This window comes from Solanum verrucosum, unplaced genomic scaffold (assembly GCF_900185275.1).
Source record: "Solanum verrucosum unplaced genomic scaffold, falcon-dt-bn FXZP01000238.1, whole genome shotgun sequence".
NCBI classification, from domain to species: Eukaryota; Viridiplantae; Streptophyta; class Magnoliopsida; order Solanales; family Solanaceae; genus Solanum; species Solanum verrucosum.
The window spans coordinates 1,754,408-1,808,612 of record NW_026020630.1 but is presented as its reverse complement, the minus strand read 5'-3'; the positions used below and the strand labels follow the sequence as shown (position 1 = coordinate 1,808,612).

General features: G+C 32.0%; 5 protein-coding genes across 7 annotated transcripts; 1 reads left to right on the top strand and 4 right to left on the bottom strand.

Annotated features, from left to right (window-relative positions):
• Positions 1 to 9,131: 9,131 nt before the first annotated feature.
• LOC125811708 (profilin-like) lies at positions 9,132 to 11,127 on the bottom strand. The gene is made up of 3 exons (XM_049491239.1): positions 11,002 to 11,127; positions 10,152 to 10,289; positions 9,132 to 9,266 (listed from the first exon to the last, which is right to left on the bottom strand). Exons 1-3 carry the CDS (start codon positions 11,125 to 11,127, stop codon positions 9,132 to 9,134), a joined length of 399 nt encoding a protein of 132 aa, XP_049347196.1.
• A 9,267-nt stretch (positions 11,128 to 20,394) lies between these two features.
• Positions 20,395 to 23,897, top strand: LOC125811705 (profilin-1-like). Its single transcript, XM_049491237.1, has 4 exons — positions 20,395 to 20,614; positions 22,949 to 23,086; positions 23,393 to 23,534; positions 23,627 to 23,897. Exons 1-3 carry the CDS (start codon positions 20,492 to 20,494, stop codon positions 23,525 to 23,527), a joined length of 396 nt encoding a protein of 131 aa, XP_049347194.1. The 5' UTR covers positions 20,395 to 20,491; the 3' UTR covers positions 23,528 to 23,534; positions 23,627 to 23,897.
• An 825-nt stretch (positions 23,898 to 24,722) lies between these two features.
• Positions 24,723 to 29,715, bottom strand: LOC125811699 (glucan endo-1,3-beta-glucosidase 13). The gene is made up of 4 exons (XM_049491230.1): positions 29,509 to 29,715; positions 25,996 to 27,267; positions 25,295 to 25,325; positions 24,723 to 25,185 (listed from the first exon to the last, which is right to left on the bottom strand). Exons 1-4 carry the CDS (start codon positions 29,561 to 29,563, stop codon positions 25,053 to 25,055), a joined length of 1,491 nt encoding a protein of 496 aa, XP_049347187.1. The 5' UTR covers positions 29,564 to 29,715; the 3' UTR covers positions 24,723 to 25,052.
• Positions 29,716 to 31,507: 1,792 nt separating this feature from the next.
• On the bottom strand, positions 31,508 to 42,257 carry LOC125811693 (arginine--tRNA ligase, chloroplastic/mitochondrial-like). Of its 2 annotated transcripts, none has more exons than XM_049491223.1 (18): positions 42,094 to 42,257; positions 40,184 to 40,260; positions 39,934 to 40,073; positions 39,733 to 39,808; positions 39,532 to 39,633; positions 39,224 to 39,439; positions 38,823 to 38,903; positions 38,030 to 38,113; positions 37,643 to 37,747; positions 36,016 to 36,194; positions 35,355 to 35,439; positions 35,043 to 35,229; positions 34,798 to 34,867; positions 33,513 to 33,582; positions 33,055 to 33,144; positions 32,407 to 32,475; positions 32,215 to 32,313; positions 31,508 to 31,639 (listed from the first exon to the last, which is right to left on the bottom strand). In XM_049491223.1, the coding sequence occupies exons 1-18, from the start codon at positions 42,200 to 42,202 to the stop codon at positions 31,529 to 31,531; spliced, it is 1,950 nt and encodes a 649-aa protein (XP_049347180.1). In that variant the 5' UTR covers positions 42,203 to 42,257; the 3' UTR covers positions 31,508 to 31,528. The 2 variants fall into 2 exon arrangements, with proteins under 2 accessions (XP_049347180.1, XP_049347181.1); XM_049491224.1 differs by having other exon boundaries at positions 40,184 to 40,264; positions 42,094 to 42,256.
• Positions 42,258 to 48,354: 6,097 nt separating this feature from the next.
• On the bottom strand, positions 48,355 to 53,924 carry LOC125811692 (probable glutamate carboxypeptidase LAMP1). 2 transcript variants are annotated; one of them, XM_049491221.1, is made up of 13 exons: positions 53,466 to 53,924; positions 51,857 to 52,371; positions 51,240 to 51,307; positions 50,907 to 51,003; positions 50,695 to 50,787; positions 50,424 to 50,576; positions 50,178 to 50,252; positions 49,963 to 50,050; positions 49,775 to 49,858; positions 49,112 to 49,200; positions 48,928 to 49,044; positions 48,691 to 48,810; positions 48,355 to 48,590 (listed from the first exon to the last, which is right to left on the bottom strand). In XM_049491221.1, the coding sequence occupies exons 1-13, from the start codon at positions 53,878 to 53,880 to the stop codon at positions 48,408 to 48,410; spliced, it is 2,097 nt and encodes a 698-aa protein (XP_049347178.1). In that variant the 5' UTR covers positions 53,881 to 53,924; the 3' UTR covers positions 48,355 to 48,407. The 2 variants fall into 2 exon arrangements, with proteins under 2 accessions (XP_049347178.1, XP_049347179.1); XM_049491222.1 differs by having other exon boundaries at positions 48,356 to 48,590; positions 50,907 to 50,988.
• Positions 53,925 to 54,205: the final 281 nt, after the last annotated feature.

Genomic DNA, 54,205 nt, shown 5'->3' with positions numbered 1-54,205 from the left:
CATAAAGTTAAATTGTTTATCTGATATAAAATAATATTATTTTTTAAAAATGATCTACTAAAAAAATAGCACCACTTAAAATGAAATGGATCAGAGGGAGTATATATATAATTAACCATTCATTGAATATTTTGTTCTTTTTACAATTAGTAGCTACGCCATAATTAACACCTTCTAATAATGACTCTAAATAGTATTGAAAAGTCAGAAGTTTCGTTTAGAATATTCAAGATTTAATAAATATATTTTTCGCATAATTTTTTAATGATGTTATTCCAAATTTTTGTATAATTACAACCAACATTCTTAAAATTATCGTCGACCAAATCACATGAAAGATAATTTCAATTATTATTATGTGACATAATCTTTGTTTTTTCAGAAATTGTTTCAAGATCATTTGCTCTTTTTTTTTTTTTTTTTTTTAAATGACGATAATTTCTAGCGGAAAAAGACATAAATTACATAATTTAAAGTTTCATTGGGTCTTTAGAAATTGGGTCCCATAACAGCTTGGCTAAGGCTGTTATTTTCTTTTAAAATTTTAAATTTTATTTTTGTGTATTATTATTATTATTATTTGTTAAACTAGTTTGGTCGTTATATGTTTGGTTATTTATTTAACAGAAAAAACTATTTTGTGCATTTGTCTGCTTTCTCAGATTATGTGATCTTTTTGACGGCTGTCAAACGGCGGCTCTATTCTGAAATAATTAGTGATACCAATTATATTTTAATTGGTAGGAGAAGAAAATATAATTCAAAAAAATATTTTCCTTGATAATTTTTGAAAAATAAATACGTTTGTTTATTTTATAGTGTTTAATAAGTAGGTAAAAAGTAGTATCTCAAAAATATTTATATGTAATTTAGTAAAAATAATATTATGAATGTTTTTTTTCTAAAAACATGAATTCTCCCTACCAAACACACACCCTTAGTTTTTTATTTATAAATGTGGCACAAATAATTTATTTTATTGTTATAAAAAGAATTTTTGATAGAGGAAGATGGTGCTCAATAATTTTTACAACTATTTGAAAGATCCTTTCTTGTTTATCACTCTTTTGTGAAGGATTTTATGCTCCAAAATAAATAAAAAGAATTTGGCCCACTTCACTCCAAATACAATTGAAAATCATGCATTAAATAATAAAAAAGTTGGTTTATAATGAGTATAACTCTATTATTTTTTTCTAAGAGATTTTTGTTCTAAAAATCCCCACTTTAAGTAATTAAGTTAATGCACCAGCAATACCTGCAAAAATTGAACATATTTAATATCAAATTTCACTAAAATAACTCCCTAATCCTTATAACTAAATTATCCTTTAAAAAGTTTAGGATTCATCTGAATTCAATAGTAATAAGTTTAAATAATAGAGTTTTCAGTAAATTAAATTAATTTTAATAGACTTTTCGAACTCAAATCTACAATATCAAATTCTGATTTCATCTCTTGATCTTTTGTGTATGTATAAGGTGGGTATTATTTTATTTTTTTAACTTTCTCACAGTTACATAGTATTCATTATCCGTATTAAAATTTAACTAAATTTGAATTTGTAACAGAAAATTGAAGATAAAAATGTTCAATAACAAAATTAATTTCATATTAAATTTTTTTGAATCCAAACCTACAATTAAGAACAGAAGAATACTTATCGATCAGATCATTGATCAAGATTTTATTTGTGTTAATATTAGGCCATGGTGACCTGTACACTTTAGGCTATGTCTAGCTATTCACAATACATATTTTTCAACAAGATTTGCTTTGTCATAGTGGAACCACATAGACATTTTTCATTTATTGTTCAATCCATTATCAAATCTAGCTAATTAATACCCTTCACTGCCAACTATCCTAGCATTTTTAAATATTAATTAATGATGCATATATATATATACTTAGACATCGGAGCCCGTGCTACCCTTCACTACCAACTATCCTAGCATTTTTAAATATTAATTAATGATGCATATATATATACTTAGACATCGGAGCCCGTGCTACCCTTCACTACCAACTATCCTAGCATTTTTAAATATTAATTAATGATGCATATATATATACTTAGACATCGGAGCCCGTGCTAGCACGGGCTCAATATGTATCATTTTTTTAATTCAATTTATGTGACAAAGACAAAATTAAAGAGTTAATTAAACTTTAATATCAATTTAAAATAGTTTAAATTTTAAATTATTGTTAACTATGGTAAAAAAAATTTATATCTTTTAACATTCTAAATTGCTAATTATTGTTGTATGATTTGTAATATCTTTTACGCAATTTTGAAATAATAAAGGTTATTTCTTCTTTCTCAATTTATGTGGTACTAATAAAATTTCGAGATTCAATCAAATTTTTTTGTCTTTAAAATATTATATTGTTAATTACTGTAAATTATTGTACTTTCTAAGTAATTTTCAAATAATATATATTATTTCATTTGTCCAATTTATGTGTCACCGATAAAATTTGAAGAGTTAATCAGATCTTTTACATATTTTTACGTCTTTTGAATATTTAAGTAAATAATTATTGTGATTTATAATATTTTATACAATTATTTAAAAAAAATTAAACAACAAACAAAACGAATTCATCATAGGAAAATTACCAAAACATCCTTGAGTACATCAATAATGGGTCCCACTTTTTGTTTTAAAAAATATGCATATTGGGAGGATATTTTTGTCCAAAGTGGAAATAGAATAAGTATAAAGCATTAAAGTTTTTTAAAATTTTAAATTGTTAAATCTTATTGTATGATTTGTAATACTTTTACGTCATTTTCAAATAATAGAGGTCATTTCTTCTTTCTCAATTTATGTAGTACTAAAAAAAATTTGAGATTCAATCAAATTTTTTGTCTTTGAAATATTTCTAGCTGTTAATTACTGTAATTTATAGTACTTTCTAAGAAATTTTCAAATAATATCTATTATTTCATTTGTCCAATTTATGTGTCACCGGTAAAATTTGAAGAGTCAATCAGATCTTTTATATATTTTTATATCTTTTAAATATTTAAGTAATTAATTATCGTGATTCATAATATTTTATACAATTATTTAGTATAGTAAAATAAATTTAAAAGAAACAAACAAAATGAATTCATCATAGGAAATTACCAAAGCATCCTTCAATACATCAATAATGGGTCCGACTTTTTATTTTTAAGAAATTGCACATTCGAAGGATATTTTTGTCCAAAGTGGAAATATTGTGTAAAAAATGTGTATTTATTGTGATTTTGAATGTTTTGTGGGGTAATAGGACGCACGCAAAGTTAAGGTGTCTTTTTGAAAATCTGGGAGAACTTCAAGTATCACTTAATGTTTTTTCTCAAAATCTAATTTACTTTCGTAAACTATGTTTCAAATCAAAATCAGATTAACAAATTCAAAAGAAATGAATAATAAATAGCTCATATATATTTATATATGTTTGAATTGAAATATCGAATGCAAATAAATGTTTACCTCTCATTTATTACTATGTACGTAATAATTAATAACAAGATTGTCACTTTGCTACTTTAGTATATTTTCCCAATATAATAAAGTTATCATTTTTTTAATAATAGAAATATTGACGAAATTAGAAATTTTACTATGAATATTTAAACTTTTGTGTAAATTTTAAAAGAAATTATTTTTGACTTATATACATAATATTTTGATGAAAAATTTTCAGTGATCACTTTTGAATCAATGTAATTGCGCCACTAAATAGATACACTCTAAATCATGCTAGAGTGTTTGGTATATACATATTCTAAACTTAATTTAGATGTCAAAATAAAATATCAGACAAGTTTTTAGACCAATTAATTATATATTTAGTCTTTTTATTTCTGATAAAATTTAAATCTCATAATTTTCAATTACTTTTTATAATAATTGACAGAACCTTAATGCACTTTTTTCTTTTTCTATTTTCTCGTATCAACTTTTTCTCTCTTTTTTTATTTTCCAAATCATTTGTCCCTTTCGACCCATCCAGGTTGTCTTTTTGGAAAATGACCTGGCATTTTATAGCATAATATAATGTGTAGGAACCCACATTTGAGACATTACAGCTAAGGTAGGGGTGTTGACAGTCCATACAGGTGGGGTCGGGAAAACGATTCATAAACCTTCCACGCGATAAGAAACTTGAGAAGATGATCTAACAGGGGATGTCGGCCCCAGAAGGGTGGGATGGGGTGGGGGTGTCCAAGAACCATTTTGGCCTTTTGATTTGAGATTAGGGTAGGCAAACCACTTCTTTTTTTGGGTTTGGTATGATGTATACATTAGAATTCTGACTAAATATGAATCACACATAATAGGGTCTATTTAGAAAAAACGCTTCCAATAGGATATTGACATGTCCATATTAGAGCTCCGACTAAATTTGAATCATGCACAATAGAATTTAATTAGAGATGAAGGTCTGAATATAATTTTCTTTCTACCTAGGACTAGGTAGGCAAACAACCAATGCAAATGTCCTACCATCCTAGTCAATTATGGTTGTTATTGTCTTGGTACTTCACCTATTACACTGTATGTTCGTTTTGGGCGAAATTTGCACGATTTTTTAAAATAAGACATTATATTAATTTAAGTATATTTATGTTTTATATGTAATTTCTTTCGATCTTTTCAGCTATTAATGTGAGATTTATTATTTGCACGCATATAGCAATCTTTCATTCTAATTAAGATTTTTATGGTATAGTCCAAAAATATTTATTGCATTCTTAAACTTCTTTTTGTCAATCGATATGCTAGCTATTTATTCTATTCGTTTCAATTTATCAATTTATGTAAGGACACGTTCGATAAGACTCGTAGCTTAAAATTTGTCATTTAAATATATTATAAATATTTATATGATTATAAATCATTAAGAATAAAATAAAAATTTACACGATTTTAATGTAAAAAATACCATTTTTAAGACCGAAATTTTTTTTTGGAACATCGTATAAATTGCAACAAAGAAAATACCCTTTTTTTTGCACTATTCATGATTGTTACTTTTGATATTGTCACTTTGGTACCTTACTATATTTTCTTAATGCACTTTTTCACTTTTTCTTTTTTCTCATGTCGCATTTTTCTCTTTTTTCCAATCATTTGTCTCTTTCAACCCATCCAGTTCTCATTGGAAATAGACATAACATTTTTATAGCATAATGTTGATAGGTGTTTGAGGTATTGTTGTTGTGTGTGATTGGACTTTGAAGGGGTAGGGGTAGGGGTAGGGACTGGGGGCGGAGCCAGCATATTGTTAGGGGTAGGGGTAGGGCCGTAGGGGGGAGCCAACATATACATAGTTAAAGTTATTTTTTTATGTATATATAGCAGATGTCGAATTTTCTTCGATTAGTTCATGTGTTTACTTCTTCAGACTTTGAATTCCCTTATAAAAAATCCTAGCTCCGTCACTGAGTAGCTGTAAGGAGTGGGTCAACGTGATTCTTTTTTTGTGTCGCATTAATTGTTCAATATTTATATTACGATTTAATTAAATCTGAATTAATCATACATTGCTTGACTTATTTTTGGAGATAACACTTCTAGCATATGGATTCTTATACCTATATTAATTATTCGATTAAATCTAAATTAATCATACATTGCATGACCTATTTTTGAAGGTAACGCTTTATGTGCAATATTGGAAATTTGTGTGACATGTTTCATAATATGCTGGCATGCATCTGTCATTCATGGAATTTAGCAATGCTCCAAGTTTCCTAATTTCAATTACTCAATTAGTATCTTTTTGTTTTGATAAAGTGATAAATATATATTTTTATTTTTAATGAGAAATTATAGATTCAGACCCCTTAATCCTTATGATATTGAGTTTGTCTTTGTCAAAGAATATTTCATCTCTCAATACTAAACTTCGCGGTACAAATTCAAATTTAATCAAGTTGAGAAATTTAAAATAAGATGGATGCATGCAAAAGTTAATTAGTTGTCTTTATTAGAGAACATTTTAATCTTTAATACAGGACTTCACGATATAAATTCAAATTTAATTCGATTGGAAAACCTTATTAAAAAAAGATGGATGGATTCAAAGGTTAGTCGGATTGAGAAACCTAATAAAAGAAAGAAAGATGATGGATGTATCCAAAGGTATGGTGGGTCATCCAGATAGTAAGTATTCTTATGTTCAAATTAAAGATCTCGAATTCAAATCTTAAAAATAAAATTCCTATCAATAAGAGAATATTATACCCTTATAATAAAAACAACTTCGATGTAAATAAGAATTTATCAACCTTTAAAAAGTTGAAAGCATTTCGAATTCAAATCTTAAAAATAAAATTCCTATTGATAAGGGAACATTATACCCTTAAAATAAAACTACTTCGACACAAACTTGAATCTATCGACTTCTAAAAAAGTCTAAGCATTTCGAATGTATAATTCAAACTTTTATCATTTTTCAAGAGCAAAGAGACCTAAAATCCAATGTTTTTTTTTTTTTCACAAAGAGTAAATTTCTAGAATAATATTCTTGATTGAATTTAGAAAAAGAAAAAAAAATTATTTGACATCAATTTTTGGAACCGTTAAATTCAGTAAATTATTTTACAAAATAATTGAGTTTCTTTTGTCCTTTTTTAAAAATTCCAAACATAACATCCTCCACCATTAAATCACACACACACAAAAAAAAGTAAATAAAAAAAGTCCTAGTGAGTGTGTACTCTTTACTCTGTACAAATATTCTTGTGTGTATCATGCACACATGCATTTCTCTTGTTGTCTGTCAAATAATATAATTTAGTCCCCACCCCATCAAGCACAAATAAAAACGAGTTCAGAATTTTACGTTTATGAGTTCAATATTCTAGCGTAGTAAAAAAAATGAAATTAGTTATGAATTTTCTTGTTAATCTATCGATGTATAACTAATAGAATAATTTTTTAAATAATTTGCCACTAATCTCATGCTAAATAAGATTCACGATAAATTTTGTTGTTTACCTCTAAGTAAAAGTTACTAATTAGTTCTTATAACTAATGATGTGGATCCCCCATGCCCACAAATGGTGGTGGTTAATTTTTGTAATAACGATGGCACAATAATCAACTTGTGTGTAGAGGTAGATTTAAAACTAGAACATTATGGATTTGAGTTCAAAATGTGCGTATCACAACACATTTGATCTGCTGAGTTCAAAATCTATCATTTAATTTATATATATTTATCGAATCTTTTAACATACATATACAAAATTTGAGCCAAAATTATTTATTTAAGATGAATTCATAACTTATGAACTACATATGTTTCTGCATATACGTACATCAATTATTCTGGTTGAGTTCAACATGTGTGTATCACAACACATTCGATCTCCAGAGGTTATCGATCAGAACTTTACCGACCTCCGATTTGATGTTGTTCGAAGAGAAAAGAAAACGAAACAATAAAGGTTCACTTTCATTGGTGCTTCCCCCTACACGTATATTGGAGTGAGAGCGGGCGCTAGCTTCCTAAACAGGATTTTCTATGAGGTAGGCTGGATCAATAAAACAAAGATAAGGAAAGTGTACAAGATTCCAATCGGGGTGAGACTACTCTTACATATTCGGTGCTACGCTCCTATTATCCCGTCTTCGGGACTGAACTAAGGCACATCCCTTCTTTGATTAGGGATTTCTTACTTTTTTTAGTAGTGCATCCTCAATGTAGATCCCAGTTCCCATATTGATCATGATAATCATGGCAATTGATTGATACTTTTAATTAATTTATTGATTGATTGACACTTATTTTGATGTACAAGTAATTTAAAAAAAATAAAAAAAAATTATGTTGGTTAAGGTTCATGATTGTGGTGTTAACAATCTAAAAGTCACACCATATATTAAATTATTGGTAGTTAGTTAAAGGAGAGGAAAATTAGGAAGCATTTTGACCTAATTAATTGGCTTAGTTTAACTTTTAAGACATTTTTAAGTACACTAAGTACAAAGGCTTTTGATTTTTTTTTATTCAATGAGCAATAATTATTATTATCCTCGTAGCTATTCAATTTTGTTTCTTCTAATGTTTGGATTATAACTTATAACTATAGTAATTTTTTCTTAAGCTTATTTTGCAAAAAAAAAACTTTACAGGACCATCCATAATGATCGGGGGAATAATATTTATAGCTTCACCATGATTTACACCATTATTTTAGCATTTAGGAGTCACTCAACAGGAATTAAACGATTTTCTCAGTTTTTCATGTCTGCTCTTTCTTTACGAAAACTTTACAAAACCCTCAGTAATGACCTGGGAAAAAATATCAATAGTTTCACCATTTTTCACACCGCCTTTTTAGCATTTAGGGGTCACTCAACAGGAATTTGGCAATTTTCTCAATTTATCGTTTGTGTTAGCCCATGAATATTTTGGTGTTAGCCCACGATTTTCTCAAAAGTGCACCAATATTAATTGCAAACATGAGGGACTATTAGTGCTTCATGTGAAAACTCAAGGATGACTTTGAGTTTTAATCCAAAGATAAGGGATTATTTTGAGTTTTTTTATCTTCTATGAACTAATGGCGTAAAACAATATCCACATAATTAGATTACTTATTTGATAATAACGAATAAATGATCTTTTGATAAGCATTAATGAGTGATCTAATAATTTAAAGACAGAATGACCGGGAAGAACTTTATACTTGGCTCCGTTTGTCACCTAGATCCTTCTACTCACGACTTTGTCAACTGAACACTTAAAGTTATTAAAACGCGTAATTTTCCAACAAATTAACCGTTCAACCCTTCTTCTATATCCGAACTTGATACATGTTATGTTTTTGCTATAACATATGTAGTAAGGTAGAAAGAAGAGTTCAAACACAAAAAATTGTAAATCTTAATACAAATTATAGGTTCTCAATCAATTATACACGTCCATCAAGTCGTTTAGTTCATGGAATAAGGTGGGAAAAATATCTATAATATCAATTTCAAACTTATCTCATCTAACTTGATATTATTTTATTCCACCTCTAATATAGACAAATCAATCCAAAAATTATAATCTCATACTTATAATTTCGAAATAACTTAGTCTGCTAACCAAATGATGTCCTAATTGCATCCTAGAGGTCTTGATCAATGAGATGATCTCCCAATCTCTCAACAATCAAATTGCATTGTCCAGCAACAACAGGCTCATCATAAATACCAAATAACAAAGCTTTATTTGTCTTCTTGATAGTTATTCCTCCTGAACCCTACCAAAATTTATGTAATTCGGGTCAGACTAGACGTAGCAAGTTCGATAGAATTTAAAGCGTCTAATTCATATTGTATGTGTGTGAAAAAAAATTAACATGTATATAAAGAACATAACTCATCGACTCTACATCTATGTGAGATATGAAGAAAAAAAAGTTCTCTATGTCATTAAGATAAGGCTAGACATACATCTATTTCGGATTATATGTATGAAAAATTAAAATTGATACATATGTTAAGAGTAAAAATTATTGACTTTAAATTATGGATTTAGAAACTAGGTTAGTCCATGAGGATATATAAGAAATTTTCTCAACATAAATAAGGTAAGACTAGAAGTAATGAGGTCAACAGAATTTACTGTGTCTAATTCGAATTATATGAAAATCGAACATAAAACTCATTGACTTTAAATCTTAGATTCTGAAACAAGGTTAGTGCATAACAACATATAAGAAGTTTCCTCTATGTAATTCAAGTCAAACTAAACACATCGCGAAGTTCACTACATCTAACTCAATTTATATGCGTGCGAAAAAAATAGACACATATATAAAGAAAATACAATTCATTGACTCTAAATACTGGATTCTGAAACAAAGTTACTACATGTCAACACATAAAAAAAGTTTCCTTTATGTAATTCAAATCAAACTAGACATATCGAGTTCAACAGAACCTACTACGTCTAATTCAATTTATATGTGGAAGAAAACAATTTAACACATATAAAGAACGTAACTCGTTTACTCTAAATCCTAGATTCTAAAACAAGGTCCATACATCATGACATATAAGAAATTTTTCTTTATATAATTCATATCAGATTAGACACATCGAATTCAACATAATCCACTATTATATGGTAAAGTATACAACACCTTTTTTCCACGAATGACAGCACCAAATTCTCCTTGAATCACCATATATTTTGTTCCTCCAAGAAATATTCCTGTTGGTGCTAGATGGCCTGGGTCATTAAATTCAATCAATATAGGCTTAATTTCCTCTTCTTTAAACTGCAAAAATTAAATATTCATAAAAGAATAGTTGAGTCAATAATTAATCACACTTTTATGGCATGTTAAACAAGTCATAAATTGTTTGTTAATTTTGATTAAAATCACAATACCATCAATTAGAAAGAGAAATAATATTAAGTCATATATTGTAAAATTGCTAAAAGGATCGTTTGGTAGGTTGGACAAGTACATATAATTCTGGGTAAAAATTTAGTATTGTCTCATCCCTTGTTTGTTACTAAGACAAATTTTATTAGCATTAGTAATTAGTATCATGATAAGTTAGCCTTGTTAGGGGGTGGAGTAATAGTACCAGAATAAGTTATCTAGATTAGGTTGAAGTAATAGTATCGAGATTAGTTATCTAGATTAGGATGAAATAATAATTTCTAAATTAGTAATAGTACCTAAAATGGAGAAACTCTTCATAGAAGGCTTTCGCCTTTAATGAGTTTTAAAATCACATATATCTCGATTAGTGATGTTGGTGTATATCGAACACTGAATAATTATTAAAAATTATTTTAATTGATAAATGGGACTTCAAGTCGTTGGCAATGTGTGTTAGGGTGAATGAAATCACATAAATTTTTAACTAAAAATCTCGAATTTGAATTCTAATTTCTAACATGGAGCACCACCTCTTAAATAGATATTATGCAACATGAATTCAGGCTAATCGAATTTGAAAAAGAAAAAAGCAATATACCTTAGGGAAGGTGGTGCTTTGGGCCCAGACGGAGCCGTCGTGGCCAACGATGGCGGCGGCCTTAAGTTGGCCGCCGCCTTCAATTTCACACATCAAATGGTCATCTATGTACGTTTGCCATGACATTTTTCACACACAAAAATCACACACACAATGCTATATTATTATCTTGTGCTTTAAAAGGTTTACAAGTTTTATATTTGAGAATGGAGATGGGAGATTTTATTTTATTTTATTTTATTTTTTACCCTTTTTTTGAAATAATTTTGTGGGGTTAATTATGAAATATGCATTATCCTCTCTCAATTAAAAAATCAAAAACAACCAAGATTAATGTCCGCCTTTATTTTAGGAAACGGATTATATTATCTTGGACTTGTTATTTATAATAATAATTATTTACTAATCTCATATTTTACGATTTATCAAAAATATATGAAGCTTAACATATCTAGAAATACATGAGAACGTTAAGTTTGTTGATATTATTATGAGTATTCGATTTTGAATCATTCATAATATTACTATACTTTTTCTACGGGTAGAGCTAGATAGGGTTAAGGGATTTTTTTTGATGAAAAATTACATTGTTTATATATGATAAAATTATTTTTTATGTTCCTTCAACTTCATCGTGTGTTTACTTTTTATATTTTGAATTCCTTAGTGAAAATCTAGGCTCCACCACTGACCTTCACTATTTATTGCACGTTGGTTAACTTACAATGGGCTTGAAAACACTTGGCTAAACGAGAATTTACATATTTACGTATAGTTGAAAAGAAATTCCATTATATAAGTAGCCATTTTGTCGATTTTTTTATATATTTATGTCAAATCAATAAATACAAAAAGACGTTTTATGCTCGTATAATTAATTGATGTATTAAAGGTTAGAAATACAACTCAGATAATGGGCCGAAGTAATCGGTAAGCCCAATCCATGTCTAGTTGGGCTTATGGGTTTGAAATCTGCAAGGCCCAAATTTACACTCATCTTAAATGGGCTTTTAGTATTGAAGACTTTTGGTCCAAATATATTATCCGATATATTTTGACTAAATAATAAGATTGTTAATACTAACTTGATTGGTAAACGTGATCAATGACGATGAAAGAAAACAAATAAGAATTGAACGATCGACGATATGAAATAGATTAAGTCTATTTTATAGTGTGGTTGTTCAACAACGTAATCAGAAAAGCAAGAAGCAGTTATATTCAAGAACTTGATAATTGTTCATTTACAATGCTTGAGTAAACCGTTGTCAATTGAAAAATTCAAATGTGATCATACAAATGAGGGATATTGGATATATAGATCTAAGATTAAATTCCAAATAACGCCTAGCATGTTTCTCACCTTCAATAATGACAAAAATTCACATGTTGATTTCGTTGTGTGTTTGATTGTGCAACTGATGGAAAAGATCTCAGATTCTTTGGAGATGGGTATACTTGCTAGCTATCCTGACCAACCGCAAATAACGCCTTGCATGATTCTCGCCTTTAATAATGACCAAAATCCTCACGTTAATTTCGTTGCGTGTTGGATTGTGCAATTGATGGAAAAGATCTCAAATTCCTTGGATATGGTTATACTTGCGAATTTATCCTGATCGACCGTAAATAACACCTTGTATGATTCTCGCCCTCAATAATAACAAAAATCCTCACGTTGATTTCGTTGCGTGATGGATTGTTCTTCCAAAAATATTCTTGTTGATGCTAGATTGACCCAGAATCAATCAATATAAGCTTACTCTCCTCAGCTTTAAACTGCAAAAATTAAATATTCATAAAAGAATAATTGAGTTAATATTTAATCACACTTTATGGCATGTTAAACAAGTCACAAATTGTTTGTTATTATTTATTAAAATCACAGCACCATCAATTAGAAAAACAAATAATATGAAGTGATTTATTGTAAAAGTGTTAAGGTGTTGTTGGTATGCTAGACAAGCAGAGATAATCGTAAAATTAAAATTTGTCTTATCATTTTATTTTATTTTTGTTAATATTACCTCGGCAAGGGATGGAGTAACCGGAATTAGTTATCTAGATTAGGATGGAGCATTAGTACCGGAATTAGTAATAACACCTAAAATGGAGAAATTTTTAGTAGAAGATTTTCGTCTTTAATTAATTATTTTTCAACTCTCGTATATCTAGATTAGGATGGATCATGAGTATCAGAAATAGTAATAGTACCTAACATGGAGAAACTTTTGGTAGGAAGGTTTCGCCTTTACTGAATGTTTAACTCACGATATCTAGATTAGTGATGCAAGTGTATATCGAATACTAAATAATTATTAAAAAATATTTTGATGTATAAATGGGACTTATGAGTCACTGGCAATGCGTGTATTTAAAAATGGAGTTGAGAGATTTATTTTATTTTATTTTTTACCCATTTTTGAAATAATTTTGTGAGATTATTAGGAAATGTGCATTATCCTCTCTCAATTAACTAGTTATTAGGTTCCCACGCCAGCGCGGGCCCAATGTATATTACTTCCTCCGTCTCATTTTATGTGAGGTAGTTTGATTCGCCACGGAGTTTAAAAAAGAAATGAAGACTTTTAAAATTTGTGGTCCAAAATGAATGATATAAATTTGTATGACTGTAAATTATTTCATTAAGGGTAAAATAAATATTTTATAATCAAATTGTTAGTTAATATAGAAATGTGACATTCTTTTGGGACTGACTAAAAAGGAAAGTAAATAACATAAATTGGGAGTAGTTCTTTGTTTCAATTTATGTGACAGCGATGAAATTTGGAGAGTTATATAATTTTTTGTATGTGATTTTGTTAAATATATTTTGAAGTTGTTAATTTATTGTGATTTATAGCACTTCTTAGATCATTTTCAAATAATATATATTACTCTTTCTGTTCCATTTTATGTGACATAGGTACTTTTACGAAACTCAACTAAATTTCTTATATGATTCTTAAATATTTTTAGTTGTTATTTTACTTTAATTTACGTTACTTTTTATGTTATTTTCAAACAAACTTCTTTTGTTTCAATATGGAATTAAAGAGTCAATAAAATTTCTTTTATGATTTTTAATTATGTTTTTTTAATATCTTATATTATTACATTGTGATTTTAAGTACTTTTTATGTAACTTTTAAATCTAGAACAAATTAAAAGAAAAACAAGGAAAAATTTAAATGAAGAAAGTACTAAAATTTTCAAATAATCATATTTCTATATTAAAATGTTAAAAACTTTAAAACTCCACATATATGCAGAAAATCATATACGGAAGACAAAATAATTTTTAAAATATATATTAAAGCTCTTTGTAATAATATCACATATTTATTCTATTTTTCAAATAATATATATTTCTCACTCAATCTCAATTACGCAGTACATATGAAATTTCGAGAGTTAATCAAATTCTTAGTACTATTTTAAACTATATTTTAGTACTATTTATATAATTTTCAAATAATATATGTTACTCACTTTATTATATTATGCAATACATGTGAAATTTCAAGAATTAACCAAAATTTTAATATTTTAAATTGATTTTTAGTACTATTTTTGTAGTAAATAGAGGAAGTTGAAGAAGAAGGGCAAATCGGTCAATTGACTGACTAACCCTAAGCTCCTAAACATTCTCACTTCTAAATGGAAGCACAGGCACAATATCCGTTAAATTGTTAATTATTATGATTTATAATATTTTTTACATTATTTTCAAATAATATATGTTATGTATTTTTAAATACTTTAAGTTGTGATTAATAATATTCTTAACGTAATTTTAAATAATATATGTTACTCCATTTGTCCCAATTTATGTGACACATGTGAAATTTTGAGAGTTAATATGTTTTTCAAATATTGTAAGTTGTTAACTATTGTGGTTTATGGTATTCCTAATGTAATTTTTCAAATAATATATGTTATTCCCTTCGTCTTAATTATACAATTCGCGTAAAATTTTGAGAGTTAATCGAATTTGTAATATTTTAAATTTATTTTTTAGTACTATTTAAAAAGGAAAAAATTAAAATATTACTATATAAGAAGAGTAGTAATTATATAGTAATTTTTCAAATAATATATGTTATTCCCTTCGTCTTAATTATAGAATTCGCGTAAAATTTTGAGAGTTAATCGAATTTGTGATATTTTAAATTTATTTTTTAGTACTATTTAAAAAGGAAAAAATTAAAATATAATGAAAGAGGAGTATATAAAAGTAGGTGGGCCATCTTTGTGATAGGTGGGCCATCTTCAAAAACCAAATATAAAAGTAGGTGGGCCATCTTGGTGCCACGTGTCGAAAGAAGAGTGAATTTTATTCACTCTTCTTATATAGTAATATTCAAAAACAACCAAGATTAATGTTCGCCTTTGTTTTAGGAAATGGAGTATTATCTTGGACTTGTTATTTGTAATGGTTATTTACTGATCTCATCTTTTACGGTATGAAAATATATGAAGCTTGAATATCTAGAAGCACATGAGGACGTTAGTTTGTTGATATTACTATCAATATTCGATTTTGGATCATTTACAACATTACTATACTTTCGTCAAGGGCGGAGTTAGGTAACGCCTAAGGGTGTTTTGGGAGGAAATTGCATTGTTTATAGATGATTAAAATTATTTTCACATTAACTCCAAGTACAAATCTTGGCTCCACCACTGACCTTCCTTATTCATTGCCCGATGGTTATTTGTTAGCATCAATTTATCTTATGATAGCTTGAAAATCCTCAGCTATAATAAGTATTTTACAGAGAGTCGAAAAGAAATTTCATTAAATAAGTAGACATTTTGTCGATTTTTTGAATATTTATATCAAATCAATAAATGCATAAACACGTGTGTTATGCTCGTATTTTCACTTAATCAATTATGATTAAATGATGTATTCTATCAAGGCTAGAAATGAAACTTAGATAACGGGCTGCAGTAATCGGTAAGCCCAGTCCATATCTAGTTGGGCTTATGGATTTGAAATCTTCAAGGCCCAAATTCACACTCATCTGAAATGGGCTTTTAGTATTGAAGACTTCTGGTGTCGTTATTTACCTTTCGATTGGGAATTTTATTATCTTTCGTCTTAAATATATTTTTCTCTCTATATGAACCTTTTTAACTATTAAAAAAAAAATTAATTGTCCAAGAGCATGTTAAATTGATATATATAGTTGAATTTGTTAATGTTAATCAAGAACATGTAGATTGAGATGACTAAATAATAAGATTGTTAATACTAAATTGCTTGGTAAATGTGATCAATGACTACGTAAGAAAACAAATAACAACTGAACGATCGACAATATGAAAGTAATGAAATAGATTAAGTCTATTTTATAGTGTGATTGTTCAATAACATAATCAGAAAACCAAGAAGTAATTATATTCAAGAACTTGAAAATTGTTCATTTACAAAGCTTGAGTAATCAGTTGTCAATTGAAAAATTCAAAGGTGATTGTACAAATGAGGGATATTGGATGTATAGATCTAACGCTAAATTCCAAATAATATCTTGCGTGATTCTCGTCTTCAATAATGACAAAAATCCACATGTCGATTTTGATGTGTGTTGGACTGATTCTCACTTCACGTTGATTGTGTTGCGTGTTGGATTGATTCTCACTTCACGCTGATTTCGTTGCGTGTTGGACTGATCCTCACTTCACGTTGATTTCGCTGGCGTGTTGGACTGATTCTCGCTTCACGTTGATTTCATTGGCGTGTTGGACTGATTCTCACTTCACGTTGGTTTCGTTGGCGTGTTGGACTGATTCTCGCTTCACGTTGATTTTGTTGGCGTGTTGGATTGATTCTCGCTTCACGTTGATTTTGTTGGCGTGTTAGACTGATTCTCCCTTCACGTTGATTTTGTTGGCGTGTTGGACTGATTCTCCCTTCACGTTGATTTTGTTGGCGTGTTGGACTGATTCTCGCTTCACATTGATTCTGTTTGGCGTGTTGGACTGATTCTCACTTCACGTTGATTTTGTTGGCGTGTTGGACTGATTCTCACTTCACGTTGATTTTGTTGGCGTGTTGGACTGATTCTCGCCTTCAATACTGACAAAAATCCACACGTTAATTTCGTTGCGTGTTAGACTGTGCAATTGATGGAAAAGATCTCAAATTCTTCAAATCTAGTTATACTTACAAGCTTATCCTGACCGATCGTAAATAACATATTCCCGCTTTCAATAATAATCAAAACTCACACGTTAATTTCGCTATTGGATATTATAGCATCTACCAATATGATATGACTAACATTAACTACTATATTATATATGAGCTTTTATAAAATCAAATCAAATAATATTGGGCACTGATATTCAATTATTATACCAAAAAGGAAATTTGCCAGTAGATAATTCATAGAAAATTAAAGTAGCAAAAGGAAAATATTCATAATGGAATCTTGAGTTGGCACCTCTAATGGCCAGCAAATGGCATTGAAGAAATATCATTATCGACTTTAGCTTTCTCAAAAGTTGAAAGTTGAAATAATGATAATTTTTGTGTCATTATCGATGATCTCGAATTCAAGCTCTGAAAATGAAGTGTTTTTCATTTTCATTAAAGTTTTTTAGATTTAAGTCTTACACTAGAATAATCTTTACTGGAGAGTGTTTTTATTTACTAGATCAAGCAAGAAATTTTAATAAGAAGAATTGAAATATATATATAATAATAACTTTTTAAAAAAGTCAAAAGAAATATGTATTTTTAAAAATAGTTATTTAGCTATACGTTGTAATTTTTCAACAAATCTTTAAACAAAGATAATTTTACCACTATTTTTTAATAATCTTTACTTAATGTAAGTTTGCTTTTTTCAAACAAAGTGAAATATCAAGAATCAGATGATTATACAAAAATAAAAATATAACATGATAGTTAAATTTTTGAACACCTTTTTGCAAAGACATCAAAACTACTAAGAAAATGCACCCTCACACATGACAATAATAATAATGTCTCCATATCAAATAAATTAAAATAATCAATTATACAAAACATTTATGGTCATGTTTTTTCATTAAAATTCATCTTACATCAATATTCCATTGTTTTTAAAAAAAATACTAAAAACATCACTTGAATTCGTCTAATTCTCATTGACAACTTTAAATCTAAATATTCTATTTCTGTAAGCTTGTTAATATCATCGATAAAACACAATCATACTATAATAATCATGTAGATGAATTAATTTTCCTCATTGACAAATTACAAACCTCAAATAAGGAATAATAATAATAATTTTATATTAACAGTCAACATAGAGTGTTATTGCAATTATTAGAAACTTCAAGGGGCAAATATAAGAATATGATAATAATGAAGGACCTTGTGAGAAATATAGAAGATCTCATAGCTGGAGAGTCAATCATGGAAAGTAGTGGAGGGTTGCTATTTTTAAGCAATATTCCATCAAATTCATTGAGTTTTACTAATAAAATACCGCGTGAGTGAAGAAGGATAAAATCATTTTTTTTTTAAATCGATAGATGTGTGATCGTGAAAGAGTTTAAAGAAAAAATTATGATGCTAACTTCGTATCGATTATAATTTTTTTAAATAATGATCAATTTTATAAAAGTATGTACAAACTTGATTAGAAGGTATAACTCGTTATAAGTTCACTTAAGAATATTAAAGAAAGGAATTATAAAATCGAAATTCCATCTCAAATCTATAGAATAATCAAATTTTATCTCTAAAACTACTCTTTAGACATGTTCCACGTAGGGTTGATATGGATGGTTCCTAAAAAAGATTATTATTGATAATAATACTAATAATAATATATTCAATTCTAAAGAAAAAAAAAAAAGACCATTTCTGGTTAATTATTTTAAAGAAATAATATATCCATTAATTATGTCAAATGCCAAGTTAGACAAGGTTTCTCTTTATTTCAATTTATATGATATTATTTTTTAAAATTTATTTAAGAAAGTATGATCATGTTTTATATTAAGAGAAACTTAATTTTATATTTATAGAAATACTATCACAAATTTCACAAATTTTTTTTTTCTTCATAAACTTCAACACCTCAATCATATTCACCTAAAATGAAACAAAGGAAATGCATTAAATTGTTCATAAGTATAATAATATTGAAAGGATTCACAATAACCATATTATTTGAGTTCAACTTTCATACATCGATGATTTATGAAATGTTAGTTTTTTTACGCTAAATTTATTTATAAAATTATGTAAGTTTTTATCATTAAATCTGAATCTCGAAAAATATGTAGATTCAAAATTTAAAGGTTATAAATTTTTATATTAAACAAAAGTTATTGAGTTTATGTAAATTCATATATCGCATCATAATTTTCTTCCTAAGAGTTTGTTATATCAAATTTCACTACTTCTTGACATGTATTACCTCAGCTAAGGATCTATCGAAAACAACATTTCTACTTTCACGAGGTAAAAATAAAATGGAAAAACTGTCTTATATACATTCATGACATATATACTAATTATACATATACTTTCAATTAATTTCATATTTTATCACTAATTAAGTATTTTCTACCATATATTGAGAAAGATATACCTGAATAGATGTATTTTTGTTATCGGATATACTAAAATATGGAGAGAGGCGATTAAGATAGTCACATATCTCAAATACATACAAATCACACTAGATATACACTAATGCATCTATACAAATATCTGGTGTGGTACACATATATTTGAAATACCATTTACATGGGAGAGTGGCGAGCGAACGACATGGGAGGTAAGCGAAGGAGATTTGTCTATCTATCCCAAATACATACAAATCCACTTGGATGCAATATATCTATAACTAATTCCACCTAATTTTAACTTTATATATCCTGAGATACATGTATCTACACGTATCTGAACACACCAAAATCTGGTAAGATTTGCGATATTAGCTCTTAACTAGTGAATTTTCTGTAAGTTTCTCTTACCCACTCTCGATTCTTCCGAAACCTGGGCTCAGGGGCATTTATATGTATCTGATGTGATTCACATAGATCTAAGATACCATATACACAGGAGAGTGGCGAGCGAATGACATGGGAGGTAAGCGAATATTTGTCTATGTATCCCAAATACATCCGAATCTACTTGGATAAAGTATATCTATAATTCATTCCACCTAAATTTAACCCCATATATCCCGAGATACACGTAGCGAAACACATCAAAATCTGGTAAAATCTGAGATATCTTAATTAGTGAAATTTCTGTAAGTTTTCTCTTACCGGGTCTCGATTCTTCCGGAATATGGGTTCAGGGGCATTTATGTCTTTTCCAAAATGCCATGAAAGTACACCCCCATCTAAATAAATTCCCATGATAATTTTCCATTTCATCACACATTTTGTTCTATCAACAAACACAGAGCACAAAAATTTTCCAATAAATTTTTTTTAAAAAAAATCCTCAAAAAAACCTCATCGGAAAATCATGTCGTGGCAAGTATATGTCGATGACCACCTCATGTGTGACATCGAAGGGAACCACCTTAGCGCCGCCGCTATCATCGGCCTTGACGGCGCCGTTTGGGCTAAAAGCTCAACTTTCCCTCAGGTCTTTTTTTTTTTTTTTTGAAATGATTTTGTGAAAAAATTTGGATCTTTGACTGATTTGGGGTTCTGAGATTTAGTTGATTTCTCGGGTGCTTACTCAACTAATAGTTATTGTTTAAGAAAATCAATAATATTGGAAGCAAGGAGAATGGTGACTTTCAGGATGATAACTATTGGTTGAGTGAGCATCTAAGAAATCGACGTGATTCTGAGAGGAAGATGATTGATTGAAAGATCTATTTAGTAAAAAAAATGTTTTTTTGTTCAATTGGATTTGATGTTGAACTCAGATTGGTTTGTTTAAATCTGATCTAGGATCTTTTTTTGGGTGATTGAAAGAATGTTGTCATTTTATCTGTTGTGGATTTGATTGTTTTTGTACTTCTTTTTTGATTTTTTAGTTCTTTCAAGGATGAAGTACTTGACTTGTGGAGAATTTAGTATGACTATTTGGGTGATTTGTGAATACTGAAAGAGATATTATTGTTATTGGTTTTGATGTGTTGTCTTTTATTGGATTAGATTTGTTTTTGTGAGGGTTGAGTTTGATGGGAATTTTGGAAGAATATTAGTAGATGATCTTGACTTGCTTGGACTCTGTGAGATGATTTGATTGAAAATGGTTTTGATGTATATGCTGATCTTGACTTGCTTTGAATAAGTGAAATGGTTTGATTGAAAATGGTTTTGAATAAATCAATGTTGAGTGGTAAAGATTTGATCTTGATAAGTAGATGGTAGGATCCGATATAGAGGATTTATGATCTTGACTAGCTTGGATTCTGCGGAATGATTTGTTTGAAAGTGGTTTTGATTTATATGTTGATCTTGACTTGCTATGAATAAGTGAAATGGTTTGATTGAAAATGGTTTTGAATAAATCAATATTGAGTGGTAAAGACTTGATCTTGATAAGTAGATGATAGGATCCGATATAGAGGATTTATGATATTGACTAACTTGGATTCTGCAGAATGATTTGATTGAAAATAGTTTTGAATAAATCAATGTTGAGTGGTAAAGACTTGATCTTGATAAGTAGATGATAGGATCCGATATAGAGGATTTATCATCTTGACTAACTTGGATTCTGCAGAATGATTTGATTGAAAATGGTTTTGATTTATATGCTGATCTTGACTTGCTCTGAATAAGCGAAATGGTTTGATTGAAAATGGTTTTGAATAGATCAATGTTGAGTGGTAAAGACTTGATCTTGATAAGTAGATGGTAGGATCCGATATAGAGTATTTATGATCTTGACTAGCTTGGATTCCGTGGAATGATTTGTTTGAAAATGGTTTTGATTCATATAGATGATCTTGACTTGCTCGGACTAAGCGAAATGAATTGATTGAAAATGGTTTGGAATAAAATCAATGTTGAGTGGTAAAGACTTGATCTTGATAAGTAGATGGTAGGACCGACATAGAGGACTTGATCTTGACTAGCTTGGATTCTGCGGAATGATTTGTTTGAAAATGGTTTTGATTCATATAGATGATCTTGACTTGCTCGGACTAAGTGGAATGATTTGATTGAAAATGGTTTGGAGTAAAATCAATGTTGAGTGGTAAAGACTTGATCTTGATAAGTAGATGGTAGGATCCGATGAAGAGGATTATGATCTTGACTAGCTTGGACCAAGTGAAATGATTGATTGAAAATGGTTTTGAACAAAGATAATATTAAGTTCTGATGAAGAACTACTAATAGATGTGGTAAAGACTTGATCTTGATAAGTAGATGGTATGATCTGATATTGAGGATTTATGATCTTGACTAGCTTGGACTGAGCGAACTGATTGATTGGAAATGGTTTCGAACAAAGATAATAGTGAGTTCTGATGAAGAACTACTGAGAGATGTGGTAAAGAGTTGATCTTGATGTGGTTGGTAGGATCGATATAGAGGATTTTTATAGTTGATCTTGACCAGCTTGGACTAATGGAATGATTGATTGAAAATGGTTTTGAATAAAGCAATGTTGAGTGTCACTGAAGAACTACTTAGAAATGTGGTAAAGAGCAAAGAGTTGATCTCGATAAGTAGATGGTAGGAATCGATATATATAGATGATTTTGACTAGTCTTGGACCAAGTGAAATGGTTGATTGAAAATGGTTTTGAATAAAGGCAATGTTGGGTTCTATTGAAGAACTACTGAGGAATGTGCGATAAAGACTTGATGCTGATACACTAATGTTGTGAATAGACAAGAACAATTGTTTTTTTATTCAATTGCAAGTTATTTATAAATATGTTTGCCTTCTAATTTTACAATCTTGACTCATTTACAAAGATTTTGCAACTTATCGATATCCATGCTGGTGTAGTTCAAACCCTCAGAGATTGACGCTATCCTGAATGATTTTAATGAACCCGGTTCACTTGCTCCAACTGGCCTGCATCTTGGTGGCTCAAAGTACATGGTCATTCAAGGGGAATCTGGGGTTGTCATTCGAGGAAAGAAGGTATCTTTTATGACATTCAGAATCTTGTTGAATTGAAACTGCAGACAATAGGTTGTGCATTCTGTTCAAGCAATGCAGAGCATAATTATGTGATTTTCTTACTATGCAACTTATCTAGTGTTCGTTGAGGGTGTTATGTAGTACTTCAGGATCTTCTCTGTTAAACAACCAGAATCCGTGTTACATTTCAGAAAGTTGTGGAAAGTTAATACTTATTTGGAGATGAATTGAACTGAATCAAATGTGGAAAGGTCATAACCTTACTTCAAGTGGCTGTTCGTGACACTCCATTCTTTTTTTGTTCAGGGACCGGGTGGTATTACTATCAAAAAGACTGGTCAGGCTCTACTTTTTGGTATCTATGATGAACCAATGACTCCCGGCCAGTGTAACCTGGTTGTTGAGAGGCTCGGCGATTATCTCGTTGAGCAAGGTTATTAATTTGTTGGTAAGTGTTATCCACCTTTGCTATTTCTTTTGGGTATTTTCTTATGCAAGATTGACTTTCTAATTACCTGCTTTCATTTGAAATGATTGCAGAATTTCCTTTCAATATGTTTGTATTGAAGATTGTGGTGTTTGCTGATGATGGATACTCAAGAGTTGGGAAGTGGTAGATATGATACCTTTCTGGATTCAACAGTTCTCTCTTTGTATTTTGATTTTGCAAGAATTGGTTTAAATTATTTTCAAGTGAGACCCTCTGATTATTTTTGAGAGGGGAATGATTGTTGGTACCTTATAAATGGATTTCACTTTGCACAAAAATTGGCTTGTGTAATATACAGCTCCTGGATTTTATCTGTCAAAATCTTTTTCAGACATGCTTAGCTTCTGTTTCTGTGTATTTTGTATTCACAACCCCTTAAATCAGATGCCCTCCACCCACCCCACCACCACCACCACAAATCAGGCACATCAATCAAAGACCTTGCTTACCGGATAACTTTCCTAGTGAAGGAGAGAAAGTTTGACAAGTTAAGAAAGTCTCGTTGAATCAGGAACTCTGACTATGACGAATATTTTCACTAGTTTCAAAGGCTTGGTTGACCCTTGGGATTGAATCTGGCAAGGAGGTGCCTTCTAAATGACTAAAATCTCATTGCGCCAAAAATAGTAGGGGTGATTGACTCATCATCCTCTTCTTGATGTTTTTTCCTCTTCACTAATTTCAAGGGCTTGGTTGACCCTAGGGATTGAATCTGGCTAGGGGGTGCCTTCTAAAAGACTAAAACCTCGTTAAGCCAAAAATAGTAGGGGTGATTCACTAATCCTCTTCTTGATCCCCTTTTTTAGCACCCCCAAAATGTTGTATCCAACTATAATTCAACCAAGCATGATACACCTCAACCTCAGTCCCAGCTAGGCAAATTGTACATATTTCTTTGACTTAGGCCACACCTTATTCAAAAGGACAGCTTTCCCCAGCATAGAGCAGTTAAGATTGAAAACTATTGAGAGATATTTCCTCTTAAATAAAAAGGACCACATGGTGCATAGAACATTGTGTTAGCAGGGTCAGAGGAGCCACACCTCAAGGGATGAGATGTAGACAACTTACTGACTTAAAACAGACCAACTTTTCTGATATATATAGGACCATGATCTGCAACTTGCTTTCCAAATACTTGATGCATGAGAAAAGTTTGTGAAAACTTCATTACAAAGATTTAACTAAAATGAATTAGTACCAAGTTTGCTAGCCAATCACAAACAAGATGGATTACAAATGTTTCCACAGTTTGAATGACTGGAAATATCTTCTATTTTACATCTACCAAGGATCTCTACCTTGGCTATCATACAAAATTTGTGCAGTATAGATGATATCTGCATCAATAACCCAAGCATCCTTGGCTCCAACACATTTGAGCCTTCTCAAGGGAAACTTATATCACCTAGCATTATCCTGCTTTTACATTTTTTCATTCCAGAATAGGCATCGTTCTATTCATCCGAGACATGTTCAGAAGAGTACCAGAAAGAACAAAGGAAAAGCCACAAGTAGATGTTGAGTCCACCAATAACCCCTTTGAGGGGATGATGATGAAGACTTGGAAGGACCAACGGTTGTATTATTAACGATAGCTTTTTTACCCCTGTGAATTTTAAAATCAGAAAACGAACATTACTATCTGAGGAGGGCAAGAATACACTAGTGTGTGTGTGTGTGTGTAGTTGAATAATGATTTAGCTAGATGTACATACCCAGTTGTCGCATAGAGACAGTTATCATAACCTGTATTGAGAAAGAGCTGTCAGACTAGATTTCAAACACAAGGAAGAAGATATCTGGCACATCTTTGCTTGAAATACGGTACATGACTACTTCAGAATATGCAGCTGAAGTAGTGTTTGTGAATCAGCAAATTTACCAACATAGGAACGTCATCAAACTAAAATTGTTAATATCACTCAGCTACATCTGTCTACATACTGACAACATCCAGGTAGCAGCATAAAATAGACCTTGTAGCTTTTTTTTGAAACTGGTAATGTTATTGTACTTCTACAGCAAATGGACTACACTAACAATCGACACTGAACTAACCATGAGCCATTTTGAAATTTGACAGTTAAAATGTATGTACCTTGAGGGGTCTTTCAGGTTTGCCTCTCTACCTCCACGAGGTAGGGGTAAATCTGTGTACAACCTTCTGCAGATCCCACCTATGGGATTACATTGGGTAGGTTGATGTTGGTCAAATCTGATTTTTTGACTTATTGTGTTTGATGCTCTAAGAAGATTGATAGACTACACACTTTAAGGCAAAGAGATGTAGAATAGAGATGTAATTCTACATTTACAAGATCTAGTACTACCTAGTCTAATTGATCTGTGAAGAGTTGATCAAGGTATAAACATGCATTAAAAGAAGAGAATGAAATGAGTCAGTCTGTCTACATACTTGGATTCTTGTTTGTTCTAACGCCAACTCCTCCAAAAGTGCAAGCAATGTCAGTAGCTCCATTTTGCTGGTAGTAACTGTTGAACGCAAAAGAAGCATGTGATGCAAAGTTATCAGGCTCGAAACAAGGCTGGCTAGGTTGTATAGCGGAGCAGTCTACATTTCCAGAACCACAAGCCCAACTCAAGGCATTCTGAAGTTCAGCTTCAGATGCAGAAGATGAGGCAATGCACCACGTTCCATTTGAACCGGTATTGTTTCCACCTGCAGTCATGTCTACAACACCCTTACCGGTAAAATCAAGGTTATATACACTTGTCTGGTCTGGGAAAAATAAACCCCAGTTCCTCTCAGATTCTAAACCAGGCTTCCTGTTCTCATTGAACAATGAGAAAACATAAACATCAACTGCTCCTCCTGGCTTCGCAGGAGTTCCAGTATTGTTGATAACATGTCGTATCAAATTTGTGTTGTAAGTCTGTGCATTATCTGGTGTTGCAGCTGTCTCTTTTGGTGATCCTTTAGATGGCCAGCCTGTCTCAGTGACCATGATATTAACTGTTTTGAAATTTAGAGCCATTAAAGCATAGTTAATAGCATCAAGTTGAGCATCGAACATGTTCGTATAAAGTAGACCAGTGTTGGGATCAATCACTTCAGAGGATGCCTCAAATAGAGCATAATCTAGGGACACATTGGTAGAAGAATCTCTATATGCATAATACGGATATAAGTCAATCATAAAAGGTGACTGATTCTCTGCAAGGAATTCCAACATCGGTTTTAGAAAAGAGGCGTGACTACTGTTAAATGCCCCTGCAGAAGGTGGGAATGATCGGGATAATACACCCAATGAATGGGTACTAGAGACTTTAATCCTCCTATGAAGACCAGCTTTTTTCAAAGCTGTAAACACATTTTGCATTGCAGGTACCACCAGAGCAGCTGTAGTATTAGGGGCTTCCGTGAGTTCAGCACCAACGGTTATGTAAGTGATTTTCGTGGCTGGATAGTAAGGAAGTATGCTATTTTTTAACCATGTATTGGCATTAGACTCAAATTGAGAAAACGCCAGCAAGTCTGAGTTTGGAATTCCAATCATAAGCTCAATTCCAGTATTCGCAAAGGCCTTGAGGACCTGAATATTTGAGTCGTATATCCTTACATATTTGATGTTGTGCATTTGAATGAGCTGCACAGCTTTTTCAGGCGTAGGAAGATCATCGGCATTTCGTCCATAGCAAATTCCAACTCTGCTTGCTCTGCAAATGCCTGCCATGTAGTGAAGAATGGTCAGCAGTCAGCTCAGGGATATTCAGACGAACTACCATTGGTAATACACAACATATAACACATTCTGACATGGACAAACGCTAAAGTAACCAAATTATGATGTCCCGGGCAAAGGTTTAGGCATATGCATCATTATTTGCTGTCATTTTGCAGCTTAATTGTTACTGTCTATATATTTTTCGCTTTTTCAACAACTAAAACAAATCCCCCACACACACAAATCATTTCATTATTCAATAAAGACAAAAGTAATGCTCCCTTTAACTAGATGTTATCTGACTAAGATACATATATCTACATAACCAAAAGAAGTCTTACTAACGAGAAGGTATCAGTAGTTGACTTTCGCTAATATAGTTGGTCAGCATGATTTACTCAAGCATAGCCCTTTCGACACATTTTCTGGAGTGGTCCAGTGAAATGATGATAAGAGACCATTCACCTCAATGAAAAAAGTACAACCCAAGAAAACAGAATGCTCTGATTTGCAATGTGGGGCACGGACAAAAAGAAGTAATCAGGTGAATGAATTCATTTGACTATTAAGTTCATTCTTCGTTGCTCGTTAAAGATTGAAACTTGTATGCAATCTAGTACTTAGAACCGGAGGTGGAGCCACATGTATTCAAGGGTCTCATCAATTGACACCCCATTGTCGGAAAATTACATGTATAGCTAGGTAAAGAAGTCTTTCTTATGTATATATACTATATATTGACTCCTCTTGACTTCTTCGTCGGTTTACTCCTTTATATCTTGACACCCCTAAGGCTAAACGAATATCCTGACTGCGCTGCTTAGAACCAACTTCCCTAACCTCCTCAAGTCCAATTATAATTTGAGGTTTTAGCAGATAATAGCTAGTTGTGAAGAGGAATCTCGAAACCATTACAAATGCAATCAACATCACTAATAAAGCTAGAAAAGAACAGCATTCAAAATGCAACCACCATATTCAAAGTAGTCAGAAACAATTACAACACAATAATGCATATATAGTGGATCACAGCTAACAAGTTCTGTCGTTTTTCACATGTTGTAATACTTACACAAGCCATGGAAATGAACCACATACAAAAAACAGAAGTAATGGAAAACAGACAAACAGTAATAAGATCAACTATAAGAGGACAAAGTGGACCAAAAAACCAAAGTTGTATATTTCCTTTAAGTCAATATACACAGCATAAGCAGGGGTAAACACATGGTATTTTCTTCATTTCAATACAGATTAGATTTTTTAAATGAAAACCTCAAATGAAGCAAAGCATAACCTTGTCAAAGTTTACTGCAAAAATTAATTTTTATGCCAGAAATAGTTACATACACTAAATATAATGATCGACACTTTTGATTATAGCACTGGAAACTGAAACAAGGAGTTAATATGAGTAAAATTATCATCAAGAGCCTGCCTAAAGAAAAAAAATCTGCAATTTTGACTAAAGAAATGAAAAGAGTAGAAGTACCAAAAATCAGTAAGAGCAAAAATATGCTATTACTATTAAAATGAATCCCCCAAATGAAGCAAGGTATAATAAGCTGGTCAAAGCTAACTACAAAAATTTTATCTTTCTGCCACAAAATAGTTACATACACCAAATACAGCTACATTAGTTTGAGGGGTATGAAAGTGAAGGAAATGATTAACACTTGTGATTAATACAATAATGAACCACACAACTGAAACAAATAGTTAAATATGAGTGAAATGTATCATCAAGAACCATTTAATCAAACATCACTCAAAAAACAATCTAAACTTTTGATAAAAGAAATGAAAAGTCTAGAAGTACCAAGAAGCATTAAGAACAATGAAGCTCATCACTCAAAAAATCTGTACTTTTTACTAAAGAACTGATAAGGGTACAAGTACCAACTACCAAGAATCATCACAATGAAGCTCATCACTCAAAAAAATCTGAACTTCTGATTAAACAAATGAAAACTGTAACAGTAGCAAGAAGCATTAAAGAACAATGATGCTCATCACTCATAAAAATCTGAACTTTTGATGAAAAAACTGATAAGGATAGAACTACCAAAAATCATTAATAGCTCAAGCTCATCACTTAAAAAAATCTGAACTTTTTACTAAAGAAATGAAAAGGGTAATAAGTACAACTACCAAGAACCATTAACAACACACAATATTCAGCTCATCACTCAAAAAAATCTAAACTTTTCACTAAAACAAACAAAAAGGGTACAAGTAATTACCAAGAATCACTAAGAGCACAGAAGCTGCAAATATGATACTAAATCCTCTTGCCATTCTACTTTCTCCACACCAACTTTGCCTCTATGAATCTTCTTCTTCTCTTTATTTACCTCAAGAAATGTGCTTTCTCTTTATTAGGCAAATACACTTTTTATCACAACGGCTCTTTGTGAGCTCAAGAAGACTGTAGCCACTGCAAAAATAGTACAGAGCTGTGTGTCGGACAGTGTTAGCGGATTCAAGAATATATTATCAAATGGAGTTGAGAGAATTATCCTCGATTCCGCAGCTTTAATTAAAAATAAATTGTGTACAGTTATGTTTTGGCATATTAGCATGTTTGTTCCCCACAACCACAAGGAAAGTATAAATACTAAACTATAATACGAGTTAATGGTCAAAAACACAATGCGTATACGTCAATTAAACATTGAAGTGTGTTTTGCTATCTATATAAGGTGATTTCATTCTTAGAATTAGAACACGATATATTTGATTACACCCTACTCAAGAATGAAGAGATATTTATACTCTATCCTCAAAAAAAATTGGAGTTCCAATTTATTTATATTCCCATAAAAAAGTTACACATTCAAAATTGAATGCTCCCTCCCTATCCAAATAGACTATTCTCAAGATTCGACCTAAAATATTAAATTTTAAATGAAGAAATGCTTATCAGCCTATCATAATTTTCTATGGTGATTCATTGTATTTTGTGTATGTAATCAAATAATTTTAAGAAATATACATTTGTAGTTACTGATATAACATTTCATGTTCATTGAATTTAAATTCTCCAAAATTAGAAGTATTTAGAAGTTCAAAATATGAAGCATACGGATTCGATAAAATTACCATTTTGCCCTCAAATAGAAACTTTCGAGGTTTTGATTCATCGCAAAGAACATGAAAAGAACAAATAGAGAATGCAATTGTGTAGTTAGTATAATGAGATTTGTTAAATTAATCATGTTATTATGTCTATCTTCGTAGAAGTTGTTTCTAAAGAAAAATTATTGATCTTTAGCATTAAATCAATTAATCCCACCAACAGAAAGAAAAAAAAACATTTTTAGGATTAACTCGTAATTTCTAGAACTCATAATATATGAATAATGGAGTATATGTTAAATCAAGTTGTCCCAACTAGTGAATTATTGAGGTACCTTTTTCATTTGAGTTTTTGTGTATTTCATAATTCATAAAGTTAGGTCTTTTTTTTTATTCGATGTTTAGTATTCATATTAAAATCTAATTAAACTCAAATAACGTGTTGCAGCGCCTATTTAGAAAAAGCGTTCTCAAAAAGTTTTTTTATTTTTTAAAATTCAAAACCTAAAATCTAACGAAGGAACCTTAATCATCCCACCACAACTCATATCGATAAGCTTACATCTTGTTATGTAGAGGGAGTAGGTCCCAAATGTGAGACACGACTAAGCTTCAGTACAAAAAAATCTGAATTCTGAAATAAAATCTAAAGGATCCCTTAGGTCCCCATACATATTTTTAAAAAAAAAATTGAAAAGACATTTATAAATCATTTTGAATATATATTTGTTTATCAAATTTATCCATTATTTCAACCTCAATCAGAAAAAAAAAAGATTTTAGGATTTGATTCATGTCTAAACGCCTAATATGTCCTTTAAAAGGAAATAATTAGGTATATTAAATATACAATTTGACGAATTAAAATAGATTGAGTTAACGATTTTAAACATTTTTTTTGTACTAGTCCACTAATTTTCCAGGTCAAACGACTCCGTTGGCCCCCAAACTAGGCTAGGGCATGAGCGATGACTAGTACTCGTTGCATTTTCATTAATGGCAAACTAGTAAATGTGCTCGAAATGAATAAATCAATATTTTTCCCATCAATTTATAAGTAGTGAAAATCAAATACAATAAACACTCTGTAATATTTTTGCTCTGTTCAAATATATTTCATTTCAATACTAAAACTAAACAGAGGAAGAAAGAAAAGTACCCAAAAAAAAAAAACTCATATTGAGGTTAAATTTTGTAAACAGGAGTGATTCCCAGCAGATGGAAACACTTTCTCATGACAACTGCTGTTGCCTCACACAGCAAGAGTCTGCTTGTTTCCTCGGCCGAGCCAACGACCTGCAAAAGTTCCGAAATGTGTTCATAAATGCAAGCTATTGCATATTTATTCTAACAGTATATATTTTCGTTTAACTATCGAGTATCCAAAGCCATTGGTCCAACTAATCTAAATTCGCACTAGAGAGGCTTGCTATGGGTAAAACGCTCTCTACTGAAGATTGTTTGTTTGGATTGGCTTATATTAGGTGCTTTTGAGCTATAAATCATCCAAACAAGCTCTAATCCTTAATTAGATGTAGTGGATGAGTTCTCCATGTTGGGATAGACTCTCGGATTGGAACAACTATTCTAAGAGATCCAACCGATGCACGTTCCCCCATTGGCTAAACCACTGCTTCAGGCTAACCCTTTTTCCTAGCTGGATCTTAACTCATCCTACAGCACAGCCTAAATGGTTTCTATATTCAAGATTTTCATGAATCTTAGACAATGAACTATAGTTATTTGGTGTTCCACTAGTGGGTCAAGCTGGTCTATAGCAACTTTAGTGACAGGTTTATAGGAGGCACATAGTATTTGTTTCACGATTTCTTTGGTTCATAGCTTTATTTGCTGGTAGGAAAATTTCATACCTGACAGTTGGTATAGAATTTAGTGAAGTCTTCAGATATATTGTAAAGATATTCACACACCAAGTGTGGCGAAAGATTGGTACAAGCGTCTTCAACAATCTGCAAAAGAGACGACAAAATTTTTACTTGATTAGAACTATGCAGAAACAATAAGAAACCATTAAGTGATAACAAGATTTAATAAATTCTTACTTCAGCAAACTGGAGCAAATGGAGGCCTAGCATACGTTCATCTGGATGAGCCAAATCTATTGCCGCACTCTGTCCAGCGAAAATGAATTGATAAGCACCACAAATAGTAATTCTACATCACTCTTGTAATTTTAACATTACTGAAATATCTGTTGCACGGATGCACCAGTGCGAAGGTGTGAGAGGTTGGCTATGGATGGTTATAGGAGAGGCAGAGGAAGATTGAAGAAGTATTGGGGACATGTGATTAGACAGGACATGACGCAGCTTCAGCTTACCAAGGAGATGAGCTTAAGATAGAGATTATGGATGACACAGATTAGGGTAGAGGGTAAGTTGGGTAGTTGAGAATCGGCTTAGTCTTTCATACTAGTAATAGTAGTATTACTCTGGGAGAGTTTCATGTTATTCCATTTCTGTTCCCAGATTTCACTGGGTATGCTGTCGTACTGAAATATCTGTTTAACATTAACAAACTACCATGTTATCATGTGTTTGCCTACTTCAAGAATTTTTGGGTGGCCATAAAGGGGCCTAAAAGCAAACGGTTGAAAGGTTATTCGGCCCACCCGACTAACCCGTGGACGAAACTCTTGACAAAGAAGAGTTCAGTTGGGGCACATAAAATAGATGAGATTATCAGATTACCTTTTTTAACTCCTCTATATCTTTACCAGACTTCCTGATGATTGAACAAATACGAGCATGTGCATAGAGCAAATAAACAGCGGTATTTCCCTGCCAATCACAGAAGAATACAAGAGAATCAATTCTGAACAGAGAAACAGAACAGAAAAGGATGCAGCAAAAATAAGTAACTAAGAGAACACGTCCGTTACAGATAGAGAACAACCACAAAATGAAAAACATGGACTCCTCAAAAACAAAATCAGTTAAAAGAGCATGTAAAGACTCTTGTGCTTCAATTATAAACCAAGTGAATGGAATAACTGAGTTGTTTCTGTATAAACTAAAAGAATTTAAAGAGGAGCCAAATGACTTTGCAAGAAATCTGATCAATTTGAAGAATTGAAATTGGGTCGAATAACCTGTTGAAAATGATTAACAGATCTATTCATTTCATGAAACGATATCCATTCACATACCTTATCACTAAGCATCTGATCAAAATTGAAGGTGTAATTGGTCAACCTGTTGTTCTTCAGGTCAGCGTATCTGGTTTAAGGTACCAAAAGAAAGGGAGAACAAAAGAAAAGTCAGGAACTTACTGAGACAAAAAGAAAAGCACCAAAACATATGTATAGAAAAACTCTTACTACGTCAAAATCACCTATTGTAAAAACTGCAAAGATGAGATATCACATCTAAAGATACATAACAATACACCACATCCTTTTAGGCAGAAATGATGTTTGCCCAAGATTGAAAATGTTTCTTTCTAGTGCTCTTTTTATGAAATAATTAACTCCGTTTCAATTTGTTTGTCTGGTTTTGACTTGGCACAGAGTTTAAGAAAATAAAGAAGACTTTTGAATCTTGTGATCTTAAATCAAAGATATGTGGAATGTACCAAAATGTCTTTTAATCTATAGTGGTCCTAAACATGTCATGTGAAAAGTTAGAATTAAAGAGTAGCCAAAAAAAGAAAAGGGCATTCTTTTTTAAATGGACTAAGAAAAGGAAAACAAGACAAACAAATTGAAATGGAGGGAGTACTTTCTTTGGTTCTAGATCACTGTATGGCAAATTTGACTAGATGCGGAGATCAAAGAGTTGGTTTGAGTTGTTTATATCAGTTGGTAAAATTTTGATTTGATAGGGAGAATAACATATCACAGATTAAAAGTTCCAATTGTCGAATAATTTTTTTGTCTCAACACTAAAAAATATTTCTTTCTTGGAATAAAATGATACACACAAAAAGTTCTTTACTCAGCATGAAATTGGAGTACATTACAGATGTTATAACTGACAATAGGGTATAGGACAGTCTATCATCCCTTATCATTACCCATTTTATCCAATTGGATATGTTCTTATTTATGTTCCCTTTCTTCCAAATTGACATTCTTTAATCATCTAATGAATATATTTACTTCTTGAGAACAGAAAGCCTTCTTCAATGAAACAGCTTTTTTACGTTCTGCCTTTCAATAAGAATACTTTAAATGAAAAGATAACTACCATTAATGAAACAGTTGAAGGTTTCCTTTCTTTAAGTTGGAAGGTTTTCATGTGTAAAGCACCTTTATTAAAATATATATTTATCTGTGTGTGTGTGTGTTGTGTGTGTGTTGTGTGTGTGTGTGTGTGTGTGTGTGTGTGTTTAATCCAACAATGACTGAACTTGAAAGCTATGGATCAAGTTACCAGCTCATTTTTGATCTCCTGCAAAATATAAAGTAGCATGCACAAGGATGAGGAACTTACTTAACAGCACCATATCCTACTGCTTCAGCAGTTTGCTCTAGTTCCTCAGCTGTCCAATCTTTAGTCTTACCTGATAAGACAATCATGATATGTATAACGTGAAGTGGTACTCTTTCACAATTTCACTACATTATTACCCATAGTATTCACAAAAGAGAAGCTATGACGAGCAAAGAGATACAAGCAGAAACGAAATTAAGCCCAAAATGCCATATACCAAAGTTACCAAACAACATAGAACACACCTCTTTCTTCAAGTGCTGCTTTACACCGCTTCTTGGCATCATCAAGCAAATCAACCAGCTTAACCACCTCCGTACTTCGAGTTCGGAACCGCTTCCCATCTTCCCCTAAAACTAGACCAAATCCTACATGACTGGCTTTGGGGTAATCATTCTCATTTGGAGGAAGCCAGCCCGCACGTTTTGCAGCCTAGAAGAGAATTTTACCCAGAAGGTAAAAAAAGAAGCATGAGTAAAGCTCAATCCCAACAAAGTTGATTCATTGTATCATACTCCAACAGAGGAAAGAGAGGGGTATAAATATCAGGAACTTACAGAAAAGACCATCTCAAAGTGCTCTCGCTGTCCAACATCAGTCACATATATCATCCAGTCTACTTTTTCTTCATTCAGTCGATACCTACAAAGACGCAGATGGGAAGTTTAAATGAAATATAAACATTTTCTGAACCTTTAATAGCTTCTGCATAACATTGTTAATCCATAGCATCCCAATGAAAACTTGCCTAGCAAATTCACAACTATCGCTACCCATCTAGTTATCTTCATAACAGCACAATTCACAACTCCCTCTACCCGTAGACTTTACAAATTTTCACTTGTCCGTAGAAATCACTGATATGTATAATACCTATTGGCTCTATGACAAGATATTTTCCTCCCATGCGTCATATACAAATCATATGCCACTCGTTTAAAACCTCAATTCTGATACAAGGGCAGAACTGATCACCCATTGGAACCCACTAGAGAATGTGCATTCAACTTTCAGCAAATTGAATATTTCTTTTTTTTTTGTTGATGATCAATTACTTAGAAACAAATCATTCGATGAAAGAAAATAACCAAAAGGACATGTGTCACACTTGCAGAAGTGAGACAAACTCACAACAACCATTGAACCTTATATTCTTGATGAGAAAAAAGGCAATATTTGCAAAGTCTATCCAGAAACACAAATTACAACTAGACTAACCATAGAGCGGTAAGATCGGTTGAAGCATAGTTGAAACCACCATCCCTCTTCACAACAATAAGAGGTATTTTCTTCCCTTCAATAAAGATGACACGGGCTCCTTCACTTTCTTCAATTAATCCCTTCTCATTAAGCATCTCTAAAGCTTTGGGAATATACGGATTATAAAAGCTTTCACCCTAAAGGAAGAAACACCAAATTAAATCCATGAGGCTTTGCTCACTCATAAAATGGGCAGGAAAATGCTCAATATAGAGAAAAGCATAAATCAGCTGGAAAACCCTCCAACTGAACAACTATCAATTCTTCCTAGGTTCATTTACGACATATGACAGGATAAACCATACATTGTAAAACAAATAACTAATTTACTGAAAACAATACCAGAGACTAATGGCTCAATTATAGTATCCATAACATATTTTTTCTTTGACAGGTGAATCCTACACCTAATTCAAGATGAAATTAGCTTAATACACCAAGTTCTTTCACTCCCCCCATCCTCTTGAATAAGTTTGGATCATCAAAAAGAATCTATAACGAGGAAGAGGTTTAAGAGTGATGAAGCAAGGCAACACCGCAAAAGCTTGTACAAACTCTACGATTCGGCAGATTAGATTACGACAACTCCTTTTCAGAAATTAATTCACTTGTTTTTCTTTTCAGCAACTATTACTATTCAAATCACAAGGCAGCTGCAATGTAAATAGGACAGTTCACAGTAATACTTGAGCAGCAACGCAATCCTTATCTCTTTAGATTTCTCATATACAAGGAAGGACCTCTAGAGCAGTCTCCTTGAAACTGATTGAAAAAAGGTATTTGGAAGTTGAAGTTGTGTTTGAACAAGCATTTAACATGAAAAATTGTAGAAGTTTTGTGAGCGAAAAAAAAAATCATTTGAGGAACTGGTCAAAACCACTTGCCCAAACTTGAAACTCGTCTTCTAATAAATTCAAAAAGTCAGTTCAATGTATAACCAAATGCTGTTTTGAAAAAAGTTGGAAAATTGTTCATGTCCAAATGAGTCTGAAGTAATTCACAACCATGTCAGAAGTTGAGATTTTGCTCCTTGGCATTTTGAGTGAAGAAGTTATAATGAATAGCAATCGTGCAGTTGTACTGAATATACAATCTGCATTTATTGTTAAATTGATACTTTACCAGATAAAAATAAACTAAAACAAACATCATCAACATCAATTTGGCATTTTACATTCTAGTGCCCGGTAACTAACATACATAACCACATATTGTAGTCTGCCAGAATCTGTCACACTATACTCTGTTCCATTTCATCATTCCAAGACCTTTTGAACTACCAGAATCAAAATTTAAATAAGTCGGAGCACAAGGATGTAAGAGATAGAAAACAGATTCACACTTTATCAGGTGCTAATGTTAGCATAGACTTTTTTGAAGATGCTATGTTAGCATATACTTACCTGTGCCAATTTATAGCATGAAGTATTGAAAAACCTTGTCCATAGTTTACGAGGAGGCTAAAGAAAACTAGCATGGCAATTGCATGACACACTCGAGGACAACCAGAGAACTACTGCATGTCCCCATAGAGTCATCCAAAGTGCTATACAATTTAAGTGGAAGAAAAAGCTCACTGTAGTACCTTTTCCTCCAAGTGAACCCCAAGTCTCTCATAAACCTTCTGAAATTCTTTTCGGCTGATTTCACATATTTGTGCCCATGCCATCCTATACTTCTCATCCCCACCCTGTAAGACATGCACATGCACAGGTAAGAGAAACACATCAGATACAGCATTTCACTTAAAAGTAACCAACTATTTGCACTGATCCTTCAGTAAGGGAGCTATCCATTATTGTATGTAATCCCTTTTCACTCGAGCCAGCAAAAGAGAAGCAATAGAGATCCACAGAACATATTCATCAAACCCCACCCCCAATAACAAACTAATTACTCAACTCTGCATAACCTCTCAAAACAAGATATGATCAAACATGCCAAATTTAATAAGAAAATCAAAAAAGGTTACCTGAAGACTAACGACTGCCTTTTGCGCCCTTTCCTTGAATTCAGCATCATTGTCAAATCTTTGTTTTGAAGCCTTATAGAATACCTAGCAATAAATGAAAATAATGATTACCTCGTCAAGTAAAATAAATTTCTGTCTTCCTATCCACACAACAGCCTGCTCTTCCAAGGAAAATCTCACGAAACATGATATAAGGGATGCTTTGCTACAAGCAAGCTCAAGATCTCAAGTAATCTTGTGTGAGCATTTAAGGTTGCAAATATGTACAATCAAAACCTCACCATTTTCAATTTTCTAGTCATGACTCATAATTGCAGACTCAATGTATCAATCACTTTTTCAGAATAATTTTCACTCTATTTGAAAATCAGTTTTTTGGCCATGAAAATTATCAATCCAACTTGATGTTGTATTTCGAATTCGGGGAACAGCTTATAACATGTTTCCAACTCACTTTTCACTTTCAAAGTTGTATTTAAGTACATTCAAGCATGATCATTATTTCAAATATTCTTTGCAAAAAGTAACCAGACACAACTTCATCTTCAAACTCCAACTCCATAAATTTTAAACAAGTAAAAAATATTTGGAATACTTGGCCAAACGCTTACTTAATAACAGGTCAACAAATAACTGCAAAGAAAGAGCACGGGTAAACAAAGGAAACAACACTAGTCAAATCAGAGAACTCTATCCAATGCTAGACGGTAATATGCAGGTTGCATGCTCTATCAGAATCTAGATGTAGACAACAGGAGAAAAACAACTATAGTGAATAAGAACCAACACTCACCTCCAGATCTCCAATTGCTGGAGCACTACCAGCTTCCCAATTAGGAAATTTTTCATAAAGAAACTCAATTAACATTCCGAACTGCAAAAGAAATAACAAGTATGAGACCCTAAAACAAATTGGTATGGAAACAAACATTTCTAGTAGAAGATACACTTTTCCATGAGCTTGAAAAGAACAATAGTTGATCAAGCAGCTCATAATCATTGTATCGATTTGAAGATATAAAAAACACTTATGGTTCCCTCGTATGATTATGTTGAAGGACATGCAGACCAGAAATGATTTGCAAGCAAAGCCAATAGATATATCTCATAGGTATTACTCTTTTTTCTAGATGAAGTATCTCATAGGTATTACTCATGGGAAGAGAATGAGAGATTACTGAGCATGAAATCTACCTGTGTGCCCCAGTCACCCACATGGTTTCTCCGAAGAACATCAACATTGGAAAACTCCAACATACGGGCCAGAGTGTCTCCAATTATAGTAGATCGTAAATGACCCACATGCATCTCTTTTGCTATGTTGGGTGATGAGAAGTCAACAACAGTCCTTTTAACAGGAAGCTTGGGTGCCCATATCTCAATGCCATCTATTAGCATCTTTTGAAGACTCTGTATCAGTAAGACAGAAGTGTTATTATATGATTCTAACCTACCAACTAAAAAAAACTGCCAGCAAAACCAGAACTGGTTAAAGAAAATACCTTTGCTATCCATTGCCTTGCTAATACAATATTAACAAAACCGGGTCCTGCTATAGAGCAATTCTCTATCATTTCCGATGCAGGAAGATTTTCTATAATTGCCTAAAATGTGAAAGCAACTGATAGTAAGTTGGAAGCTTTCACTTCTAGAACCATGTTTGGAAAAGAAATGACGTAGAGATTAACAGGATATCTAATCACCTTTCCAACAGGCTGAGGACCCTTGAACTGTGTACCTTTGCCTTTAATTTTATTCCACAAGCTCATTGCATTATTGCTGCCCAAAGTTTCAAAGTGAGAACTTACGAATTAATCCATTCATTACTGACAAAATAACAATAAACAGCTAGAAAGTTAAAAGGATAGTGTTCAACATTAGAGAATAATCAGAGTAAGCCATACCATTGATAGTCACCATGTTTTGGATCATTGCAAATAGCAACCAAAGGCTGTACATCTGGAATATCAGGGAATGCTGCTCTAAGTGATTCCTCAAATAGCTTTGCTATTTGCTGCTTTTGACTCCCAATAATTTCTTTATCCTGTTCAGAGAGGTGGCATAAATAACTTAGTTTATGCTTAAGCCTAAGTTGTACTGTTTACGGATGGCACTCTCTTTACAAGGATGCTATATTATGAGATCATGACTTACATTTTCCATGGTTGATATTGTCCTTAAAGATACTCCTACTGCACCAAAAAATCTCCTAGATGTTGCTCTGAGAATACCTGTCTAGTGTTACGACACCACAACAGAAATTACTTAAAGCACTTCTATATTGCATCTTGTTGAATAAATAAATAAAAGTCACGCTCTTTAAAAGCTTAAGCTTTAGATGAAATAGTCATACACTACAACATGGTACAACATGGTATCAGAGCAAATAAAGGTCCTACATTAAAGTATCACCGCCACAAATTGTCAAAGATTAAAAAAATGCACATGTTTGGCCCATTAAAAGGAATCATCCCCACATGTGAAGGGGCATGTTGAAGATATAATTAAGTAAATAAGATGGTCACACACTAAAGCACATCCAAAGGAAATCTATATTATAGTACAATGGAACATTCAACCCTTGGGAACAATTTAGATACTTGAAAACACAAGGTAGTGCCAACAATTTAACATGTTAATTTCTTAACGGTGGTGGTTAACATGGAAGATCATAATAGTTTGCATCTCATATGACATAATTTAAATTGTACAAAAGGTGTTCAATATATTATCCAGCAAAAACATCTCCCTTTTTCTTCTTCTTTTTTTGGTCCGGAAGAAGAAATTATATTATCGCTTCTTTCTTCTTTTGCTTGTGATACTTTAGTCTTCCATCTGTTCAAAGTTGTTCACTACCTTTTTTTCTTAAATGAGCCTCTACCATGGACACTACATTTTTCTCTTGACCACAAGACTCGAGATTCAGAAAATTGCTAGGTTCCTCAGCTGTGTTCATTCTTAAAATTAATTGAACCTTTGACATGACACTTGTGCACGTCAATTCTAACAGGCTGTCCAATGGATTAGTCGAGTTGCGCTCAAGTTGGTCCAAACCTCACAATTGATAGAAAATAAGTATGAAGGGTTTGCCAATACATTATATTCCATTCATCATGAACAACATTACAAACATGACCTACATCCATTAGGAAGCCATTGAGCAAGCTACAGCCTACAGTGTTCAGCAACATTACCTTAAAAAATAGGGTTATAGATAACATTGACTCATTTGGGGTCAAGGTTAGCATTACACAGAGACGATAAAAACCATTCCTAGTTTCAACAGCCAACGTCCAGTACACAACATTAAATTCAGTGAAATTAAGTTCAATTTGTGTGCTTTACTCCCACAACAAAAACACACCCAATAAACCACAACAAGCTTATCTAAAGCAGTAGATAAGCATAACGTCAGCTAAATTTACATGAAAAGCAACAACAACAACCACATACCCAGTGTAGTTCCACAAAGTGGGGTCTGGAACGGTAGTGTTAAGTCTCCCACGTCAGTGTAATACTATGACTACCAGTATGGACGAAAAAAGCAAGACAATGCACATCCAACCACTAACCTTCTACCCTAATCTGTGTACTCCACACACTTCCTATCTAAGGTCAAGAAAAGCATATTCAAAAAACAAAACACAAACTCTAAGTTCAACAAGTTAGTCCCTTTATAGCATGGACAGAATGAAAACACTTTAAATTGCACTCATACTTTTACCTCAATTACTAACTACTCAACTCAAGAAAAACCCACACCTCAAATAGCTAAAAGCATCAAGCTTTAACATAAACAATGGTCAACAATCATAACAACATTACCCCATAAAGTGAAAACACTGTAAATTGCATTTCATACTTTTGTCTCAATTACTAACGACTCAACTTAAGAAAAACCCGCATACCAAATAGCTAAAAGCATCAAACTTTACAATTAAAAATGGTCAAACTTATAACAATAACATTATCCCATCTACCATCAACAAAAGCCAGAAAAACAACACCAAACAAAATTTTTTAAAAAAACCCACAAACCCAAGAAACTGAGATTAGAAGCTTACGGGTATGGAGGAAAAAAGGGGAGAAATTGGGATTTAGAAGCTTAGCAGATGGAGGCGGAGAAAGTGAAAGTAATGGAGGAATTTTGAGGGAAATGGCGAAGCTATTCATATTCTTTATAAAGCTTTATTATAAGTTGTGTTTGGGTTTTTATTTTTTCTCTTTCTTTTTTTGTGGGGCTTTGGTCTTTAGGGTTTTTTTTTTTTTAGAGATTTTGGATAGGAGCTAGGGCATCAATTTTAGCAATTTTTGCCCTTTTTGTATTTGCCAATGAGAGAATGTCATGTCATTATGTGTTTTAATCGGGTACCTGTATTGGAATCAGACTAATCCATATTTGCGTTGTAAGGGTCCATACGAGCTTCATCTCAAATTGTGATTTTAATGAAGAAAGATTATATCTTAAAAACATAAATAAGAATTAAAATAATAAAAAAACATCTCTTAATTATTACTCCATATATCCACTACTAATTGTCATGTTGCGTTTTTCGAAAGTCAATTTGACTACTTTTCAAAATTAATTAGATTACATTAATTCAATATTTTAAACAATTAGATATTTAAAATCTATACGAAAAGTACTATAAATTGTAATTTTTTGCATATCAATATGATGAAAAATACATCATAAAATGTTAGTCATAGTTCTTATCGTTTGACTCTATAAAAAGAAATCATGACAATTAAATATGGACGGAGCATTTTCTTAAGAGAGTATAAAAGAAAATACGACTTAGAGTGTTAAAAGGGAGTAAACCGATTCTTTTTTCAAATGATTTAAATGATTTTCACTTGCATTTTGAAGCAAAAATTGAAGACAATCGATTTCAATATAAATATTAAACATTATAAAAAATAAGAAATTTTTTAAAAATTTTGTGTATGTTTTCTACAATTATTTAAGTTAAAAACTATAGGTCTCGTGATGAATTGATTCACTCAATTCCTTGGACCTGTAATTTTTTATGGACATTCTTATTTGACCCTTCATTTGCAAGGAATTTCTCATATTTGAACAATTTCTTTTCTTGCTTGACACACCAAGTAATATTTCTATTTTTAAAAAAGTATTTAACTCGTAGTCAATTTTGACAATTCATTATATTTAATAATAAAGTCAGAATTTTCACTATAAGATATCAATATATACAGAAATAAAGTTGGTAAATAAATAATATATAATATAATATAATAAATTTTAATATTTATGTGTCTTTGTATTTCATCGATCTTCATTATAACTATCATTTCTATTGGAAAAAAATATATTTTTCGTTTGATGACCAAAAATCAAAATATTTTAGCAGTATAATAGTTTTGTATTTTCTGTTAATATACCAAAATAGCACTATAATATACGAGAAAGAATAAATTTCATGTTAAAGAGGAAAATATTTTTATTTTAGCAAAAATTAGAATTATTTTTAGTCGAGATAATTTAAAAGATTGATGAAATTGAAGATCAAATCTTATAATTGGGTATGATTCACAAAAGAATATTCACCTATAACAAATGTATTGTTGTGTTTTCAATGATAATTATGTTTTGTATGTCTTCCATGTTGAAGATCAAATATTACCAAACATGAAATAGTTATGTGCTCTTTATTTTTCATATTTTGATTTCTCTATTTGATTAAAGTTATGCTAATTTTAATTATTCAGGTATAAAGTCATGCTTCGTAGAGTTAACTTTACAAAACATAACTTTAAATTAAAATTCAAAAATTATATATATACAGGAGATTAAATTCCGTATATATTAAATTTAAATTATTATATCTAAAAATTTCAACTTTGAAACCCTTCACTTCACTCCTAAAATATCAAATAAGAAAGCGACACAAGCTATTAAATTCAATTTTAACAATAATAATTATATCTTAATCCAAATAAGTTAAGGGAGTAATTTTTTTTTCATTAGTCATTTAAACTCATGCCATGTCATAAAATCCTATAAACTATTTATATGAAATTGAAAATCTAATATATTATCGAGTGATTTCTTCTATCCAGCTAAATCTCAGTTGATAGAGATATAATTTAAGAGTTGTTCGATGTGTGTTGGTGAAAAAAGATACTTTGTTAATCAAATTTTAGTTGATAGAGTTACTTGATATACATTATCAATGGAAATATAAAGGCGGAATGGTCTGTTGGACCCTTGTACTTGTATGTGTTTGTATTGTGAACCCTTCCGCTTGTTCCTTTGTCATCTGAACCCCTAAACTCATCAAAACACAATATTTTAAACACGTTTTTTACCACTCAACTGTGTGTGTATCACAAACGCCTGCCACGTAATTTTAAAAATAATTATAAAATGACACGTATGATTATAAAATGACACATGTATATATGGTCACTCCATGTCATTTTTCCTTTTATTATATTTGATTAATATACCTACACTTTCTCTTTCCAATTTTTATTTCTCTTTGCCATTGCCATCTGCATCTCCATCCCCACAATCTCATTTCAACTTTTTCTTATCTTCCTTACCCTTTTCCTTTTTCCAACCTCTTCTACTCTTTCCATTGAAGTAAAAAATGTTGGCACGATTTTTGGTTGTTCACAATTTCGTTGGAGTTCGGATTTGATTTTGGGTTATGTTGAATTGGGGTTTTGGTGGTGACCGATGGCGCTAAGGAAAAGTGGGGGTCTATTGAGTGGTTTGATTGTTTCTAGTTGTTCACAACTGGCGGCGTTGTGAAAGTCGCAACTTATTGGCGGAGTTAGTTTGGGATTTTTGTTGTTGTTGTTGGTTCTCATTTATAGTTGTTGGTTGAAGCTTGTCGGAAATGATGAGAACGAAGGTAGTTTGGTCGGTGAAGGTGAGGAGGACGAGAAGAAGACAATAAATTTGGGTTTGGTTTGGAACTGAAACAAGGGGTCAATGTCAAAAATTATTTGAGTTTTTTTGTTTGATTTTCAACTTATCTAGGTAGGTTTTCCAATTTATTTTCGAATTTATTTGTTGTTTAGTTTGGATTTGATCTCTATTTGTGTCTTTGTTTGGTTTTGGGGTTTTAATCAATTACATTGACTTTGTTGAAATTCTTTGGGGATTTTGCATTTTTGTGCCTAATGTTAGTGTAAGATATTTCGGTAGTAGTGTTATGCCTTCCATGGTGTTTTTCATAGAAAAAGAGAGCCGTATAATAACAAGAAACGATAGAGAAGAAATTTTTGGGAAAAAGATCGGAAAAGAGGCCAAGAAAACCTCAAATTTTGTCCAACAATGGTGTTAGATGCAAATAGGAAGATGATGGCTTTACAAAGCAGTGACTGTCAGACCCTTTTCCAAGGGTCTCACGCTCCTAATAGGTGTGTGTCACACGCTCTTTAGTAGTAACTGCCACATAGGATGCCAAGTCAAAAAATGTGTTTAAAATATTGTGTTTTGATGAGTTCAGAGATTCAGATGACAAATGAGTAAGTAGAAGGGTTCACAATACAAACACATACAAGTACAAGGGTCCACCAGACCATTCCGCCAAATATAAAAGATAAATTAGCTAAAAATATGTGTACCAACACAACATTATTTTAGACATATAAATTACAAATAGAGCCAAATATATATATAATATTATTAAATAAGATAATTAATTTGGAGTATTTATTTGTAGTCATTGTACAGTCCCTTGTTTATAACAATCCACAGTTTGTTCTTATCCAATTATCCATGGCACATGTCAAAGTCACGTGGCAGAACCAAATATTAATAGTATAATTTTTAGTCCCTTAGATATTAATTATTTTTTATTTTAGTCCCTACAATATCTTACTTATTTAAATTTGACTTTAAGTAATTGAAACATGCACGTTTAGTCCTTTTATATATGAATATTTACAAATTTGTGATGATTATTTATTGTTATACCACTTAGTTACTCACGCGTTACATTAATTTTAGATTGTTATTCTAGATTTGATAACAATATATACTTATACATGTTCTTATATTAGGTTGATCAATCTAGGAAATGTTTCATTGTAATGAAAAAATTAATTATCTAGTGAAATTGGGAAAAATATATTTTTTATAAATGATATTTCAAGTTCATTATTTGATCCAATGTGCAGACTTTCAATCCTTGACCACCCCACACGACCACACCCTATCATCCCCGCACCTTCACTCTCCACTCCATAGATATTTGACTAGATTATAAATAATTATTTTTAAAACAACATATTTTTATTTACTTACTAAACACTGAAAATTAATTAAGAAATTCAACAGATTTTGTAGACCTTTTCCCCTTAATTCATATCAAACAAACATCAACATGTAATCTAAGTTACAAGTAAGATAAACGTTCAATATTCAGTTCGATATGGTACAAAGTTCAACTTTAATAATAAAAAATAAATATCAAAGACCAATTTTTTAAAGTGCGATTTAATACGATAAATCCCAATTTTTTATTCGATAATTTATACCACACCTTGTTACATCTTTTTTCTAGTTTCTACTTAAAAAGACCAACTACACATATTTGAATTAATCAAAGGTTAAATACATTTAATCCAATATTACAAGGACTAAAGTTGATATTTATCAATACTAGAAGGACCAAAAATTAAATATCATCCCATTTTCCTCTATATATAATCTCCCCCAAAACCCCAATAGTTCACACACAAAAATCTCACTGAAAAAAAATCACTATGAAGAATACATCAAAAACTTCCAAAATCACCCCCAAATCAGGCCAAGATGCGAGGAAGGACCGGCGATCGGCCACCGGAATAAGTGGATCTCCGAAGAAAGGCGGCCATGGTGGAAAGTTTACTTGGGCCGGCGACGGAAGTTATTCTTCTAAGAAAGAAGAAGGTGATGTTGTTGTTGTTGATGCAAATGACCCTAATTTTGATGAACCGGAAGAGAATCCGATTGACGAATCTTAGATTTAGATTTTTATTTTGAATGATCTGAATTGTTAATGTAAATATTAAAGAATCTGGTAATGTTTGGTGTATTTTATGAAGAATTTAGAGAGGGAAATGGAAATGACAAATGGAAGGGAAGATCTGTTATCTGTGTTGTGAAACTTTTGTTTGATAAATAAAAATGTTTTTTTTCCCTCTCATAGTGTTCTGTTCTATTTTCTAGCATAAGATATATTGTGGAATGATGAAGGTTTTTATTATCTTTTAGTTAGATGTCTCGGGTTTTGAAAATACTTTACTTGAGCTGAGAGTATATCGAAAATGATCTTTATTTGAGCTGAGAGTATAGCGAAAATGATCTTTGTAGGAGAGTTGTGAAGGAATTACTTGAGCTGAGAGTAGATCGGAAATGGTCTTTGTAGGAGAGTTGGGAAAGAATGAGTTATCGGGTTGTGATTTTGGGCAGGCCCTCTTGGATCCGGTAGTTACACGAGTAGGTGAGTTAGTATTGATCCGTGTGAAGAAAAGAAAATTTAGTTGACAGAGACGTTAGATCTGAAAAAAGTATCTGGTCACATATATATGTTATCATATCATATACCTTTTTAAAATATGCGTGTGACGAGATATTTTCTATAGATTTCAGTTGTAAGATCACATTGTTATTATTATTGGTAGATGTTTTGGATTGGAGCTAGGGAAATTTGGAATCCATAGAGAAAATATTATTCGTTATCAAAGGTAATCAAAAGTAGAAAGGTTTGGATATGGTCTATACTACTTCAAATCTCATTTGTAGGATTATAATTGTTTATTTGTTGTCATTACGTTAGAAATCACATTGTTTATTTATTGTTATTGTTGTCATTATGTTAGATGTTTCTAATTTGAGCCAGAGGAATTCGGATCCCTATCATAGAGTGTTAATCTTTCTCATGTGTTGTTGTTAGACGTCTTCGGTTTGAGCTAGGGGAATCAAAATACCTATCTATGGTGAGTGTGAAATCTTTTCACGTAGAAATTTGAATTGATCGAGCCAATATATTATTAAGTTAAAACAAATGCAAATAGGGAATGAAGTTCCTATGTAGGAAGTGCTTAATCTTTTCAAGTACGAATTTAAATTAGTCAAATTAATAAATTTCAAAGACTACTGAATTGTAATCTTACAAATTCAAAATCCATATGTACATATGTCATTTTTGTCTGCAAGTTGTTCATAAGAATCAACTTCGTGAAAAGCGAAGACATACTGTAGGAATCAATTGATAGACATTTTTCTTGAGAAAGAGAATTCAGGATGATCTCTAACAATTTTTTACAAACTATGTTAAAACCAAGATTGTGAAACCATACAATTACTATGTTAATTTATTTTTTAACATAATAAGATTGGAAATGATAATACAAAGATTCATGTTAGTCGACCGCTGAGGACTAGTGATGCTTGTGTGATGGCTCGAGCAACTCGCCAAACTTCATGTTGTACAGAATGCCACGAGTCTGAAGAATTCAGGCTCTTGGCATTCTCAATAGCGTCAGATATACCGGGAAATGAGTTAGATCCATAGTCATCGTGTTTTGCTGGCGCGTAAATCTAAGTAAAAAATTGTCGTAATTAGATCCATTTTTTCATGAAATGAATAACTACGTGATATCATTTGGTATCATAGCAGGATTGAAAGATGACTTCTTACCAAATGTTTGTACCATGTCCTTGAAGACAGCCCGTCTCTATCTGTGAATGCTCGTTCTGTCATTATTAGTCTATCGTTCAACTCTCTCACTGATGCACGACTTCTTTTTGCTTTGAGTGCCTACAAGTTAAATCCACGCGAGCAATCTTAAGTATTACTGTTAAATTGTGTGATCAACTCATCTAAAAGCTTAAGAAGTTATAAATCGGACATCATATAATAAAACTCGTGTCGTACCTTTATGTCGTTCTTAATTCTTGTGGCTGCTTTTCTGAGTTTTTCAATAGAAGCATACAAAGGAACAAGTGAAAAGCCCTTGTCTGATATTTCAGCTTCCAAGTGTTCTGCACTTTTCTGTTTCACAAATATTGAGAACATTAGCGACATTTCGTTTGTAGCTAAGCTGACGATTGAACAATACCTGGAGCTCATACGCGTACGATAGGTAATTAAAAGGCAAAACTTCATCATCTGCAAGTCGAAGAGCTACCAAACCCCATATGCTTGCCGCTGTAAAAATAGTAATAAAACTAGATCGATCCATGATGGAAAACAAGGTATTTGCATGGAACAAGAGCAATGATTCGTTACAAGATAGCATGGCATAACAGTTACTTTTTTTTTAATGTATAACAGGATTATTAGTTACTAGTTGGTGCTAGTTATCTAGTTACAGAAGTGACCCCATAGGCGTTTGCTTTTGCGTCTCTCTAAAATTGTAGTCATTGTAAAATCTTGGTTTATTTAACCATCAGAAACTCCCAAGCACAGAAATATGCACATAGTATGTGCTTATTATATTGCTCGCGCTCTCCAAAAATGTTGTTGTATTCCGGATCCTCCAAAAATACACTACTTTTGAGTATCTAATGCTGATACGGACCCAACAACATTTTTGACCAGTCCAAGCAATATAATGTGCTTGATATATGACAATAAATAACTGTATGTGACATCTTAAATTTGTTATCTACATTTGCTTTTCTACTTAAAGAGCGTGTTTTAGCATATAATGGGAACAAACAATCTCACTCAGATATTCAAGATGCAGCATATAGCAATCTGGAAAAAAGGCGTAACAAACCTGCTACATGCCTATGAAACATCGGGTCTCCAAATTTCTTCATCCAAACAAAGTCATCGTACATCGAGTGGTATGCAGGGTAACCTGCAGACAAAAATGTCGAATGCCTATACTTTAAGCAGTTTCTGCAATTACAAACTCTGAAAAATAACTGGACATGCTTTTTGAGGTAACTAATATCTTGTTACCTTCTCCAAAAGACATGTCTAGTGCTGGAGACCCAATGTGTTGAACAAATGCCGCGTAATCGGATCCAGCTCCGCCTAACCTCCCGAGCTACATGAAAACAGATTATCTGGATTAGTCTGTCTGATCATTTTCAAAGTTGTAAGGTTTTAAATGAAGCATTAAGGTACCGATTAAGAAGATGTCTAAACTTAGGCAAACACTTTACCACTCTCACCTTTACTGTTGTATCGTTGCCAGAAGCGAGCCAAGATTGGTAAATAGTTTGTGAGGAGTTATCGGGGTCTTGGACCTTCAAAGAAGAAGTTAGTTTAAGATGAGTCAAAGATCACGATAACTAGTTACATAAGAATACAAGTTCAAATTGATCTGCAAACACTATAAAATGTGGAACGTTGACGATGCTTTCGTGCACATAACTGTGGTGTTGTACATTTTTTGGGGGGATAATCAGGATCAATACCTGCTGAGAAGCTTGTATGATTAGTTCATCAAGCTGTGGTGTTGCAGAGGCTCGAAAATCTCCTGCTTGAACAGCACAATCAACGTTCAAGTAGGCGACGACCCGTGCAGCTAGCATTTCCCTATTTTCTTCAACCCATTCTGTTGAACCTATCTGAAATGAGCAGGTTGTTAACGTTTAGTTAATGCCATTGTATGGTCTTGTGACATCAAAGCTTTGTTTGTTATATGAATGTGCTCGTGTTTGACTAAGAGAAGAGATGAAGGGTCACCAGGCCATACTCCTCAGCGTCCCAGTTGCATAAGATGATTGTTCTTCGCGGTCTCCACCCTCTTTTTTGCAGCTTTTTGAGCCTTTGTGCAATCTGCATTTCACAAGTAAACCAGGTAGTCGTCACTCATCAGTTTATATATGTATATACATATTTGATTCATGAAATCTAGAACCTTGACGTTTTAGGTAAGTTCTCTGGAGAAATAATACCTCAAGTAGGGATGCTGTGCCACTATTAGGATCAACAGCTCCAAATGTCCATGCATCGCGATGATTACCTAGTATAACAAACCTGGACACATCTTCCCTTGAGCAACACTAACAGTTCCTAGCAGATATTTTTAGTCATCTTGTTTTATACTTCACCAAGTTCTATAATTATTCCTTTGTTTTATGGTAGCCGACCCCAACTCGTCAATCATTCAAATGACCAACTAAGCCTCGATCCCAGACTAGTTGAGGTCAATTATGTATATAGTATGCATTTTAAGGCTTAAGTGAAGTCAAATAACTCATGACAAGTTGAAGTTTAGAGAGGCGTACCGATCAGGTTCTTCTTCTCCTTCTATAACTGCAATAACATTTTGGATTGTGCTTATGACTTGTTGTCCCTGCAGAACATACAACCGTTCAACAATCCCAAATTGACGTGTAGACTACTACTCTTTATTCTTTCTAAACGGAAGGGTGAACCAGATGACATAAACAAATGACGGTTAGTTCTGAGATCACTTTCAAGCTTAGTCTTTCTCATATTCCCTCATAACTAATACAAAGAATAGTCTCTGTAAGACCGATCAAAGCGCACTGAAAGAACCTATCAATTCTTGCTAGTCATAACAACCAAAACAGGTTAGCCTTCATTTTCCCCGTTGACTAGTCATACGTTGTGATGAATCTGTGTAGCTACTATAAAGTGCTTTTTATAATTCAATAGAGAAAAGAGAGAAGAGTTGTTCCATTTTACGTGACATTCTTTAGTTTTTAGTATGTTCCAACAAAGAGCAAAACTTTTCTATTAGAAACAATTTAACTTTTAACTTCCCAATTCCTTAATGACATGCTCTTATAGTTAACGGAATGTCATGGCATGTTTAAGACCACAAAGTTCTCCGTCCAGTCAACACCTTCACATAAAATGAAACAGCATAGTTACTTACTTCATAAGAGAGATTTGCAATTGCAGGTCCCGGCCCAACTCTATAAATAGGACTATCCTTTCCTCCTTGCCAATCCACATTTGCTACTTTTCCACCAATAGTCCTTATGATTGCATCTCCATCAGCCCAAGAAATTGGCAATGATGGTATCAATGGTACATTTCCTCCCTCGTCAACTTCATCGTCTGATAATCTCTCACATTCTCCGGTACTAGGCCACCCTGGTGTTGTAGGATCACCAATTCCATCATACACTGATCCAACCTGAACTCCACTTGGTGGCATCCACTTATCGTCCGGAAACCATTTTTTGCCACCATAGTCCTTTTTATCAGTAAAAATTAACACCCCTATTGCACCAACAGCATGAGCATTATGTACAATGTCTCCCCTGTATATCTTCCCATATCTTGCCAATACAACAGTATTAGATACATTAACTCCCATTTCTCTCAATGTCGCATAGTCCTCTACACGCCCGTAATTTGCATATACCACAGGACCAGTCGCGGTACCTGATCAGGTGGATTCAATACATAAAATTTTATGAGTTCAACCTTTAAAGTACTAAAGTGCTAAAATTCATTGCAGAAATTATGAGTTCATGACTTAATATTTGTTGAATAAAAACAAAATGTCTTCAAATTGTTAGAATATGGATAATAAGAATAACTACAAAACCAAAATGACACTTGTTTTGACTTAACATAGCCATGTTTCTAGAGGATAGTTGAAGTCTCTATCACGAGCAAACTCAAAAACAATAACAATACTATCTACGGGATTCAACTAAGCCAGACACGAGGTAGCCTTCACAAACGATAATTATACTACCAAACCAAAATGGCACTTGCTTGACTTAACATAACCATGTTTCTTGAAGATTGTTAAAGTCTCTTTCACGAGCAAGCGGAAGAATAATACCAGTACTATCTCCCGGATTCAACCAAGCCACACAAGAGGCAATATTCAAGAATGTCGCTCTTCTATTCTCAACTCTACGATTTCACCCTATGATCAATGATCTCTCTCAAATGCTTTTCAATATAATTGCTTATGATTTCCAAAGAAGCCAACCCTATCTATCATATCAAGGATGAGATTAAACTAAAATAAAATCCTCCAAACTCAATTTCAAGATTCATAAACCACGTAGTAAATTCAAAAACTTGAATGTATTTTATACCCCTTTCATTTCAACGTGTTTGTCTTAATTTCCTTTCCGTCTTTTTCCAAAAGAATATCTCTTTCCTTTTTTCACAACTCTTTAAAATTCTAAACTTTCCCGAAGACATTTTTAAGACTACACGATTAAAGGACATTGCAATACATTCTAGTTATATTTAGTATAAGACTACGAGATTCAAAAGTACTCTGGACTATCTTAAACTCCGTGTCAAGTTAAAATAAGACAAACAAATTGAAACGAAGAAAGTATGTCAATTAACAATACTTGATCTAGCATAAGCATGAAAGGTAGGTAATACATTCTATTTATATATAGTATAAGACCACGAGATTCAAAAGTAATCTTTACTATCTTAAACTCCATGCCAAGTTAAAATCAGGCAAATAAATCGAAACGAAAGGGTATGTCAATTAACAATACCTGATCTAGCATAAGCATGAAAGGTAGGTAATACTTCATTAGCCACCTCTGCATATGGATCACCATCATAAATCTCTTGAAAAAGACCAAACTTTATTGTTTTTTCTGAAGATTTTAGGGTTAAAGACCTTGAGACAGGATAAGTTAAGGAAACATCATAGGATGTTACATGTGAGGGTATGTTACAAGAAGTGAAAATTGACAGAACATAAGCTGCTGCATCAGCATTAGCTTGAGAACCAGCAACATGGGGTCTCTTAGTTAAGGTATAAAGATGATTTGCTATAGAGGAATTATCAGAAAAAGAATCAGATATGAACAAAGTGTGATAGTAAGATTTTGGTGGGGTTTCCAAGAAAATAAAGGAAATTGAAGTGGCTAGTACTATCAAGGTGAAAAATGTTAACTTTGTCATTTGATTTTAGTTTCTTGAAATTTGGTCATAGATTCTTGATTTTTTTTGTTGATGAAAATGGTCTTTAAAGGTGAAGTTTGAGCAAGAAAGTTGAGTCCTTTTATGTTATATTTTCCAATGTCAAGATTGTGTACTTTAAAGGACTTTTTAGGCATGAAAATGGACAAAAATAATCCTTTCTCTGTCTAATTTTTTATGAGTTAGTTTAACTTGATATAAAATTTAAGCAAGAAATATTATTTTTTGAAATTTGTGGTAAAAAAATAAGTGACAAATATTTATGTGATTATAAATCATTTTATTAAGAATAAAATAAATATTTTAA

Bases quoted from the DNA above. Each gene is read 5' to 3' on its own strand.
- LOC125811692 (XM_049491221.1), bottom strand. From the start codon at position 53,880: ATGACAAAGTTAACATTTTTCACCTTGATAGTACTAGCCACTTCAATT. The intron at 49,201-49,774 runs GTTTGTTACGCC...CTATTTTTACAG, and splicing joins GTTTCATAGGCATGTAGCAG to CGGCAAGCATATGGGGTTTG. The intron at 49,045-49,111 runs GTATTGTTCAAT...TTTGTGAAACAG, and splicing joins CGTACGCGTATGAGCTCCAG to AAAAGTGCAGAACACTTGGA.
- LOC125811693 (XM_049491223.1), bottom strand. From the start codon at position 42,202: ATGAATAGCTTCGCCATTTCCCTCAAAATTCCTCCATTACTTTCACTT. The intron at 39,634-39,732 runs GTGATTAGATAT...TTCACATTTTAG, and splicing joins GTCCTCAGCCTGTTGGAAAG to GCAATTATAGAAAATCTTCC. The intron at 32,314-32,406 runs GTAAGAATTTAT...TCTCTTTTGCAG, and splicing joins ATTTGCTCCAGTTTGCTGAA to ATTGTTGAAGACGCTTGTAC.
- LOC125811699 (XM_049491230.1), bottom strand. From the start codon at position 29,563: ATGGCAAGAGGATTTAGTATCATATTTGCAGCTTCTGTGCTCTTAGTG. The intron at 25,326-25,995 runs GTATGTAGACAG...TTCTCAATACAG, and splicing joins TAGAACAAACAAGAATCCAA to GTTATGATAACTGTCTCTAT. The intron at 25,186-25,294 runs GTATGTACATCT...TAAAATTCACAG, and splicing joins TGTCTCTATGCGACAACTGG to GGGTAAAAAAGCTATCGTTA.
- LOC125811705 (XM_049491237.1), top strand. From the start codon at position 20,492: ATGTCGTGGCAAGTATATGTCGATGACCACCTCATGTGTGACATCGAA. The intron at 20,615-22,948 runs GTCTTTTTTTTT...ATGCTGGTGTAG, and splicing joins AAAGCTCAACTTTCCCTCAG to TTCAAACCCTCAGAGATTGA. The intron at 23,087-23,392 runs GTATCTTTTATG...TTTTTTGTTCAG, and splicing joins TTGTCATTCGAGGAAAGAAG to GGACCGGGTGGTATTACTAT.
- LOC125811708 (XM_049491239.1), bottom strand. From the start codon at position 11,127: ATGTCATGGCAAACGTACATAGATGACCATTTGATGTGTGAAATTGAA. The intron at 10,290-11,001 runs GTATATTGCTTT...TAATTTTTGCAG, and splicing joins AAAGCACCACCTTCCCTAAG to TTTAAAGAAGAGGAAATTAA. The intron at 9,267-10,151 runs GTGTTGTATACT...AAATTTTGGTAG, and splicing joins CTGTCATTCGTGGAAAAAAG to GGTTCAGGAGGAATAACTAT.